General features: G+C 45.1%; 2 protein-coding genes and 1 pseudogene across 3 annotated transcripts; 1 reads left to right on the forward strand and 2 right to left on the reverse strand.

The window, feature by feature from the left end:
* Nucleotides 1-17031: 17031 nt before the first annotated feature.
* On the reverse strand, nucleotides 17032-18025 carry LOC101604687 (annotated as a pseudogene).
* Nucleotides 18026-21825: 3800 nt separating this feature from the next.
* Rbak (RB associated KRAB zinc finger) lies at nucleotides 21826-36877 on the reverse strand. 2 transcript variants are annotated; one of them, XM_045142612.1, is made up of 5 exons: nucleotides 36800-36877; nucleotides 33969-34026; nucleotides 30338-30464; nucleotides 29562-29630; nucleotides 21826-28091 (listed from the first exon to the last, which is right to left on the reverse strand). In XM_045142612.1, the coding sequence occupies exons 2-5, from the start codon at nucleotides 33981-33983 to the stop codon at nucleotides 26200-26202; spliced, it is 2103 nt and encodes a 700-aa protein (XP_044998547.1). In that variant the 5' UTR covers nucleotides 33984-34026; nucleotides 36800-36877; the 3' UTR covers nucleotides 21826-26199. The 2 variants fall into 2 exon arrangements, with proteins under 2 accessions (XP_044998547.1, XP_044998546.1); XM_045142611.1 differs by having other exon boundaries at nucleotides 29535-29630.
* Nucleotides 36878-41428: 4551 nt separating this feature from the next.
* On the forward strand, nucleotides 41429-59698 carry LOC101599796 (speedy protein E4A-like). Its single transcript, XM_045142805.1, has 7 exons — nucleotides 41429-41485; nucleotides 41739-41811; nucleotides 54905-55126; nucleotides 56701-56759; nucleotides 57251-57336; nucleotides 59269-59437; nucleotides 59615-59698. Exons 1-7 carry the CDS (start codon nucleotides 41429-41431, stop codon nucleotides 59696-59698), a joined length of 750 nt encoding a protein of 249 aa, XP_044998740.1.
* Nucleotides 59699-61017: the final 1319 nt, after the last annotated feature.

Here is a 61017-nt window from a genome sequence, read left to right on the forward strand (position 1 = left end):
TAAGGCACTTGCTGGCAAAGACTAAGGACCCAGGTTCTACTCCTCAGAACCCACATAAGCCAAGTGCATATGGTGGCACATGCATCTGGAATTTGCAGTGGCTGGAGGCCCAGGCACACCTTTTCTCTCTTTCCCCTTCTTCTGTCTGTAATAAATATATATATTTTTTTTTTGTGGGGGATTTTCGAGGTAGGGTCTTGCTGTAGCCCAGGCTGACCTGGAATTCACTATGGAGCCTCAGGGTGGCCTCGAACTCACAGCAATCCTCCTACCTCTGCCTCCCAAGTGCTGGGAATTAAAGGCGTGTGCCACCACGCCTGGAAATGAAAAATAGGATCATGCAGGACTCTCTAAGTTCTGGACTTTTCAGTCAACATAAGTGCTTCCCAGATTGTTTTTCTTTTCGTTATTGACAACTTCCATAATTATAGAAAATAAACTCCGATAACTCCCTCCCCACTCACTTTCCTCTTCACAACTCCACTCTCCATTACATCCCCTCTCCCTCTCAACTACTCTCTCTTTTGTTTTGATGTCATGATCTTTTCCTCCTATTATGATGTTCTTGTGTAGGCAGTGTCAGGCACTGTGAGGTCATGGCTATCCAGGACATTTTGTGTCTGGGGGGGAGCACGTTGTAAGGAGTCCAACCCTTCCTTTGGCTCTTACATTCTTTCCGCCACCTCTTCCACAATGGACCCTGAGCCTTGGGAGGTATGATAAATATGTTTCAGTTCTAAGCACTCATTTTCTTGACTTTTATTTCAAAATAATTATGGATTTAGAGAAAATTATGAAGAAAGTCCATAGATGTTCCAGGTGCTGTTCGCAAAAATTCCCCAATGGTGACATTGTATAAGAATGATGCAGGGGCTGGAGAGATGGCTTAGCGGTTAAGCGCTTGCCTGAGAAGCCTAAGGACCCCGGTTCAACACTTGGTTCCCCAGGTCCCACGTTAGCCAGATGCACAAGGGGGCGCACGCGTCTGGAGTTCGTTTGCAGAGGCTGGAAGCCCTGGCGCGCCCATTCTCTCTCTCTCCCTCTATCTGTCTTTCTCTCTGTGTCTGTTGCTCTCAAATAAAAAAAAAATAATAATAATAATAAAAGAATGATGCAGATAGCCGGGCGTGGTGGCGCACGCCTTTAATCCCAGCACTCGGGAGGCAGAGGTAGGAGGATCGCCATGAGTTTGAGGCCACCCTGAGACTACATAGTGAATTCCAGGTCAGCCTGAGCCAGAGTGAGACCCTGCCTCAAAAAAAAAAAAAAAAAAGAATGATGCAGAACACAGCTCCCACCTCACAGGGAATAAGAGATAATTTATTCTTAAGCCAAATATGGGTGACCATGGCCTGGGAACACAAGTTCAGGTTGCCCTAAATATATAGTGGTGACAATCGTATGGCATACGTACTAACGTCTCCACGAAGGTGCTGGTTAAGTGCCCTTGCTCACCCAGTCATGGTATAGTATTCAGAACTCATAAATGTGGCTCTAGAACCCATGTTAGACATTGCTTTGCAGTCTCTGCGTTATGATGCAATGCCTCTGCACAGTGGAGAACACCACCTTAAAAACGTTGTTTTTGGGCTGGAGAGATGGCTTAGCGGTTAAGCGCTTGCCTGTGAAGCCTAAGGACCCCGGTTCGAGGCTCGGTTCCCCAGGTCCCACGTTAGCCAGATGCACAAGGGGGCGCACGCGTCTGGAGTTCGTTTGCAGTGGCTGGAGGCCCTGGCGCGCCCGTTCTCAATCTCTCTCTCTCTATCTCTTTCTCTCTCTGTCACTCTCAAATAAATAAATAAAAAATGAACAAAAAAATTAAAACTAACAAACTGTTTTGCCGGGTGTGGTGGTGCACTGCTTTAATCACAGCACTTGGGAGGCAGAGGTAGGAAGAATGCTGACAGTTCGAGTCCACCCTGAGACTGCATAGTAAATTCCAGGTCAGCCTGGGCTAGAGTGAGACCCTACCTCAAAGGACACACACACACACACACACACACACACAAAAAAAAAAAAAAAAAAAAAACCATAAAAACCATTGTTGTATCCCATGCCTTTCTATGTAGACGTTGCAATTTCTTTAGTAAAGTTCCTAGTTGAATGGCATGGAGATCACTTCCAGTCTTTGCCTGATCTTTAAAATCAACACTGGTGACAAATACCCTTGTCCATAGGTTACCTGGCACATGTACAATTATCAGGTGTACACAGTCATGTTAATGTCAGCCAGCGACAAGACAGAGATGTCCTTAAATGCCTTAAGCCAATGTTTTCCAGTCTTTCCCAAGACTGCGTTAGGGCTCACCTTCAATACCCTCTGAACTTAACCTTCACCTTCCATTTGTTTCCAATGGGCTATCTGCTCCAGTGGACAGGGTGGGGCGCTTCAGGGATACTGTAATGCTACGTTTTGCCACCAGAGGGCAGCACGATGCCCGGTTCCCCTGGAAACAGGAGGGTTTTCCTCCAGGAGCTGAAAGAGGGTTCAGGGAATGAGGGAACTGTCTCCCTTTTTACGCCCAATTTCTAAACTCCTGCGCCAAACATAACAGTTCAAGAGGTCAGGAAGCCTCCTCTGGAAGGTCATCATCCTCTTCCCAATTACAGAAGGGGGTGCAGACCTAGACGGGAACAGGGGTGTGTGTTTTGGTGAGGGGTAACTTCTCAGCAGACCATCACAGTGAATGAGGCCCCACTTTACAAGCGCACTGGATCTTACCTTGGTTTCCTGGAACGAATTGTGTTCCCAACGCTCTTTCATTGAGACCTCTCCACCCAACACGATGGCCTTAGTAGGAGCTGGATTGAGTGATGAGGATGGGCTCTCACAGATGGGATCAGTGCCTGTGGCAGTTTGGATAGATGTCCCCCCAATACACTCAGGAGTTTTATTAAAGCTTCTTGGATTTCCAGCTACCTGCCTGGAGGAGGTGTCACTGGGGGTGGATCTGAATTCCAGTCTAAAGATGTGCCAGGCACTGGAGCATTGCTGGAGCTCTGCCTGGGTTCCCTCTAGCTTTGCTGCTGGTTTTTATGTTGCTTTTGGTGATGAGTTCTCTGTCTCTCTCTCTTGTCATTATGGAACTTCCCCTGGATCTGTAAGCAACAAGTAAATGCCATTCCTCCCATAAACTGCCTGTTTGGAGGTTCAATTCAGCAACAGAGGCTGTCTGCCAGTGCCCTTTTAAAGATTTTATTTTATTTATTTATTTGAGATAGAGAGAGGGGGAGAGAGAGAGCAAGAGAGAATGGGCACCCTAGGTCCTCTAGCCACTGCAAATGAATTCCAGATTCATGTGCCAGCATGTGCATCTGGCTTACATGGGACCTGGAGAATCGAACTTCTGTTCTTAGGCTTCACAGGCATGTGTCTTAACCTCTAAGCCATCTCTCCAGTCCTACAGTGCTCCCCCTTTTTTTAAAAAAAGCAGCCCCCTTCTACAGTGTGAGAGGTCTCAGCAGAACATGTCATAGTGTGCCCTCTCCTCATACTCCCAGCCTCCAGAGCTGTGAGAATAAATGTTTATAAGCCACCAAGCCCACAATAATTTGCTATAGAGTCCAAAAGTGACAAAACCGCCTCTAGATGTTCCATGCTTGGGGTGGGGGGGGAGTACAATTACAAATCAGTGGGGTGTTATTGCTAATCTGTGAATGTTCTCCATCCTCTTTGTGTTCACAACCAATCCCTGGAGTCTTGACTTGGGATAGAGAGGGTATTCAGCCACTCATGCAGACCCTGGACTTACCTATCCCTTGCAGGAACTCAGGACTTCTGTCTGGGGCAGCCTGACCTGGGACTAGGAAGGGAAGGACTAGAGAATGCTGGTAGGTAGTCGTTACAGTCAGCTGCATGCCGCTGGGACGAAATCCAACCTGACACAGTGTATGAGGGAGGAAGGGGCTCATTTCAGCCTATAGATCCAGGGGAACCCCCGTCAGTGGTGGAGAGGCTGCTTACTTCCATTGACACAAGCAGAGAGAAACAATCGCAGCAAGCAGACACAAAGCCAGCAGACACAAAGCCAACAGAGCTCAACCTGCTCTCTGCACACCTTTGGGCTGAAATCAAGATCCCTCTCCAAACATGCCTTAGGGCTGAACCCCAGGATCTGCCCCCAGAGACACCCCCTCCAGCAGGCTGCTGCAGACTTAAGCAGGAAGCTTAAGGTTCTTTTCTTTTTTTTTCCCCTTTTCTTTCTGAGGTAGTCTCTTGTTCTAGACCAGGCTGACCTGGATCTCATCTTGTAGTTCCAGGCTGGCCTTGAACTCACAGCGATTCTCCTACATCTGCCTCCTGAGAAAAACACACTCAAGAAATTCCTGTGGTATCTAACTCAACACAGTCTCCTTAGGTCCTGAGGCAAAGCCTAGTTCCCCACTGTGGGGTAAGGTGGGCAAGGACTAGAGATCTAGAGATGACAGAGGCAGGGAATGAATGCAAGGGCAATGTCATTGGCTGGGGTCTGATCTGAAGCTGGGAGAAAACCTTAGATGTTTTGGCTAGCCAGGCCCTGGAGGGGGGCGGCTGTTATCAAAAGCAAATGTCACTGCTGACTTGAGGAAAGAACGTTATTTGTAAGTTGTGCTGACAATGAGATTCGGTGGGCTCCTTGTCTGTCTCATGCTGGCACATAGGTGTCCACCCCCTAGCTGATGTGCCCAAGAGGGAGAGAAAAAAGTGGGTTTTGGAGGCAGGTATGGGTAATCTCAGGGCCTCTGCTTGGCAAACCCCCTGTGAGAAGAATTTTCTGGCTGGCCTGTGGCCCTGAGGGCCCTTTATGAAGTCCTTGCCCCCAGCTTCCGGGCAATGTCGCTGCAGAAACACGGACATCAAGAGCCAAGAGGTAAATGGGAGCCAGGGAGCTGGTGGTCATGCAGCCACATTCCTCTTCTCCTCCAGGCTGGGCTCCTGGAAAGAGACAAACTTGGCTTCCTGGTGCTGCCTGTGCCGTGACACGGGCACTTCCCCAGCCAAGGCCCCAGGTCCTCTGCTGTGGCCAGTGTCCGGGAGGCTCTGAAGTCCATGGGGGCAGGGAGAACACTGTCTCCATCCTCTGACAGCTATCTTGAAAGTTCAGAGGGCATCAGTGGATGGCCATGCAGGAGACCGGGGCGCCTCTTCAGTCCCACACACCACACCACACCACACCCTTTCTATCCTTTGACATCACGGGCCCAACCATCTACCACCCACCCGCCTTATTCCCTGTTCTCCCCTGGGTCCCCACTGCCCTCAGATTCACGGGGATCCTTCTGCCTTTGCTTCCCAAGTGCTGGCGTTATAGGCATACTCCACCACAACTTGACTACCTGTTTAACTTTTAAAAATCTTTAAAACATATTTTACTGGGCTGGAAATATGGCTTATCAGTTAAGGTGCTTGCATGCAAAGCCTAAGGACCCATGTTTGACTCCCAAGATCCCATGTAAGCCAGCTGCGCAAGCCGACACAAGTGCAAGGTCGCGCGTGTGCACAAGGGGGCGCACCTGGAGTTCCAGTACAGGGTTTGGAGGCCCTGGCATGCCAGTTCTCTCTCTCTCACTCCTGCTTTCTCTCATAAAAAAGGCCAGCCTATTGGGCTTACCTCAAAAATTTTTTTTTGTTTTTTACTTAGAGAGTGAGAGAGACAGAGAGAGAGAGAGAGAGAGGGAGAGAGAGAGAATGACCACACCAGGGCCTCTAGACACTGCAAATGAACTCCAGATGAATGAGCCATCTTGTGCATCTAGAGTACGTAATAACTGGGGAATTGAACCTGCGTTCTTAGGCTTCGAAGGTAAGCACTTTAACCACTAAGCCATCTCTCCAGCCCTGTATAATTAACTTTTAATCTCTTTATTTTCTGATCATCTGATCTCTGTCATTGCTGAGTCTCATCATCTTTCTCCTTATAGATCATTTTTTCTGTATCTTTCACATGCCTGGCAGAAATGCCTCCCCCCCCCTTTTTTGAGACAGGATTCCATTAAATTGCCAAGACTTCCCTCTTCAGCCCACTCTGTAGCCCAGGTAGGCCTTGAACTTGTGGTTTTCCTGCTACAGAACAGCTGAGAATATGAGTCTGTGTTACCAGACACACTCAGAAATGCTTTTTGCACTGGGTGTGGTGGCACATGCCTTTAATCCCAGCACTTGGAAGGCAGAGGTATGAGGATCACTGTGAGTTCGAGGCCACCATGAGATTCCATAGTGAATTCCAGGTCAGCCTGGGCTAGAGTGAGTCCCTACCTTGAAAAACAGAAAAACCAAAAAAAAAAAAAAAAATCCTTTTTGCATGCAGGTGTGTGTGTGTGTAGCATGTATGTGCATTTGAACCAGAAGTTGAAATCTAATATCTTCTTCAATCACTCCACTTTCTTCTCTGAGGCAGGCTCTCTCACTTGAAACCAGAGGTCACTGAGTGCACCCCACTGCACGTAAGCATGGGACACTGCACTAGCAAGTACACATGCACACACCACATTACACACAAGCAAAAAAAAAACACAACCCTGCTTTACAGATATTTATTTATGAGAGAGACAGAGGCTAACTGCCACTACAAACGAACTCCAGATGCATGCATTATTTTCCATACCTGGCTTTATGTGGGTACTGGGGAATTGAACCTAGGTTATCAGGCTTTGCAAGCAAGAGCCTTTAACTGCTGAGTCATCTCTCCAGCCCAGAAATCTGATTTTTACCTTTTAGGTGGAGTACATCTTTACACACACCTCTTGTCATTGCAAATGAACTACAGATGCATGCACCACTTTTTGTGTCTGGCCTTATATGGATACTAGGGAATCAAACCCAGACCATCAGACTTTGCAAGCAAGTGTCTTTAACCACTGAGCCATCTCCCCACCCCCTACCTTTGGGGTTCTTAGATTTTACTGTAATGTGACAAGGTATTTTTTAGAAAAAGTGGGAAATGCAAGGAGAGAGAAGACGGCTCAGCAGCAGAGACAGGCTCAATTCAGGAAACCTAAGAAAGGCTCTGGCTAGGCAGCTCATAAGCAACTTCCCTCACAGACTACAGGGTACTATGGAGTGGTGGGGGTCATTGGAATTCGCTGATTGCAGAGAGGTCCACCTTGCTTCAGGGCTTGGGCCACTTACAGTGAAGTGATAATCGGTCAGGTGGTTTGGACCACTCCAGGAAAGTGATCAGTGGGATGGGTAGTCTGGGCCATTCCTGGGAAACAGAGAGGTGCAATGAAATGTCAGCCGTAGTCCAGAACTGTAGACATTCTGGTTCTAACAGTATTAATGTTTCTGTACCCCCTTAAAATATTTAGATATTTACTTATTTATCTGAGAGAGAGAAAGAGAGAGAGGGAGAGAGAGAGAGAGAAGAGAGGAAGAGACAGGGAAGGAGGAGAGGAAGACAGGAAGAAGAGAGAGAGAGAACGGGCATGCCATGGCTTCTTGCCACTACAAACAAACTCCAGATCTATGGGCCACTTTATACATCTGGCTTTATGTGGTTACTGAGAATAAAACCCAGGTTGTCAGACTTTGCAACAAAAAAGCACTTTGAACCACTGAGCCATCTTTCCAACCTATTTATGTATCTTTATTGTTTGGAGCCCAAAGTGTGTGTGTGTGTGTGTAGATACATTTGTTTGTGTGTATGTATATCTATGTGCCCATGGAAGTCAGAGGTCAACTTCAGGCATTTTCCTCAATCACTTTCTTTATAATTCTTTTTTTAAAAAAATTTTTAGAGAAAGTGAGAGAGACAGAGAGACAATTGGCACACCAGGGCCTCACCCAGATGCTTGCGCCACCTAGTGGGCTTGTGCGACCTTGTGCATGCTTCATCTTGTGTGTCTGCCTCAGGTGGGATCAGGAGAGTAGAACACGGGTCCTTAGGCTTTGCAGGCATGCGCTTTAACCACGAAGCCATCTCTCCAGCCCCTCCTCAGTTACTTTCCACCTTATTTTCTTTTTTATATATGTGTATACAATATGGAGTATACTATGTGATGTATGCACATGCATGTGCAAATGCAAGCCATGTGTGTTTGTGTGTGTGTGCACACATGGTGGCCAGAGGAAAGCTCTGGGTGCCCTTGTCTGTTGCTCCTCCATGTACTTCCTTGAGAAGGAGTCTGCCCCTGAAACTGGAACTGCAGTATGGCCGTGCCTGGATTTTATTTATTTATTTATTTTTTAATATTTTTTTTCCTCTTTTAAATTTTTATTAGCATTTTCCATGATTATAAAAAATATCCCATGGTAATTCCCTCCCTCCCCTCCCACACTTTCCCCTTTGAAATTCCATTCTCCTTCATATTATGTCCCCATCACAATCATTGTACTTACATATATACAATATCAACCTATTAAGTACCCTCCTCCCTACCTTTCTCTTCCCTTTATGTCTCCTTTTTAACTTACTGGCCTCTGCTACTGAGTATTTTCATTCTCACGCAGAAGCCCAATCATCTGTAGCTAGGATCCACATATGACAGAGAACATGTGGTGCTTGGCTTTCTGGGCCTGGGTTACCTCACTTAGTATAATCCTTTCCAGGTCCATCCATTTTTCTGCAAATTTCATAACTTCATTTTTCTTTACTGCTGAGTAGAACTCCATTGTATAAATGTGCCACATCTTCATTATCCACCCATCAGTTGAGGGACATCTAGGCTGGTTCCAGTTCCCAGCTATTATAAATTGAGCAGCAATAAACATGGTTGAGCAAGTACTTCTAAGGAAATGAGATGAGTCCTTAGGATATATGCCTAGGAGTGCTATAGCTGGGTCATATGGTAGATCAATCTTTAGCTGTTTTAGGAACCTCCACACTGTTTTCCACAATGGCTGGACCAGATTGCATTCCCACCAGCAGTGTAGAAGGGTTCCTCTTTTTCCACATCCCTGACAACAGTTATGATCATTTGTTTTCATGATGGTGGCCAATCTGACAGGAATGAGATGGAATCTCAATGTAGTTTTAATCTGCGTTTCCCTGATGACTAGTGATGCAGAATATTTTTTAGATGCTTATATGCCATTCATATTTATTCCTTTGAGAATGCTCTATTTAGCTCCATAGCCCATTTTTTGATTGGCTTGTTTGATTCCTTATTATTTAACTTTTTGAGTTCTTTGTATATCCTAGATATTAATCCTCTATCAGATATATAGCTGGTGAAGATTTTTTCCCATTCTGTAGGTTGCCTCTTTGCTTTTTTCACTATGTCCTTTGCAGTGCAAAATCTTTGTAATTTCATGAGGTCCCAGTGATTAATCTGTGGTGTTATTTCCTGAGCAATTGGGGTTGTATTCAGAAAGTCTTTGCCAAGACCAATATGTTGAAGGGTTTCCCCTACTTTTTCCTCTAGCGGTTTCAGAGTTTCAGGTCTGATGTTAAGGTCTTTAATCCATTTGGACTTAATTCTTGTGCATGGCGAGAGAGAAGAATCTATTTTCATCCTTCTGCAGAAATATATCCAGTTTGCCCAACACCATTTGAAGAAGAGGCTGTCTTTTCTCCAATGAGTATTTTTGGCATTTTTATCGAATATCAGGTGGCTATAGCTACTTGGGCTTACATCTGGGTCCTCTGTTCTGTTCCACTGATCTGCATGTCTGTTTTTGTGCCAGTACCATGCTGTTTTTGTTACTATGGCTCTGTAGTATAGGTTAAAATCAGGTATGGTGATACCACCAGCCTTAATTTTGTTGCTCAGTATTATTTTCGATATTCGAGGTTTTTTGTGATTCCAAATGAATTTTTGGATTGTTTTTTCTATTTCCATGAAGAATGCTTTTGCATTAAATGTGTAGATTGCTTTTGGTAAGAATGCCATTTTCACAATATTGATTCTTCCAATCCAGGAACAGGGGACCTTTCTCCACTTTCTAGTGTCTTCTGCAATTTCTCGCTTGAGTGTTTTAAAGTTCTCATTGTAGAGATTCTTTACTTCCTTGGTTAGTTTTATTCCAAGGTACTTTTTTTTTTTTTTTTGATGCAATTGTGAATGGAAGTGATTCTCTGATTTCATCCTCTGTGTGTTTGTTATTAGCATATATGAAGGCTACTGATTTCTGTGTATTTATTTTGTATCCTGCTACATGGCTGTAGGTTTTGATCAGCTCTAACAAATTGCTAGTAGAGTTTTTAGGGTCTTTTTTAAAATTATTTATTTATTTATTTGAGAGCGATAGACACAGAGAGAAAGACAGATAGAGGGAGAGAGAGAGAATGGGTGCGCCAGGGCTTCCAGCCTCTGCAAACGAACTCCAGACGCGTGCGCCCTCTTGTGCATCTGGCTAAAGTGGGACCTGGGGAACCAAGCCTCGAACCGGGGTCCTTAGGCTTCACAGTCAAGCACTCAACCGCCAAGCCATCTCTCCAGCCCTAGGGTCTTTTATGTATAGAATCATGTCATCTGCAAATAATGATAACTTGATCTCTTCCTTTCCAATTTGTATCCCTTTTATGTGTGTCTCTTGCCTTATTGCTATGGCTAAGACTTCCAGAACTATACTAAATAAAAGTGGGGACAGTGGACACCCTTGTCTTGTTCCTGATTTTAGTGGAAAAGCTTCCAGTTTTTCCCCAATTAGTAATATGTTGGTTGTAGGCTTGTCATAAATAGCTTTTATTATATTGAGGTATGTTCCTTCTATTCCCAGGCTCTGTAGGACTTTTATCATGAAGGGATGTTGGATTTTGTCAAATGCTTTCTCTGTGTCTAATGAGATGATTTTTGTCCTTCAACCCATTCATGTAATGTATTACATTTATAGATTTGCATATATTGTACCATCCCTGCATCTCTGGGATAAAGCCTACTTGGTCAGGGTGAATGATCTTTTTGATATATTCTTGTATTCTGTTTGCCAATATTTTGTTGAGAATTTTTGCATCTATGTTCATGAGGAAGATTGGTCTGTAATTTTCTTTTTTGTTCTATCTTTGCCTGGTTTTGGTATCAGGGTGATGCTGGCCTCATAGAAGGAGTTTGGTAGAATTCCTTTTTTTCTATTTCCTGGAAAAGCTTAAGAAGCAATGGCGTTAGCTCTTCCTTAAAGGTCTGGTAAAATTCAGCAGTGAATCCATCCGGGCCTGGGCTTTTTTTAGTTGGGAGATTATTGATAACTGTTCAGATTTCCATGTTTGTTATATTTAAGTGATTAATCTCATTTTGATTTAATCTAGGTAGGTCATATAAATCAAGGAAATCATCCTTTTCTTTCATATTTTCATACTTTGTGGAGTATATGCTTTTATAGTATGTCCCTATGATTTTTGAATTTCTCTGGAATCTGTTGTGATGTTACCTTGTTCATCTCTGATTTTATTAATTTGTGTCTCTTCTCTCCTTCTTTTGGTCAGATTTGCTAAGGGTTTATCAATCTTGTTTATCCTTTCAAAGAACTAATTCTTTGTTTCATTAATTCTTTGGATTGGTTGTTTTTTGTTTTTATTTCATTAATTTCTGCCTTAATCTTTATTATTTCTTCCCACCTACTGGTTTTTGGTTTGCCTTGTTCTTCTTTTTCCAAGGCTTTAAGGTGAAGCATTAGGTCGTTTACTTGTGACCTTTCTAATTTCTTAATATAGGCACTTAAGGCTATAAATTTACCTCTTCATTGTGTCCCAGAGATTTTGATATGTTGTGTTCTCATTATCGTTTGACTCTATGAATTTTTTGATTTCCTTTTTGATTTCTTCATTGACCCATTCATCATTTAGTAGTGTATTGTTTAGTTTCCATGGTTTTGTGTATGCTCTATAGCCTTTCTTGCTACTGATTTGTAGTTTAATTCCATTGTGGTCAAATAGAATGCAAGGAATTATTTCAATTTTCCTGAATTTGTTAAGATTTGCTTTGTGTCCTAATATATGGTCTATTTTAGAGAATGTTCCATGTGCTGCTGAAAAGAATGTATATTCTGCAGCCTTTGGATGAAATGTCCTATATATATCTGTTAGGTCCATTCCTTCTATGACCTCCTTTAGTCCAGATGCCTCTCTGTTTATTTTTTCCCGGGATGACCTGTCAATTGATGAGAGTGGGGTGTTAAAGTCACCCACTACCACTGTGTTTGGTGTTATCTGTGACCTTAGTTCTAATAGTGTTTGTTTGATGAATTTGGGAGCCCCCATGTTAGGTGCATATATGTTTAGGATTGTAATGTCCTCCTGTTGGAGTGTGCCCTTAATCAATATAAAGTGACCTTCCTTATCTTTCTTGACTAACATTGGACTGAAGTCTATCTTGTCAGATATTAGGATAGCAACCCCTGCTTGTTTTCTAGGGCCATTTGCTTGAAACACCATCTTCCAACCTTTCACCCTAAGATAATGTCTATCCTTTGTAGAAAGGTGAGTTTCTTAGAGACAACAAATTGTAGGGTCCTGCTTTTTAACCCAGTCTGCAAACCTGTCTTTTTGTTGGGGCATTGAGGCTGTTGATATTAAGAGATATTATTGAAAGGTGTGTATTTATGTTTGCCTTTTTTGTTGTTGTTGTTGTTGTTCTGGTTCTACCTGTGCTCTCTTCTGTTAACTAGTATTTGAGTATTGCTTGTTTTTTCTAGGTTCCTTATATGTGTGCTTTTCCTTTTCTTCAGCATGGAGGATCCTATCAAATATTTTCTGTAGAGCTGGTTTTGTCTTCAAATACTCCTTTAATCTGCTTTTGTCATGGATTGTCCTTATTTCTCCGTCTATTTGAATGGATAACTTTGCAGGATAAAGTAACCTTGGTTGACAGTTGTTATCCTTCAGAACTTGGAATATATCACCCCAAGCCCTTCTGACTTTAAACGTTTGTGTTGAATAATCTGCTGTAATCCTGATGGGCTTACTTTTGTAGGTAACTTGATTTTTCTCTCTAACTGCTTTCAATATTTTTTCTTTGGTGTGTGTGTTTGGAAGTTTGATTATAATATGGCGAGGGGAGGTTCTTTCCAGGTTTTGTCTGGCTGGGGTTCTAAGGCTTCCTGTATCTGCATTGGCACCTCTTTCCCAATTTGGGAGAAATTTTCTTCTGTTATTTTGTTGAAGATGCCTACTATACCTTTGGAGTGGAATTCTTCTCCTTCTACTATGCCCTGAATTCTTATATTTGATCTTTTCATAGTGTCCCAAATATCTTGGAATTCCCACTCTTACTTTTCTATAAGTTTATCTTTCTCTTTGTTGGACTATATTAGATCTGCCACCTGGTCTTCTAGCTTAGATATTCTGTCCTCTCCTTCATCCATTCTACTGGTGAGATTTTCTACAGAGTTTTTTATTTCATTAACTGTGTTCTTCCTTGCTAGTAATTCTGACTGGTTTTTCTTTATTATTTCTATTTCCTTATTTATGTCTTCTTCTTTGAACATATTTACAATCATTCTTTTGAAATCTTTCTCAGGCATTTCCTCTAACTCATTCTCACTGGAGGTCATTTCTGATGCATAAATACTTTTAGGTGGATTTATATCATCTTGCTTTTTAGTGTTTCTTGTGTTATAATGCATATATTTTTGCATCTTGGGTTAAGGTATTGCTTGGATTTTCTAGCTAGCTGGGTATTCTTAGCTGTATCAATTGATTTGATGTTATTTTTTTTCAGGGTAGGAACTTAAGGTGTTTGGTGTGGCTCTTAAGACTCTGAGAGTATCTACAAAGGTGCTCCTAGGTTGAGTTTCCCTGCTTTGGGAGTATTCAAGTAGGCTGAGTGGAATAAAATACAGGTAGATTCTAAAAGTTAACAAAACATTGTACACATTCAATCAACAACAGCCCCAAGTATGTATGCCAGAGTAGTTATTATAACAACCAGATCCTCTATCAACATAGAGGTTAAGATTTCTGGTCTGTTGAAGGATCCAAGTTAGCTTGTGACCAAGTGAGGCCCTTCCCTGGTGCAGTCCCAGTTACCTTGGATGATTTTGGTCTCAGTCAAGTTTCTGCATGATCGTCGGGCTGCTCTTCTGATTTCTGGAGCTGGGCACTGGCTTTTCCTGAGGGGCAAACTGAGCCTGGCAACTGTGGCACTGCAGATCAGCACCCTCGCTACAGGAACTGCTGCTGCTAAAGCTGCCTCTGCTGGGTCTGTCAGCAGCTGAAGCTTCTGCTCTGGGCCCACTGCTGCTGCTGCCTCTGCTGCTGCTGCTGTATCTGCCACTTCTGGAGCCACTTCTGTTGCTAAAGCTGCTGCTGCTGGGTCTGCCGCTGCTGCTGCTGCTGCTCCTGGGTCTGCTGCTGCTGGGGCCGCTGTTACCGGTGCTGGAGCCACTGATGTTGCTGCCAAACTCTGCTCCTGCTTGGGTCCCATTGTTGGCTCAAGTCGGCGTGGCTGGGTCCCGGGCTGCTGCTCTGTTCGCTGGAGCTGGGCTCAGGTGGTGGGGGAGGGGAGGGAGCCACAGCTGCTCTGGTTCTCTCGCTGTTCCACGTGTTCCTCTACCTGGCGGTCTGCTCCTCCGCTGCTCACTGCCGCTCTCCCCTCACGGTTCCTGAGTTGCGGAGAGCGCGGGGTGAGGGGAAGCTCCCGCACCTGGCTTTTCCTGTGGCTGGAGCCGAGCCTGGCGGCTTTCTGGTGCGCCGCCACTGCCACAGTTGGTGGAGCTGCTGGGGCCACTTTTGCCAGCCTGTGCGTGCTCTGGAAGCTCTGGATCTCTCCTACTTCTCCACTGCTGCTTCAATTTCCTATACCCCTCACTTTTTAGTAAAAGTGTGTATTTTGCTGAGTTTTTTTGGTCTTTTTCCCCCCAGGCTGCTTTGACGTGTTTCCTACGCCGCCATCTTAACCGGAATTCCGTGCCTGGTTTTTTACAAAGGTGCTGGGGATTGAATCCAAGTGCTCATGCTTGTGCAGCAGACTCTTTCCCACTGAGCCATCTTCCCAGCCCCTCCCCAGATTCATGCAAATAAACTCCAGACACATGCACCACCTTGTGCATCTGGCTTACATGGGCTCTGGAGAGTCAAACCTGGGTCCTTAAGGATTTGCAGGCAAGTGCCTTAACTGCTAAGCCATTTTTCCAATCCTTTTTCATTTCTTTTTAATTAAGCAAACTTTTATTGAAGCTTACATTGTGGTACAGAAATACATTTCAACTGATTAAAGCCCAACACCAATTAAGAGAGAAATTATGGCACCAAAAATTTCCTCCTGTGTCACATTTATATTACTATTTTTGATCTACATTTCTCATTTTTTTAGGCTTTGTTCCACATAAATTTGTGTGAGTTTTCAACACCAGAATTCTTAATTCTATTGGGGGGAGGGGAGATAAAGAAATCAAACCTCAGGCCAACAAATGTCATCAAGTCTACTGGGACACTGTTCAAGAACAAAATCCATCTTAAGCATTGTTCCTTGCAACAGGGCAAGTGAAAAGGTTAAGTGCTGGGCTCACCACGGAGGCAAACTGATAAAGCTGACAGAGAGCTCCTCGGTGAAACAGTCCATCAACAGCATGCGTAACACTAAAGTCAGAACTCTTCCAACCACTTGATTTCAAACCAAGTAGGTTCTATGTGTAGAAACACTAAAAAAAGATGTTTCATTTATAAATGTGGAAGGAACAAAACATCATTGCATCAATCCAGAAATTGTCAGGAAAAAATTGTGAGGACAACAGATACAAAATTTAGTCAACTTTGCTCTTATCTCAGTTGCTTAAATCCCACAGTATTTGCAAATTAGCTAAAAGATGGCAACTCTAGAAAGCTGGCATTTCTAGACTGCTCCCATTGAGTATTTTCAGAAGACTGTTATTCATTCATGCACTCTGCTGTATGGCTCTCAGGGCAACAGTTCTCATTTTGGACAGTCATTCATTTGATCACGTGAACGAAGACCAAAAGGGCCAGGTAAAGCCAGACAGTCCAGATGCATCACAAATCACACAACTTCAAGTCACGGTGGAAAAACCATAGATTCAGCTTTGAACCCAAGTTTATAGGACACCGCTAGTGGAAACTGGTGACAATGGCTGCTGGAAGTAAGTGAAGGTGAATGATCTAAGTCCAGGACACCACTTCGCTAAATCTCCCCGCTTAAGACTTCTTGGTAAAAATTCCCTCAGATCACTTAACAAGTTAGTAAAGGTAGCACACTGCCACATTAGAAGCTAACTACTAAAGAGCATCCCTTAACAGATGGTTTCCACAGGGCTCGGCTATATCTTGATCTACCAACTGTCTACAGGTCCTCCCACTAATCATCCAGGAGACCTTTAATTTCATTTTTGAGACATTATTGTCATATTCCAGAAGAGCTCAAAAGGCCACATTCCCATGGCCTTAAAGGAAAATTAAGCCCAGGGACCATTTCCCCCACTCCCTCAGCTGGGGTGTAAGATTAGTATACAAACCCACAGTGGCACCAGTGTATTGCTTTAATTGGGGGGTGGAGTGGGAGGCAAGACACCACGGTGAGGGGAGAAAGCAAAGGACTTCAAATGTAGGAACAATTGTTTCAATACTTTTACACAAATGAACTGGAATCATTTTCTTAAGGACACAACTTGTGGAAGAAAAACTTTAATTGCCGTTGCAAAAAACACCTGTATGAAGTAGAAACTGGTTTTTTAAATAACATTAGTAGAGAATATATTCTAGAAAGTGGAGGTAACTGGATGTAAAATTCTGGCAGCAATTTAACAGAACAGTCCCAGATGGTCAGCCGAGGCCAACATCTAATGAGGACGAAAGCCTTGTCTGTGGGGAATTTGGACGATACTTCCAGAAATATTATACTGTGCATAAACCAAATTGAGTTGGTTCCACATGAGTTGTAAAGTTGCATACAGTAGAAGTTTTTTTGTACATGCACTTCAATTTCGCAGCAAGAGGGGCATAGAATACCTAAACACAGAAGACAGCATTCATGCAAGATATCTAAGTCCTTGATACAATAATGCATGCACTTCAACATGATTACACTATCATTACACCTAGAGCTTTCTGCAACTACGAGGTGGTGGTCATGGACAGCACGGCCCCCAGTGTCAACATCTAGGAAGCAGCCACCACCTTCTATGTGTCTTCTCTTTTTGTGCTTTTTCTTCATCTTTCTTAATCAACTCTGCTGTTGCTGCTTCTTCGCAAAACTGGTAAAAACAAAATTGTAATAATTGAACATGGCACTCTAGAAATCAAGACGTTTAAAACCTCCAATCTTTTGGGGTGAAGAAAGCACTATGCGACATTTAGAACTCTGATTAACAAACAAGGTGGTCACAAACTTTCCTGGCTTGAAGACATCCACAACTTTCCTGATCAGGTCATCATAGGTCTGACTTAAGTTTGTTTCAAAGCTGACATAAGAAAATTCTGGTTCTGGAGTGATGTGAATTGTCCAATAAGTTCCATCTGATTTCATTCCACTCATCGAGTACCCACAAGGATTGAACAGTGTGGCATCAATGACAGAACCTGGTATCAGGTCACGAATTCCACTCTCATGAGTGACATCCTTTGTAGTAACACCTTCTTTCATGTAGAACTAGTCCATAACTCCTGGGTCAAGCTCATTCATCAGAATTTCCAGGGTTTGATCTGGCTGACTGATTACCCGACTCTCTGGGAAATCCAAAGTATATTCATACGTCCCATACCATATGCTGCTCCATTGGGAAAATTGCATTCAGAAACTCTATTTCTTCTTGAAAATTCCGGTGTGGGTACCCTTGGTGAGAATGTTTCATGAAATTCTTATGAGAATAAAAAAAGCTTTGAATTGAGTCAAACCCACTGTAATCCCTAGCAAGCTTCAACAGGGGAACCAGTGATTTCAGCAAGAGGGTGGTACCACATGTCTTCAAAATGAAACGTCTCTTGGAGACAAACATGCTACTCTCACTGAGTACATAAGTTTCCTGCTTGTCAGTTTTTGTCACACTTATGATTGAGCATTGCACATCCTTCAAAAGGATGTCCCATTCAGACCTTGGGATGGTGCGAAGATCCCCAGTTGCCTGGTTAGCGTCAGATTGCTGCCTGGAGAACCAAACCTCCAGCAGCTTCTTGGTCCCTTCGAAAAAATGCGCAGCTTCCATCACCATGAGACTAGCAAGCAACCAACAACCACAGAAAATCAACTAAAATTAAATCTCTTCTCCTACTGCTGCGGATGGTTCCAGCTGCATTACTAAAGTTCAGGTTCCTTTTGTTTTTGTTTTCTTTTGCTATAATTTTATGTTAACTATTTTTTTAGAAGAAAAAGGATTAATAAAAATTTTCCCGGCTATTTTTATGAGCGAAAGTTGAACGTGAGTCTGTTGGAAATAAAGAGGCAGATAGAATTCAGTCTCTGTTAGTCTGCTGCTTTCCCCGTTAGAGAGTTGAGTGAGCGCTAACTAATGTCGCCGGCCATACTGTGTAAGCCTCCTTTTTCATTTTTTTGAGGTAGAGTCTCACTCTAGCTCAGGATGACCTAGAATTTAACAGTCTTAGGCTAGCCTCAAACTCACAGTAATTCTCCTACCTCTGTCTCATGAGTGCTGGGATTAAAGGCATGCATCACCATGCCTGGACAAATATTTTATTTATTTATGTGAGAGAGAAAGAGGGAGAGAGGAAGTGGCAGATAGAGAGAATGGGCATGCCCGGGCCTCCAGCCACTGCAAACAAACTCCAAAAGCATGCATCACCTTGTGTATCTGGCTTATGTGAGTACTAAGAAATCAAACTTGTGTCCTTAGGCTTTGCAGGCAAGTGCTTTAACTGTTAAGCTATCTCTCTCCAGACCCCCCACGTTTTACATATTTATTTATTTTAAAATATTTTACTTGAGAGAGAGAGAAACAGAGAGAGAGAAAATGGGCATGCCAGGGCCCCTAGCCATTGCAAATGAACTCCAGATGTATGTGCCACCTGTGCATCTGGCTTACATGGGTAGGAGGTCTAACACAAACTTTATAGTGTCAGGTTCAGGTATGCAAAGGGAAGTCCCAGATTGGTTTGTAGATTTGGAGAGTGGACCCTAGGGCCAGCTCATCTGGTCCATCTATCTAGGTAGTGTGCTAGACTGTGGGCAGCAGAGGACACTGTAGATCAGACTTGATCAAACACTAGGTTTTTGTTTTGTTTTGTTTTGTTTTTGTTTTTGTTTTCCAAGGTTGGGTCTCACTCTAGCTCAGGCTGACCTGGAATTTACCATGTAGTTTCAGGGTGGCCTCGAACTCTCAGCAATCCTCCTACCTCTGCCTCCTGAGTGCTGGGATCAAAGGCGTGTGCCACCATGCCCAGCTACAAGTTCCATTATTACCAAAAATTCCATTCTTGGGCTGGAGAGATGGCTTAGAAGTTAAGGTGCCTGTCTGCAAAGCCAAAGAACCCAGGTTCAACTCCCCAATACCCATTCAAGCCAGATGCACATAGTGGTGCAAGAATCTGGAGTTCATTTGCAGTGACTCAAGGGCCTGGAGCACCCACTCTTTTGCTATTTTCCTCTTTCTCTCTCAATCAATCAATCAATCAATCAACTGTATTTAAAAATTTAAGGGCTGAAGATATGGCTTAGCAGTTTAGGTGCTGGCCTGCAAAGTCAAAGGATCCAGGTTCAATTCCCTAAGGCCCATGTAACCCAGATGAATCTGGTGGCGTATGCATCTGCAGTTTGTTTGCAGTGGCCAAAGGCCCCAGTGTGCCCATTCTCTCCCTCTCTCTCCCTGCCTTTCTCTCAAATAAACAAAAAAATTTAAAAATTTAAAAAGGAATTTCATTCTTGTGCCAGGGCAAGTTGGCATGTAGGGTGGCACCTCCTGGCTCTCTTTGGATCTCAAAATGAAGCTGCCTAGAAGGAGCTAACTTTCTTCTGCCCTCCTTCACCAGTAGCCAGCTCCCTCTGTTAGTGGCAGCATTGCCCAGACTTCCGAGTACCTTTCAAGAGCCCAGAGATCCTGCGACCCTGAAGGCTGCTCACACTTTTACTGCCAGGCGCCCAGACGCTTGCTTGTGCCTCTGACAGTAGCTGCAGCACCCTCTGGACTGGTTACCTGCTTGCTCCAAAGACGCCAGTATTACAAGAGGCGTCCCCACTCCCTCTCCTTGGTTATCTGAGAGCGCATTTGCTTGGAGAGCAGAGGGGCCACAGGGCCACGGCCTACCTGAACTGGTCCGTCTCCTCTTCACTCCAGCCAGGCGTGATTGTGCCGGCAATACCGAGCTACTGAGGGCCCGTGTTCCTGTCTTACTGTCCTTGGGTAGACCTGGAGGTGACGGGGACGCTGGCTTAGCCATGATAGTCATGCCAATTCTGCTCTGTCCAGAGTTGCTCGTTGAGACCATCACGGCCCCACCTTCCCTTAGAGATCTTCTGGTATTTTCATTTGGTGTCTCTTGCTCACAAAGCGGCAGTTCAAATTGCTCACCAATTTGGTGTTCTGTTTTTCGAGGTTAGGGTGTCTCTCCAGCCCAGGCTGACCTGGAATTCACTATGTCGTCTCAGGGTGGCCTCGAATTCCAGGTGACCCTCCTACCTCTGCCTCTCGAGTGCAGGCATGTGCCAACACGCCTGGCTGTTCACCAATTTGACAGAAACCCCAAAACGTCATTTCCACAGCATGAAAGGGAAGTTCCCCCTTTTTTTGGTCACAATTTTCCCCCTTGTGTGCAACATGGTATGTACGGTGTATGCACATGTATGTGACTTGGGGTGCCCCACGCGCTCACGTGCAGCAAGGAATGCTCTCTGTAGAATCTGCAGCAGGCCCAGAATGTATACCAAGGGTCCTCCTCCATCACTCTTCTGCCTTTTTTTTTTCTTTTTGAGAGAAAGTGTGTGGTGGAGGTTGGGAGGGGGGAGAATATGGGTGCGCCAGGGCCTTCAGCCACTATGAACAAACTCCAGAAGTGTGGGCCCTCTTGCCGTGCATGTGCAACATTGTGTGCTCGCGTCACTGGTTTCAGAACCTGCAGCTTCGAACATGAGTTCTTAGGCTTTGCAGGCAAGTGCTTTTTTGTTGTTTTGTTTCTTCGAGGTAGGGTCTCACTCTGGTCCAGGCTGACCTGGAATTCACTATGGAGCCTCAGGGTGGCCTCGAACTCTCGGCGATCCTCCTACCTCTGCCTCCCGAGTGCTGGGATTAAAGGTGTGCGCCACCACACCTGGCTCGCAAGTGCTTTTTAATAAGCCGTATCTCCAGCCCTCTTCTGCCTGTTTTTGCTTGAGATTGAGCTTGGCGCTTTTCATGAGCCCAGGTGATTCTATCCCACCTTTTTTTTGGTTTATCAAGTAGGGTCTCACTCTAGCCCAGGCTGACCTGAAATTCACTATGTAGTCTCAGGGTGGCCTCAAACTCACAGTAACCCTTCTAACTCTGCTTCCCAAGTGCTGGGATTAAAGGCTTGTGGCACCTGGCCCGGCTCCTCTACCTTATTTGATAGTTTCTTATTAAAGCTGAGCTCACGGATTTGGCTAGCTAGTGCCCCAGGGAGCCACCTGTTTCTGCCTCACCAGTGCTGGGATTATAGGCACACTCCAGCTCTCCCTGATTTATGTGGGTGCTCGTTATTCAACCTCAGGTCCCCATGCTGTGCAGTAAGCACTTTACTAGCTGACTCATCTCTCCAGCCTCAGACTTTATTTGACAAAGAGGGAAAGGGAGAGGGGGAAAGAGACACAGAAAGATAGAATGGGCATGCCAGGACCTGCAGCCACTGCAAATAAGCTCGAAAACGTACACCCCCTTGTGCATCTGGCTAATGTGGGTCTTGGGGAATTGAACCTGGGCTCTTTGGCATTGCAGGCAAACACCTTAACCACTAAGCCATCCCTCCAGGCCCCTGGACACTTTTTGAATACCTTTTTTAATCAAACACAAAAGAAGGTAAATATCACATCCAGAAATATTAAAACAATTCAACAAAATATGAAGCAATGCACACAAGCTTCTTTATTGTAGGCAGCTTAGACTGTTGATATGCACCAAACCCACTTATATATACTCAAAACGGTGGGGCAACAAAATATGTGATGGTCCTTTGACCTTCTGAAATAATTTACTTAAATATACATTACGGCCAGCTTTAAGGGACAACACTAAGAATAACAGAGTGCTTCCTGGGCGGTTATGAAAACTCACCATTCCTATTACACAATCTATGGATATACATCTAGAAAAATAAGCTGTGTTAACTAAGCATTAGTCATTTGTGATCTTAAAAATCCTCTTTTAACAAAGTGTAATATACATGCAGAAAAATACACGTATTTTTAAGTACACAGCTCAGAACACACTCAAGATAATCAGCACCCAAATTAAAGAATTTATGACCAGAATCAGATACATAACTGTCTAAGCGCTGGCTACAACTAAATGCTGTACTGTCTAGCTGCATTAGAGTTCTGTCTGTCACGCTTCTCGCAGAATCACTGCCGTGGGGACTGTAGCTCACGGGGTCCCCTCGTCTGGTGGGACCTGCAGTGGGATGTGAGCTTACTCGTCCCACTACACATTCAACCCACAGTTCTCGTCCCACTGCAGGTCTGGGCACTTTCATACACACAGCGCCTTGGCCTGGTTTGAGTTAAAGGTTACACACGTCAAGTGCCAGCTTCCCCACGAGTCATCATCCAGCAATTACACGCATGCTAGAGTTCCTCCGGTTGGGTTCGTCTTGTCAAAGTGTTTTTCATAAACTTCGGTATTTCAGAGGGTGGGTTTTAAACCAGCATGTCCCCGATTACTAAACCCTTTGCATCCTCGTTGCCTATATATGGACCACTGCTGTGAAGTGGGCGACCTAATCTGTTACTCATCTCCCCACTTGCTGGCTTGGAGGTGTTCTTTATATATTTCACGTCAAGCACCAGAAGACGATGAATTGCAGGCCAGACGGACCACTCTGTGCTTGTGACTGAAGGTCGAATGGGAAATATCCGTGGACATCTGTGTGTGACTGCTTTACTGCAGTGCTGGGCAGCTGGGACAGGACAAAGGCCCAAATAGTTACCGACATAGCTTGGCAATGCCTTTTCTGCACTCAAATACATCAACTGCAAATAGCCTCAGCTCCTCCTGGTTAACTACTGACTTTTAAATAGACCTATAAATGTGCATGCATGGCTATGCCAAGGCCCCCTGCCATTGGTAAACGAATGCCTGATGTTTGCACCGCTTTTTGTGTCTAGCTTATGTGGGAGGCTTGGGAATTGAACCCAGGCTTGAGGGATTTGGGAGCAAGCACCTTGAACTGCTTAGCCATCATTTTATTTTTGTTTTTTGAGGTAGGGTCTCACTCTAGCCCAGGCTGACCTGGAATTCACTATGGAGTCTTTGGGTGGTCTTGAACTCTTGGTGATCCTCCTACCTCTGCCTCCCAAGTGCTGGGATTAAAGGCGTGCACCACCACGCTTGGCCCGTGCCTAGCCATCTTCTCATTGTGTGCCCTCCCCCACTTCTTAAATGGTGCCTGATAAACAGCAGTGCATCAAGTTAGTACAGCCAAGAAGTTTCCTGTCACACAGAAATTGAGAAAACTTGGTTTGCACTGAGGTTTTAAATCTGTGCTTCACATAACACCTCATATTTAGATATGCAATCCATCTAGTTAACTTACACAATTGGCTCAGCAGTGATTATTTCTGGGATCTCTGTAGGTGTTTCACTGGCCAATTATATCATTGTGCCGTAATTTGCAGTTTTACCACAGGCCCTGCTATCTTGAGCTATAAATCGTTATCATTTTTCTTAACAGTCTCACTCTTTCATCCGGTGGATTCATGCCAATCCTCCTGCCTCTGCCTCCCAAGTGCTAGGGTCAGACGTGAGTTGCCATAATGCAATTCCGTTTTACAAACTGGTACAATCACCAAGCTTTTGAGTGTGTACAGAAACTTTAGAATTAGTTGCTAATTTCCATTACAGAATTTGCTAGAAATTTAAGACTGCGTTGCATAGGAGTTAAGAGAAAGTGACTTCCTTTTGGATCCCAGCATGTCCTCTACCAGGTATCTTGAACTTCACAGACAAGATATATCCACCTCAATGTGTTATGCTTATTTTTAAAGTTCTCGAAAACACATCATGTTCTTCCTTAGACCCTTGAAGATGTTTTGCAATGACAGCTTTTAAAGTGTCCATTTTTCTAGGCTTTTTGCTGAACACGCTTTTCCCAATTCTTATGCATTTCCTCTTTTCCTTATTTTCATTGGAAGTATATGATGATGTTGCATGAAGTTAGTGATAGTGGCTATTATCTTTTGATTGTAAGAATCCTTCCAAAATTGCTCCATTCTGTATGCTGCTGGTTGTAGTTTGTTACCCTTTATCCAACCAAGGAAGTTCATCTCCATAGTTTGCCAAGCTTACCTACAGAAACCAATTTAACCCCATTTTCTGTATAAATACCTATCTTTATGTGATCAAATGTGACTTTTGAGTATTTATCTCCCTGCATTCTTGGAGTAGGACTCATTCGGCTGCCATTTTACAGAACAAATCCAGCTGTTTGGTCTGGCCAGGACTGTTGATGCCCAGCCAGTCCTTATGTCACAGTGCTCCTCAACTGCACCCTCACTTTCTGCAGTTTATCTGGGTGTCAGTCATGGCCCAGACACACCTGACAGAAAATTTCAGAAGAAAACAAGTCATAGATTGTCCACTGTGCAGTGCTGGGAATCAAGCCCAGCACCACAGACTTGCTAGGCCAGTGCTTTACCACTAAGGCCTCAGTTAATGTCGTCAGTCGCACATCAGATTGCACAGTGCAGCTGCAATCCCACCTTGGATGTGCAGCATCTTTGTTGAGTGCGCCCAGGGCACGCACAGCCTGCCTGCCCTCAGCAGCTACCTCAGTTATCATATGGAGTGTTAACCTACAGGCCAGAACTATACAATTGCAGGAATCCACTGGGGTCTTATAACCTATCCCCTGTGGAGAACAAGGAGCTGCTGTTTTGACAAACAGAATGAAATTATCATTGGTGTTTAAACTACCTAGGATTCACTGTACATGAAGAAATGGTAGGTAGCCAAATTCTGCCAGCAAGGCATGATGGGAGGAAGGATATTATGTCAATCAAGCAGCTAGTGACAAGACACCTACTTCGTGACTAAGGGGCAATAAATGAAAGTGATGTGACAAGTTCAGGTAAATTTCTGAATGATATTAACCAGTGCTCTGCACACACAATCTGTGGGATGGGAAACTGGGATGTAAGAGAGCTGTGGAGCTCCACAAAGAACATGAGTGGGGCAGTCCACCTTCTTTCACTGAAGGGACTTACGCCTTAATTTCAAATCATGTCTGCACAGTTTATCAAAATAGTACTTTATCATATGCACTTGAAAATTTTACCAAAAAAAAAAAAAAAACCCACTCTTCACTGATGAGGCAGTTACACACACAGAAAACAATCCATTTGTAAAATCCTCTAAATAGAAAACCATGTACTTTCCCATTTTACAACACATTTAACTAACAATGTACCTTGTGTGTACATTTTGCTATTCTTATACTCAAGAGAGAATCGTGTTTTTTTCACAAATTATTCAAATCCAAAATTGGAAAAAATTGCATAGAATTACTATTAGATGGCATTTCTAAAACATGAAAAAATGCCACATATTTATGCAATGCTTCTGTTCTTGATTCTAAAACTTCATGTAATGAAGATCCAGAACCGATAGCTTCTTGCATTTTTCCCCCCCAAGGTAGGGTCTTACTCTAGCTCAGGCTGACCTGGAATTCACTATGCAGTCTCAGGGAGGCCTCGAACTCTTGGTGATCCTCCTACCTCTGCCTCCCGAGTGCTGGGATTAAAGGCCACCATGCCCAGCTAGCTTCTTGAGATTTTATAAATGCTTTACTTCAGAAATATGGCTTTTAGCTTAACATTTTTTAAAGATGTGTTACACATTCATCTTGAGATTTCTTAGCATGATTCCCTGATATGTAAATACAATTTGAATCCAAAATAAATATTAAACACTTATGTATGGGTATCTAGCCATGCATTGCATGGACCTGAAGGGTTTGCTTCTGGATGCACTCTTAGAGATTCAACATTGAAAACTGCCATAAACAGAGCTCATGTCTTAGTGCTTCTGCCGACTGAGGAATTCACATGCTTAGATGAAGAATCACTGGGATGTAGTCCAATGGTAAGTGTTGGGCCTCGCAAATGCAAAGCCCTACCTTCAACCCCAAGCACCACAAAAAATTAAAACTAAAAATAAAAAAAATTAAAAATGAATATTGGACTTGCCAAATTGTCACCAGTTTTCTATAAACTGAGACCTCAGAGATTTTCCACACTGCGTACATTTGCATTGCCTCTCTTATGAATTCTCTGATGGCTATTGAAGGCTGATCTGTGGTGGAATTTTTTCCCACACTCATTACATTCGTAAGGTTTCTCTCCTGAATGAGTTCTGTAATGCACAGTGAGGTATGACTTCTGAGAAAAGACTTTCCCACACTCATTACATTCGTAGGGTTTCTCTCCTGAATGGCTTCTGTAGTGTACAGTGAGGTTGGACATCCGGGAGAAGACTTTCCCACACTTGCTACATTCATAGGGCTTCTCTCCTGAATGAATCCGATGATGAATAGTGAGATATGACTTCTGAGAGAAGAACTTTCCACATTCAAAGCATTCATAGGGCTTCTCGCCTGTGTGCACCCTTTGATGTCTAAAGAGGGATGAATTATGGGCAAAGGTTTTCCCACATTCATTACACCCAAAGGGTTTATCTTCTGAGTGACTTCTGTAATGTACAGTATAGAATGACAAGTCAGAGAATGACTTTCCACATATATTACATTCGTAAGTTTTTTCCCCTTCTGGAAGGGGCTGGTGTTCACTGAAGGCTGAATTCTCAAGGAAGGTTTTCCCACACTCATTACATTCATAGGGTTTCTCTTCGGCATCGCTTGTATGGTCAGGGAGATAGGGAAGCTGGGAGAACTTTCCACATTCACTACACTCTTGAAGCGTCTCCTCTGCATGTACCTTCCGATGCCTAATGAAGGCTGAGTTTAAATTGAAGGTTTTGCCACATTCAGTGCATTCGTAGGGCTTCTCTTCTAAATGACTTCTATAATGTATCGTGAGGTATGACACCCGAGAAAAGAATTTCCCACACTCACTACACTGATAGGGCTTCTCTCCTGTGTGTGTTCTCTGGTGTGTAATAAGGGTGGATTTTCGGTAGTAGGACTTCCCACACTCAGTACATTGGTGAAGTTTCTCTCCTGTGTGAGTTCTTTGATGGTCACTGAGGGCTGACCTGCGGGAAAAAGACTTCCCACATTCATTGCATGGATAGGGTCTCTCCCCTGAATGATTTCTCTGGTGTAGGGTGAGATGTGTCTTTTGGCAGAAGGTTTTCCCACACTCACTACATTCATAGGGCTTCTCTCCTGAGTGAGTTCTCAGATGCTGAGTGAGGTGTAACTTTTGACAGAAGGTTTTCTCACACTCATTACACTTATAGGGTTTCTCCTCTAAGTGAGACCTCCGATGTACAGTGAGAGTTCCCTTTTGACTGAAAGACTTCCCACACACATTACATTCATAAGGCTTCTCTCCTGTGTGAGCTCGCTGATGAATGATGAATTTGGACTTTTTATAGAAGGATTTCCCACATTCTGTGCATTCAAAGGGCTTCATTTCCATTTGTGAGCTCTGAAATGCATCAAAATCTGATATCTGGATGAAGTCTGGTCCAGAGTCATTCCACTCGTAGGGTTCCTCACTCATGTAAGCCCTCTCATGAGTAATGAAGACGGCTTCATCATCTAAGGCATCCATGCACTCACACTCAAAAGGTTTCTCCAAAATGTTCATTTTCTGCAGAATAGTTTCATCACTTTGAGAACAGACATCTTCATTTTCGTTATACTCACAGGGTTTCTCTCCATATGTTTTGCCACACTCTATACACTCACTGAGTTTCCTTCTTGTATAGCTTCCATCGCTACTAATCAATTCTGAAATGGATTGCAAACTCTTGCCACAGGGGACACAGCTGTGTGCTTTCATGCTTGAAGAAACAAGGTGTGGACCCACACTGAACACTCCATCACACCCTCTCTCTGCTGGTTGGCTGCTGACATCATCAAGTTCCCTTGAAGGTTTGTCTTTATTTTCCTGGATTCTCTCTTTCAGGTCATCAACTGGCCAGATTTCTGAAAACGAGTAACAAATCCTGTCAATGTGAACACTTGACATACAGAAGGTAGCAGTGCCTAAGTGTCTGGTTTATGTGCTGGGTCGAGTGTTAGAGCCAATCTCTAAGAATAAAAATCATTAGGAAGGGCTGAGGGGAATACTCAGCTGGTAAGAGTGCTTGCCTAGCATTCAGGAAGCCCTGGGCTCCATCCCCAATACCATATAATCCAGGTGTGGTAGTGTGTGTGTGTGTGTGTGTGTGTGTGTGTGTGTGTGTATGTATATGTTATATATACATATTTTATTTATAAGCGGGGGGGGGAGAAAGGAGAGATTGGGTGTGACAGGGTCTCCTGCCATTGCAAACAAACTCCAGATGCATGCTCTACTTTGTGCACCTGCTTTACATGTATACTGAGGACTCAAACCTGGTTTGCAAGCAAGTGCCATTAACCACTGAACATCTCTCCAGCCCTAGGTCTTTTTTGACTTGTAATACAGAATATACACATACACATGGGGTGGTGGAATAGGACTCATTGCATGTAAAACTGAATAAATTTACACTGACTATAAGTGTACTAGTTACAAATATTATCTTTGAAACTTCGACAGAAAAGTGAAACAAACCCAAGAAATGATGATGTACCAAATGAATAGTCACTTGAGGTGTGAGACCCAGCCATATGTTGGAGGATTTGGAGCAAAGAGCACCCGAGGGAGGACAATTATTGGGGTGTATGCAAAGGGAGTGTTCCTGTGAGGGTTACACTCAGGAGAAACACACTACTACACATATCAAAGGGTGCTATACCACCACAGAACAGAATGACTACTGCCACAGACACCTGATATCTGTCTGTCTGAAATGAAGTCTTTACTAAATAGCCCAGGCTGGCCTTGAACTCTCAGGAGTGCTTGGACCTCATGTGGGAGTCACCATGCTCCTCTGCCTTTCTTCCCTGCACTTAAGTCAATTTTTAAAAATATTTTATTTATTTGTTTGACAGAGATAGAGATAGAGAGAGAAAGAAAGAAAATGGGCTGCCAGGGCCTTCAGCCACTGCAAATGAACTCCAGATGCGTGTCCCCCTCCCCCTCTGTGTATCTGGTTTATGTGGATACCGGGGAATTGAACCTGGGTCCTTAGGCCTCATAGACAAATGCCTTAACTGCTAGGCCACCTCTCCAGCCCCTAAGTCAAATATTTTAAAAGCTCCAACTTCCTCCCATTTAGAGAGAAAGCCCCACACCAGAGCTGAACAGCTCATGACACAGCAAAAGCTAACTATATTTAGCCATTAATTTTCTTTCAGTTTGCTGACCTCTTATCTCCCCATACCAGTTATGTCCTCACCATAGCATTTTCTCTTAATCCTGAATACAAACACATTGCATCCCAAGTTCCCAAACCACCCCTAGGATGACTGCTTTTTACAATTTCACATTTACCCATGTACCTGTACAGTTCTGAGAGGGGACATCACCTTCCGCTGTCCATGGCTCTTCTCCCTGCTCCAATTTAATGATGACAGTTGGTTTTGTAACATCAAACCCTGTTAACAAGAAATGGATAAGGGGGATGAACTAATTGGCTGGCTTTGGAATGTGCTGCAACAGGATGTGGCCACACAGAGCTGTGGGTTGTTTTTTTTTTAAGTCTCTGTGTGTGCATGTGGGCATGCATGCATGTATGTGCCATGGTCAGAGGACCACCTCTGTGTTGGTGCCACCTTCCACCTTTCTTGAGGCAGAGTCTCTTGCTGTTCACCACTGTAAAAGGTGGCTGGTCCACAAGCTCCTGGGGTTCTCCTGTCCCTACCTCCCATTTGTTGCAGGAGTGCTAGCACGACGGATGGGAGCTACTCCACCTGGCTTTACGTGGGTTCTGGGAACCGGAACTCTGTTCCTTGTGCTTGTGTGGCCAGAGCTTAGCCCAGGGAACCGTCTCCCACTCCAAGGGGATGGCTTTTTAATCGAACTGAAAGTAAAACCTTTTAGGACTAAAAACACAGCTGAGAGATGAGAGGAGAGAGACAGTGTGTGAGAGAGAAAGCAGTAAGTTTACTTAACATTCAGGAGGTTCTGAGCTTGATACTCAGGACCATAAAAAAAAGTACTAAATTTCAGTGGAGAAGTAAAGACACATCAAATATTTGCCCAAAGACACTACACTAACAAGGGTCTTTTTCACTTGTTCCTTCAAACTCAAGGACAAATCATCACATGTATAGTGTTCAGGCAGCCAGCAGTCAGTCCTCACCCACGGAGACGAGGTTGCTGTAGGTCTCCAGCATCACGTCCCTGTACGTTGTCTTCTCCTCAGAGTCCAGCTGCTGCCACTCCTCCTGGGTGAAGGCCACAGCCACATCCTTGAATGACACTGGGCCCTGCAATGGCATTGTGTTCAGGGTTAGGTAAAAAAGAAAAGGTCCATGGCCAAGAAACTTCCCAAGCTTACTGGCAGTTAACTATGAACTCTGCATACTTAGTTACGTAACAGACTTCAGAAGGAAAACAAACATATGAGAAACAATAATAAACTCAAACCCCAACACAGGTCTCACTTTATCACTGGACTATGTGATGAGGGGTGGAGGCTGTAAGATGGGTAAAATATCAGATTTTTTCAGCCTGATGAAAGACACAAAAACAACACATGCACTGTGTTCTGTGTCACCGTCGTCTCAACTCTTCCTGAAGCACACACAGCTCAGGACCTGCCAGTTTCCTTCACATGCCTACCTGCCGCTCTTGCCCAGCTTGGGCTCTTTGATTTTTGCCTCTTTTATCCACATAGCCAGCTACCTCTGGCATCTACATGGCTTAGCCCTTTTTTATCTTCATTTAAGTTTCACCACCAACATTGTAAGCACTTCATTCCTACAGCAGGAATTTTTTTGTTTGTTTGTTTGAAATAGGGTCTCACTCAAGCCCAGGCTGACTTGCAATTCACTATGTACTCTCAGGGTGGCCTAAACTCACAATGATCCTCCTACCTCTGCCTCCCAAGTGCTGGACTCCCAAGTGCATGTGCCACCACACCCAATTGCAGTATGTATTTTTACTGCAACAATACCCAAATGTGTTACTGGAATATGCACACAATACAAGGAGAGGTTACTGGCGTATATGCACAGGGTAAGGAGAGGCTAAAACAACTATAACTTTATTTTTGGAGCATCACACAAATGAGGAGAGGTTAAGAAATGACTATAGAGCTGGAGAGATGGATTAGCAATTAAGGTGTTGGCATGAGAAGCCTAAGAACCCATGTTTGAGTCCACAGATCCCATATAAGCCAGATGCAATAAGGTGAAGCAAGCACAAGGCTGTATATGCCCACAAGAAGTTCTATTACAATATCTTAGGCCCTGACACAGCAATTTTCTCGCACCCCCCCCCCCAAAAAGGAACAAAAACAATGACTATAGGCCGGGCATGGTGGCACACACCTTTAATCCTAGCACTTGGCAGACAGAGGTAGGAGGACTGCTGTGAGTTCAAGGCCACCCTGAGATTATAGAGTGAATTCCAGGTCAGTGTGGGCTAGAGAGACCCTACCTCAAAAAAAAAAAAAAAAAAAAAGGAACGATGGATGGACAGATGGACGAACTAACTTCACACTTAGATTCACAGATCCAGCAGTCTAAAGCCATTAAAGATGAGCTCTGGACTGGGGTGAAGTGCTCAGCATTTAAAGGCTCTAAACTGCTGTAGCAATGACTACCTTGTTGCTGGGACAAAGTACCTAACCAAAAGCAGCTTATGTGAGGAAAACATTTATTCTGGCTTACAATTTTATGTGGAAGTTACAATAAGGAACAGGAAAAACCTGGCAGACAGTCTATCAGGACATCACATCTCCCTCCCTAATAAACCTTAAGGTCTATCCCGCAGTGACACACCTTTTCCAGCAAGGCTTCACCTCCCAAAGATCAGCTTGGGACCAAGTATGCAAAACACATGAGGTTATGTGGGGGCATTTTACATTTAAGCCACCACAGGTGCAAAGCCAAACAACTCAGGTTGTATTCCCCAGTACCCATGTCAAGCCAGATGCACAAGGTGGCACATGTGTCTGGAGCTTGTTTGCAGTGGATGGAGGCCCTGGCGTGGCCATTCTCTCTGTCTCCCTCCTTTCTCTGCTTACAAATAAAAACATTAAAAAGACTGAGTGGATTTAAAAAAAAAAAAATCTAAATTGAACTTCTATAGGTAAAAAGAAGCCTGTTGTGGGAGCATAGGCCTATAATCCCAGACACTAAGGAGCCTGAGGATGAGGATCCCATGTTCAAGGACACCTGGCAACTTAAGTAAGATCCTGTCTCAAGCTAAAACGTAAAAATAACAAGGGCTATAAGTGTAGCTTGGTGGAGGGGCTTGCCTAGCATGGATAATGCACTGGGTCCATCAATCCTCTGCAACAGCAAAGAAAACTAGTAATGAAGATGAAGACACAGCAAGTTCAGCTTCACAAAATGAAACTGGCAGAAAAATAATCAAAACAAAATGAGCCTCTGTAATCTGCAAGATGACTCCAGGCAGCTTGGTATACAAGTAAAACACAAACAATCAAAAAAATTAAAGAACATCTGGGGGTGAAGGTGTTTCAAGAAATAATGGTCAAAATTTCTCCAAGTTCATAAAAACCATATACTCAAGATCCAAGAAATTCAATGATTGTCAAACACAGACATATGAAAAAAATGATACCATGGCATAGCACAATAAAACAGCCCCAGAGAGGTAATATGATGGAGAATGGAATTTCAAATGGGAAAGTGTGGGGGTGGGGAGGGAGGGAATTACCATGGGATATATTTTGTAATCATGGAAAATGTTAATAAAAATTTAAAAAAAAAAAAAAAAAACAGCCCCAGAAAAAAAAAAAAAAAGTTAGGAAGGGGCAGCTGGAGAGAGAACTCAGCCAGTAAAGTGCTTGTCTTGCAAACATGGGACTTGAGCTTGGTTCCCAGAATCCACCAACAATGCTGGGTGTGGAGGGACATGCCTGCAATCCCAGTGCTGGGGAGGAAGAGACAAGAGGATCATTGGAGGTCACTAACCAGTCAGTCCAACCTAATTGGTGAGCTACACAGGCCACTAAGAGACCATGTCTTAAAAAGAGGTGGATGGGACTGGAGAGATGGCTTAGTGGTTAAGGCACTTGCCTGCAAAACCTAATGACCCAGCCAGATGCACAAGCTGGCACATGCGTCTTATTGAGTTTGTTTGCAGTGGCTGGAGGCCCTGGTGTGCCCATTCTCTCCTTATCTCTCTCTCAAATATTTTTTTTTTTTCTTAAAAGAGATGGATGGCATTACTAATGAACAATGCCTGAAGTTATTTTCTGGCCTCCACAAGACAAATGCACATATGCTCACAAGCATATGCACATGCATGGACAACACAAAACACAAAAGAAAAATTCATCTACTTGGCTCACAATGTCCTGGTCCATAGGAAAACCATATGCACTGAGTTCACATTGGAGAAGACACTGACCTCAACAATTCAGCGGTTGTTTTAGGAAAGAGATCCAGTTATACCAACTTGAGCGAAGAAGAATTCCAAGTCTAGTAAAACCTTTAAAATCCACAGGTAACATAAATGGCTTCTTTTAATAATATATGTAGCAGATGATGTAGTGAATAGTCTCCCTTTTCCTATTAACTGTCACAAACAGCCTCAGGGTAGGCTTAACTTAACTAGTTCTAAATTGTCACACAAAAATCCACATCGACAATCCGATGCTCTAGCCATATTTAACACAATAATCTGACTCATCTATATGTATATTACCATCCTGAAAACAGATCACTGCCAGCCTCCTCAAATGCATCAAATACACAGGTGAGTGGGAGAAAATATATAGAAAAAGGAACACTCACCTGTGACTGGCTCATTTTCTGATGCCTTAGGAAAGTGTAGATACGGCTGATGGAGGACCTACGGGAGAAGACAGGGATCACTGAAGTCAAGCTAAAATTATCTGGCCTGCACAGTGTCCATCTCCTGCAGAGAAGCACCCATGCAAGCAATCAGGAGAACACGGGTGACAGACAGGAAGCACACACCCCTCTCCTGCAGAGAAGCGCCCATGCAAGCACCCCTGTGTACAATCAGGAGAACACGGGAGACAGACAGGAAGCACACACCCCTCTCCTGCAGAGAAGAGCCCATGCGAGCACCCCTGTGTACAATCAGGAGAACACGGGAGACAGACAGGAAGCACACACCCCTCTCCTGCAGAGAAGCGCCCATGCGAACACCCCTGTGTACAATCAGGAGAACACGGGTGACAGACAGGAAGCACACACCCCTCTCCTGCAGAGAGGCGCCCATGCGAGCACCCCTGTGTACAATCAGGAGAACACGGGTGACAGACAGGAAGCACACACCCCTCTCCTGCAGAGAAGCGCCCATGCGAGCACCCTGTGTACAATCAGGAGAACACGGGAGACAGACAGGAAGCACACACCCCTCTTCTGCAGAGAAGCGCCCATGCGAGCACCCTGTGTACAATCAGGAGAACACGGGTGACAGACAGGAAGCACACACCCCTCTCCTGCAGAGAAGCGACATGCGAGCACCCTGTGTACAATCAGGAGTACACGGAGACAGACAGGAAGCACACACCCCTCTCCTGCAGAGAAGCGCCCATGCGAGCACCCCTGTGTACAATCAGGAGAACACGGAGACAGACAGGAAGCACACACCCCTCTCCTGCAGAGAAGCGCCCATGCGAGCACCCCTGTGTACAATCAGGAGAACACGGGTGACAGACAGGAAGCACACACCCCTCTCCTGCAGAGAAGCGACATGCGAGCACCCTGTGTACAATCAGGAGTACACGGAGACAGACAGGAAGCACACACCCCTCTCCTGCAGAGAAGCACCCATGTGAGCACCCCTGTGTACAATCAGGAGAACATGGGTGACAGACAGGAAGCACACGCCCCTCTCCTGCAGAGAAGCGCCCATGCGAGCACCCTGTGTACAATCAGGAGAACACGGGAGACAGACAGGAAGCACATGCCCATCTCCTGCAGAGTAGCAACATGCAAGTGCCCCTCTGTGCAATCAGAAGTACACAGGTGCCAAGACAGGAAGCACACACCTAACTCCTACACCGTCAAGTGGTAACGAGACAGGTGAGACTTTCAGTGAGGATCATAAACATGTTTCTAGTTCCAAATATGCTTGTTAGCATTAAATGTAATGCACAAAAATACCTGAAAAAAGCTACTTGAGATTTCTATCAATTTTTTTCTTCAAAAACTTTTCCAGGCTGAAGAGATGGCTTAGTGGTTAAGGTGCTTGCCTGCAAAGCCTAAGGACCCATCCATGTTCAACTCTCCAGTGGCGTGGTGACACATGCCTTTAATCCCAGCACTCAGGAGGCAGAGGTAGGAGCAAAACCCTACCTCGGAAAAACCAAAAATAAACAAACTAACAACAACAACAACAACAAAACCCCACCTATTTCCTTACAATGTTTTTTTTTTTGTTGTTTTTCAAGGTAAAGTCTCCCTATAGCCCAGGCTGACCTGAGAGATTCAGTATGTCGTCTCAGGGTGGCCTCGAACTCACAAGAGATCATCCTACCTCTGCCTCCTGAGTGCTAGTATTAAAGATATACACCACCATCACAGGATTTTTTTTGGGGGGGGGGTTTGTTTTTGAGGTAGGGTCTCGCTCTAGCCCAGGCTGACCTGTACTTCACTATGCAGTCTCAGGGCCATAACAGGTTTTTACAATGTTTTCATATTATCTATTAAAATTGTTTAAAATCATAGGCCACAGGACTTAAGAATCTGAGCTCTCAAAAGTTGGATTAAGGCTGGGTTTGACACACCTGTAACCCCAGCAATCCAGAGATTTAGGCAGGAGAATGGCTTAGTTCCAGAACACCACAGGCAACAAGTGATCTGTATTTCAAGATAAATAGGCAATAAAAGGGAGCGGAAATTATCCAACTAAACTTAGTTACTGCAGTCCCCAAAGAACACACACACACAAATCCTGGAACACAACGCTCTGGGAGATTATTTATTTAAATATTTTATTTATTTGAAAGAGAGGCAGAGAGAGGGAAGAGGGAGGGAGAGAATGGGTGCACCAGAGTCTTTAGCCACTGCAAAGGAACTCCAGATGCATGCACCACTTTGCGCATCGGGCTTTACGTGGGTCCTGGGGAACTGAACCCACACCGTTAGACTTTGCAGGGCAAACGCCTTAACCGCTGAGCCATCTCTCCAGCCCCGATCTGGGACATTTATTCTTCTTAGCACTTCTACCAACAAACCCGCGACCTCGGTAAGAACCCCACCAGCACCGGCCCCAAATCTCCCTCCATCAGCCCCACCGGTAAGAGACTTTCCTGCCCTGCACCACACGAAGCGATGCTCCAGGAGGGCGCAGGCTGACAGGGGGAGGAGGAGGAAGAGGGCGTGTCAGGGAGGAGGGAGAGGAGGAGGGGAGGGGAGCAGGGCATGTCGAGGAGGAGGGGAAGGAGGACGACAGAGTGTTGGGGAGAAAGCGAGCCCGACGCTCCCGCCTCGCTCCCTCCTCGCCGGGGACACCCCCGCGCACACCGCGCCCGCGAGCCCACGGCCTGCCCCGCCGCTCCCGCTCCGGACGGTCTGCGGCCGGCCCCAGGGACCAGCGAGGCCCCGCACCCCTCCCGGGACCCCCGCCAGCCCGCCCGCTTCGGACTCACCGGCCCCGGGGCCTCCGCCGCCGTCCGAGCTCGAGCCTCCCCCGGCCCGCGCGGACCACGGTCGGCTTGGCCGGACGCTCGGGCCTCGACCCGCAGACCCCGACGCTCGCCCGCCGCAGGCCAAAGCCGGGAGCGAGGGCTGCGGCGACGCGAGAACCACCGGAAGCCTGGGCAGTGCGGCGGACGGGCGCATGCGCGAACACGCACACACGGCGAGGTGCGCAGGCGCGGCCAGTCCGCGTCCCACGGGTGGGCTCCCAGTCTAAGCGTGGCTAGGCCTAGGCACCGTCGCAAAAGTGTCTACCTCGCCTCAGGCGTTGCACTGAAAGCAAAGGCCTCCCCGAGCCCCGCCCTCACGTTCGCATTTGTCACCATTCCCTTGTAGCCTCAAGAAACGGACCAAAGGGATGTGTAGGCTCTAGTCCACTCCTTCCCTGAGAGTCTTAGAACGGTGATTCTGACAAACTGAAGGAAAGTGTGTGCGGTGCTCATTTAACCAGAATTCTAGAAATCTCCCTCAAATACAAGGTAAAAGAAATACCCAGCCATGCTTCCCAACAAAAAACGATAGCTTTTCGTTCGACACCAACCAACCAATGCATACAAACTCTAAAAACAGGGCCAGACAATACACACAGAAAGAAGGAAACAGATGAGATTTGATTTTTCAAAGGTTACATTTAGGATTAGGTAAATAATGTCATTTTTCAAAAATAAGTAAAGTCAATGATCTATCAATGTCATGTTGAAATAAGGCAACAGTGTTCTTGTCCTCTTGCTTCTTAAATGCCAGTGGAGACAAAATTAAAAACGAAATGCGCCCATTCAAAAATTTCTCTGCACAAATTCAGAAAAATGAAACACTTTCAACAGTTTCATCATAGAAGAAGCACCCAGCCACCCTGTGGTGCCCATGAGAGGCAAACCGCTGCACCCACTAACAACCCTGCAGTTACTGGATCCATGATGCCCATTACTCTCAGGATAAAGGGCGACTCCTCGGTGTAAGGACTGGACTGCAAGGCTGGCTGTCTGCACTTTCGCACATGCACATCCTGATTCGCCTAACAACTGAGGTGGCCCTCTGAGAACTGACACATCCTCCGTCAGAAAGACAAGCAAAAGGTCCCACGTTTTGATGACATTCAGGTAGTTATAGCTCAGCTCAACTGCCTGGACTGAATTTCCAAGGCGACAGGGAGACAAGGATATTCTTTTCTTTGAGGCTTATATTGCAAAGAGGCGATGCTCAACCCTTCCAGAAAAGCATTTCTAGCTTAAAATGCAAACAAAAAGCTTATATAATTTTCAAAAGGACTGATATACATACCAAAGGGAAACAGCAAGTGTCACTATTGTTGATTTTCTCAAGGAAATACTATTTAGTAAGGGGCGTGGCAGAGGAGAAAGGGTCTCTTCACCTTTTGGTAACAAGCAAAATTTAATGTTTTAATCTAATATCTCTTCACTGGGGATGAAATCCAGGGCTTCATGCATGCTAGGCAAGTGCTCTACTACTGAATTACATTTCCAGCCCAATGGTTTTTCAAACCATACAATGGAGGTCACAATGTCCAAGGAGATTGGTAAATATGGTACTTCAATGATAATGCTGAAGGGATAATAACCATCATATACAAAAATATTGAGAAGGGGGAGAGAATGGGTACACAAGGGCCTTCAGCTGCTGTGAACAAAATCCAGATGCACACGACCCCTTGTGCACATGTGTGACATTGTATGCTTGTGTCACTGTGCATCTGGCTTACATGGGATCTGAAGAATTGAGCATGAATCCTTAGGCTTTGCAGGCAAGCACTTTAACCGTTAACCCATCTCTCCAGTCCCCATTATATGTTTAAATGTAAACGTTCACTCTTGCAAGAATATATCACTTATAAATCCATTTACATGAAGATCACATACTAACCCAAAATCATTTATTTTATTTTTTATGTTTTTATTTATTTGCAGAGGGGAAAGGAGAGAGAGAAAGAGAGGAGGGAGAAAGAGAAAGAGAGAAAATGAGCATGCCAGGGTCTCTTGCCATTTTCACACAAAGTCCACATGCATGCACCACCTTGTGCATTTGGCTTTATATGGGTGCTGGGAAATCAAACCCAGGCCAGCAGTCTTTGCAAGCAAGTGCCTTTAACTGCTGAGCCATCTCCCCAGTCCCCAGAAGCATTTTAAAAGAAAACTACAAGGTAAAATTAAACACATATGCACTTCAAGATTAAAGAAAATTCAAATTCCACACAGTCCAACAGTACATCGTCTATGGGGATGAATGTGAAATTGAGTAGATACATTCTGAGGAAAAATGTGTGATGTTAGACAAATTAAATAATCTTTCTGTGCATCAATTTCCTTATCTGACCTTAGAGACTCCAGATTCTTGATCACAGCCAGGTATCATTCTCTCCAGACACAGTATCTGTTACTTCCACCTTTTTAGGTGGGTCACATTTCTGATTTTACTCCAGTACGTCTCTGAGGCAAACAGGCCTCCCATGACTACCCTTTCCAGAAGCCCAGAACACCAGGAACCCATGTTGGTTGCTACAGGAACATAGGACCTTGTCCAGGAACTGGAAAAGGGGCCCAAATGGCATCAGCTGTGAACCCAAGTCAGAATGAAGAAAGGAAAAGAAACCAGACACTGCTATAAGGGATTCCAGGGTGAGCTCTCACTGGGAGTGGAGAGAAGCCATCTTGGGAAGGTGACAGAGTGGGAAACCATGGGACTCCACAGGGAAGTCCAGGTTTCAGCTTGCAGCTGTCAACTATGACTGTGTGACTGGGGTGACTTTATGGGCCCAAGTTTACTTAACAAAAAGAGGAACTCAGTGTGAGGTCATTGTCATAATTCACAAAGCATCTTCTTCCTACAAGGATTGACATTGGTATAAAATGGAAAAGGGGGTTTTCAGGGACTGACTCCATGATCACAAAGCCAGCCAAGAAGTTGCACTTGAACTGAGAGGTGACAAGTGGAGATTATATACATACATACATACATACATACATACATACATACATACATACATACACACACATACATATATACATACATACATACACACACACAGAGATATGTAATATATAGGTCAACACATCATTCCTTCTTGAGGGTCTGGAATGTTCCATTATATGGATAAATGACATATTGTTTCTGCATTGAGCCTCTGATAGACACAGGGTTGGTTCCATCTTTTGGTTATGCCTCCATGAACATTTGTCTTCAAGTTTTCACAGATACAAATCCACTCCTCTTGAGTTCTTTTAGGTATACATCCAAGAGTGGAGTTGCTCAGTTGTGTGGTAATTTTATGAGGACCCAACAACATGTTTTTCCATGGTGGGCATTCCACTTTACATGCTCACGTTCCTAAGGTAAGGTTGTGTTTGTGAGGTCAGAGCTGAATTCCATCTTTTTCTTTATAGCACATGGTTTTATTTTGTTACCTGACATATATGTCACTATATATCTCTGCTCATTTTCTCTTTTCAGGTACAGAAATCCCTTCATTGTTAGCATATAGACTTTGGATAAACTTCAGTATACATCACCAAGTTATCCATATAGGATCCTGTTGATAAAATCATGAGGCTGTAGCTTGTTTCTGTTAAATGTTAACAACCTCAGCTGTAGGGATTTCACACAGATCTGTGATCTCTTATATAACCTTATGATCTGAATTACAATTTTTTTGGCTCATTTTATTTATTTATTTTAATTTATTTATTCTTTCCCCGAGATAGGGTCTTGCTCTAATTCAGGCTGACTTGGAATTCACTATCTAGTCTCAGGCTGGCCTCGAACTTCTAGTGATTCAGCTACCTCTGCCTCCCAAGAGGTGGGGATTAAAGGTGTGTGCCACCACACCCAGCTTTCATTTTTCTTTTTCTTTGCCTTAGTTTTTTTTTTTTTTTTTTCGAGGTAGGGTCTCATTCTAGCTCAGGCTGACCTGGAACTCACTATACAGTCTCAGAGTGGAGATCCTCCTACCTCTGCCTCCCTAGTGCTGGGATTAAAGGCGTGCACCACCATGCCTGGCTTTCTTGTTTTTGCTTTTGTTTTGTTTTTTGAGTTAGGGTTTTGCTGTAGTCCAGTCTGACCTGGAATTCACTATGTATTCTCAGGGAGGCCTTAAATCCTTAAACTCATGGAGATCCTCCTACTTTTGCCTCCTGAGTGCTGGGATTAAAGGCATGTGCCACCACACCTGCTTCATTTTCTTTTTAAAATTATTTTTATTTATTTGTGTGGAGAAGGGACAGAGGGAGAAAAAGAGAGAATGAGAGAGAATGAGAATGGGTGTGTTAGAGCTTCCTGCCACTGTAAACAAACTCCAGATACATGTGCCACTTTGTGCATCTGGCTTAACATGAGTACTGGGGAATCAAACCCAGGCCATCAGGCTTTTCAAGCAAGTGCCTTTATCCATTTTTCCAGCCCTGGCTTATTTTATTTCTTTTTTTAAATTTTTTTAAATTTTTTTGTTTTTTTATTTTTAAATTTTTATTAACATTTTCCATGATTATTAAAAAACATCCCATGGTAATTCCCTCCTTCCCCCCCCACCACTTTCCCCTTTGAAATTCCATTCTTATTTTATTTCTGAGATGGTGTCTCCCTATGCAGCCCTTGCTGGCCTGGGACTCCATGTAGAAGAGGCTGATGTAAAACTCACAAAACCCTCCTGCCTCAGCTTCACAAGTATTGGTATGATCATGTGCACCAGCCTGCCCAGCTAGATTCTGAGTCTTGTTTTGGGTGGCTTAGGCTTGGAAAGTGGGGACTTCCTTCTTCCTGCTGCTTCAGGCCCTTAAGAGATGCTATCACATCAGTCCATAACCACCCAGCCCACCCTCAGCTTCCCTAATGCTCTGGACCAGTAGCAGAGCCATGGGTTAAATCACCATCCCATTGCAGGTAACCACATGGATCATCTGGCCGTGCAGTTTGCCACTGTGTGCCATGCTGTCTAAATATGATTCCCCCAATAGTAAGTACTGGTCTGTCCAACCTGTGGGTGTATAAACCATCCTGACCCCCCCCCCACCATCGCCACCCAGCCGATCTGCTATGGGCACTCATCTAGCACGAAACATGAGCATTTCCATGTGGCTACTAGGAGGTGGATGCTCCTTATGTACTCATGGAACAGAAATGGCAATGAGATGAATGTGATCACACCTCCAGTGGACATTTCCCTATGTGCCCTTCTACATAGGTGGAAGATACATGTGAATGTCTTGGAAACCACCTGGTGAAGAAAGGAGAGGGCCTCCACCTGGGTTCCTAGCCCCTGGTTGTTGTTACATTGAACAGTGCATCGAATGCTTTCAGCCCTACTGAGTGATGACTACACATCACTTCTCTCTAATCTGCTCCTTGACCACCAGCTACTGTGTCTCCTTAGAGACCCAACTCTGTCCCTTCCACCTGGAGACATTGCTGGCTTCCCCAGGGTGTTCTTCTGCTCAGTGGAGTGGACACTCTGTATCGGGGCAGTGAGTTGGAAGGGCTCTCTCAGGGTCTCTGTATTCAGTTACTTTCTTGCTTCTGGGACAAAATATCCAATCAGTAGCAGCTTAGGGAAGGAAGGGGTTCATCTTGGCTTACAGTTTCAAGGGAAGCTTCATCATGATAGGGAAAGCATGGCAGGAGCAGACAGCTGGCATCACATCTTCACATAAGCAGGGCATAAATAAGCAAGAGCCAGTGGGGCTGGCTGTAACATCTTCAGGCCCACCCCCAGTGACCCACTTCCTCCAGCAAGGCTGTACTTCCTAAAGGTTTCATAACCTTCCAAACACTACCAACAATTGGGAATTAAGCATCTAAACACACGAGTTTATGGAGAACATTTTATATTCAAATGAACCCAGCCTCTCTCTTTCTTGCTCTGTCTCTGTCTCTCTCTCATTGAAGCTCTGAATTCCTAAATGTTATTTCTCATATTTACATCTCTTTATAAATTTGATCAGCTGGACCAGAAAATTTGGGACTTGAGATTCTGTTGAGGGCATAAGTGGCAAAAGTTAGCAGTCATCCTCTGTCCCATGGGTCTCATTAGGTATTGGGTGTCACAGAAGGGGCGGTTCTCCTTCTGGATCAGAGTCTGATGTTATGGGGTCTGGTGTCGCACAAGTAAGACCATCGACTCACAGAATGTAAGGTAAAGTTTTATTGGGTAACAAAGAAAAAAAAGAAAAGAAAAAGAAGAAAGTCTGGCTATACCCCAGAGGTTGGTATTTCAGGATGCAGCCCCGAACTGTTCAGAGCATCAGCTTTTATTGGAAATAACCACATGATGTTTATAGAAAAAACAGGATGGGTGGGCTATTACAAGACATCATAAGGAATTCATTACATAAGTCACATAGGCAGAACTGAGGCAAGAAACATTCTATGCTATGTAATCACAAAGATATTTAGAAACAAAGAGGTACAGGAAGGTCATGGTACATTGTACAAAGGGGGTCATCCCATTCCTTAGATAACAGAAAACACCTGCATTTTGCAATAAGGCCTGTGCTAATGATTCCTAGAACTTCTCCTTTATCTGTGAAGAAGATCAACTTGGGTGGTGGCCTCCATTATGTGTGCCTAAAGGCACGGGCTGCAAAGGACGATGTTTAATCACGTCTACTGTGCCCCTTTACGTTCCATTTTCCATCTGCCTATCCTCATTTGAAAAAGAGTGCAGACCAGCATGCTGTGGAGAGGCTGGGGATGGCATCCCAGGCTGAGTTTCACCCCAAGGTCTCCATGTTCACTTGGCACTAAGACTACAGGAGGAGCTGCCTCAGCCTGCTTTGCCATGTCAGACCCCTGCCCACATACTATGCCTCACTTAAAAATTTTTGGCTGTTTGTTTCCTTCTATAGCTTCTTTGCTTTCTTGAGGATCCTTGTTGCATTCTTCACCCAGAGGTTTCCAAACCTGCATGTGGCTCAGTGAATGGTTAAGTATGGTTTCATCCTGATTAGACTTGATGAAGTTTTACCTGCATTTGTACATCCTGCTATTCAGTCCTCATGCTGACAGGCTGGTTCTGGAAACACAATTCTGGGTCACCTCAGCATCCCCATGGTCTAAATACAGCAGTTGTTGAATTAAAATGCATCATCAGTAGGTGGCAAAGAGAAATGGAGAGATGGTTGTACATCTCTGACCAGAACAGTGCTAGTATATCAACTTAAGGACATGACACTGACTTATTTTGCTGTGGACAGTGCCTACCTGTACCATATCTAGAACAGTGTGACCAGGACAGAAGAATGGAGAAGCCAATACTTGAATTGTGGCCAAATCCATTCGAGATTTTCATGGTACTGAAGAGAAACATAGTGATGAAATGCTTTTAAAATAGTCAAGCATCATGTAATGGTGAGGATGCTTTCTGACAAGTGTGCTGAAAGAAGATTTTGCCAGTGTGAGAAGATCATGTATCTTATGAGACCACCATGGTATGTGTGGTCCATTATGGATGGAAACGTTGTTATATGGCACATGGATTGTATGTGAAATACTGTTAGCTGGGCAGGAAGGTATGTACACTTATGTCTTGCTCTGGGGGATGAAGTTATCATGAGTGGAAAACTGTAATTTAGGGTAAGTAGGGCTCTCTGCCCATTGGACTTTTGCAACTTTAGGACCAGCTTCCCAACCCAGCATTTATTTCCCATCAGCAAGAGACTCCAGTGGCTATGAGCCCACTACAGAGGGACTTCCAGGGAGTGTGAAGGATCTCTAACTACATTCAACCCTGAATATCCATGATCAAACACACAGTGGGCACCCATTTCATGCACCATGGATCCATCAATTTGACTTTACACATGTTGGTTATGGTTTGTTAGAAACACTCATTTTGATTGTAGATTAAAAATAATGGGCTGGGGCTGGAGCTTAGTGGTTAAGCACTTGCCTGTGAAGCCTAAGGACCCCAGTTCAAGGCTCGATCCCCCAGGACCCACGTTAACCAGATGCACAAGGGGGCACATGCGTCTGTAGTTCGTTTGCAGTGTCTAGAAGCCTTGGTGCACCCATTCTCCTCTCTCTCTCTCTCTCTCTCTCTCTCTCTCTCTCTCTCTATCTCTATCTGTCGCTCTCAAATAAATAAATAAAAATTTTAAAAAAACACAAAAAATAATGGGCTGGAGAGATGGCTTAGAAGTTAAGGTGCTAGCCAGCAAAGCCTCCAGGTCCCACATAAGCCAGACACACAGTGATGCAAGCATGCAATGTCACACATGCGCACAAGGGGGCACACGCATCTGGAATTTGTTCACAGCCACTGAAGGCCCTGGTGAACCCATTCTCTCTCCCTCTCTCCCTCTGTCTCCTTCTTCCTCTCTCTCTCAAAAATAAATGAAACCAGCTGGGCATGGTGGTGCATCCCTTTAATCCCAGCACTTGAGAGGCAGAGGTAGGAGGATCACTGTGAGTTTGAGGCCACCCTGAGACTAGTGAATTCCAGGTCAGCCTGGGCTACAGTGAGACCCTACCTTAAAAAGAAAACAAACAATAAATAAATAAATAAAACTTTTGACACAGCCCAAATAATGCTTCTTTGACAATAAGTTAAACAATAGATCAAAACTTTCAGAAAGGGCTGTGGAGGTGACTCAATGGATAAAATGCTTGCCACCAAAGTATGAGAACCCTGGTTTGGACCCCCATCACCCACATAAAAGCTGGGTGTGGCAGCACTTGCTTGTTATCCCAGTGGTGGGGAAGTGGAGATAGGAGGATCTTGGGTTTGCTAACCAGCTAGTGTAGCTCAAATCTCACTGATTCTGGTGAGATCCAGGTTTAGTGAGATGCCCTGTGCCAAAACATAATGTTGAAAGGAAGGAATTGAGGAAGACATCAGACATCAATCTCTGGTCTCAACATGTATGCCCACCCAGACACATGCACACCTGTGCCCCCTCCACTACAGATGATGCAACTCAAATGCCCACGGGTAGAATGAATGTTGAAACAAAATGTGTAGTCTATCCATATATTGCACTGGGTTTCTTTAAAAAGGATGAGTTAGGCTGGTATGTGCCCATAATATCAGCAACTGGGAGGCAGGAGGACCAGGAGTTCAAGGCTGGTCTTGACTGTAGAGCTACAGAGAGAGTTTGAAATCAGCCTGGGTTGCATGAGACTGTGTCTCAAGAACAAAAGAAGAAGAAGAGGAGGAAGAAGAAGAAGAAGAGGAAGTAGAATAGGAAGAAGAGGAGGAGGAGGAGGGAGAGGAGGAGGAGAAGAAGAAGAAGGGGAAGAGGAAGAAAATTCTGACATCCTGAAACATCCTATATGAACGCAGGACCTTGAATATGGCATAATGTGAAATGGACCAAAGCCAGAAGGAAATACCCTGTGGAGTTCATGGTAATAAGGTCTACGAGGTCACCAGAGTTGTCAGATTCGTCAGGACAGACCTGGCAAGGCAGTTAGCAGGGCTGAGAGAGGACAATGGGAAGTTAGTCTTTAACAGGTGAAGGGGTTCTATTCCATTTTTTCTTTATTATTATTTTTTGAGTCAGGGTCTCATGCTGGCCCTAAACTTGTTATGTAGCCAAGGATGAGGAATAGATCAGACATCAACCTCTGGTCTCAACATGTATGCCCACTCAGAACAACTGGTCCTCCTGCCTCTACCTCTAGAATGCTGGGATCACAGATGTGCATTGCCACACCTAGCTGAGAGTCTATAGACAGGAAGATGAAAAACTTCTGGAGATGATTTCCAAGGCAATAAGGCAATAAGGCAAGCATCCAATCATGCACAACATGACACTTGTGGTGGTTTGGTTCAGGTGTCCCCCATAAACTTAGGTGTTCTGAATGCTAGGTTCCCAGCTGATGGATATTTGGGAATTAATGCCTCCTGGAGGGAGTGTATTGTTGGGGACGGGCTTATGGGCTTTATAGCCAGTTTCCCCTTGCCAGTGTTTGGCACACCCGCCTGTTGCTGTGGTCCATCTTATCTTGGCCAGAGGGTGATGTCCACCTTCTGCTCATGCCATTGCTTTCCCTGCTATTGTGGAGCTTCCCCTCGAGCCTGTAAGCCAAAATAAACCTCTTTTCCCCAGAAGCTACTCTTGGTTGGGTGATTTCTACCAGCAATGCGAACCGGACCACAACAGTAAAGTGGTACCGAGGAGTGGGATTGCTGCTAGACACCTGAGTATGTGGCTTTGGCCTTTTGGAGCTGATTTTCAAGAGGAATGTGGAAGGAGTTGAAACCTTGGCCTAAGAGATGCCTTGCAGTGCTGTAAGTACAGCTTGATGGACTATTCTGGTCAGAGCTACAAGACCTGAATGCAATAAGAACTATGGACTGTGAGGTTTGGCTTATGAGGGTGAGAAAGAGCTGTGCCTGGACTGGGCTAGCAGTTTGTGTGAGAAGCTTGCTCTTATGCCCATGTCCTGAGAAGTTGTGCAGGGTTGCTTTGCGTAGAAATGAACTTGTGTGAGCAGAGGGATATGGCACAGAAAGAAAAATCTTTGGGTGAACTGCTGCCCGTTCAGCTGCAACTGAGAGATTACAACCTTTGAGACTGGGCTAGCTGACCTGCGCTGGGGCAACAAGAAGAATGTCGACTCTTTTGAAAGGGCCTGAGTGCTCAAGGTGTCCTGTTCTTCAAAGTCTGCTTTATTCCCCCCTGGATTAACAAATTGGCACCCTACCTGGTATCCTGGAGTATAAGAAATGCTGGAAAGAGGGTCATTGAGTTTGCAACACGGTCTTGTGTTTTGGAAATGGCCATGGGCAGTGTGAAGCGGGTTTGCTGGTTGCCTGCATAGAGACCCCATGGGGCCATGAGGATGAACCGTGGCTTGCAGTGGAGACCCAGTGGAGATGCCGGGACCATGAGATGGCTGCCGAGGAGCTGCCGGCCCCGATGAAGTTTCCCAGGACTGTGAGTAGCCTAGCTGGAGGGGCGGAATTGGAATGTCAGAGACTTGTTGCTGGTTAGAATTATCGATCTTGAAGATTTGTCACTGGTTAGAGTTGCTGGACTTGAAGCTACAGAATTTGATATTTGCCCTGGTTGTTTTAAATCTTGCATTGGTTGAATGTTTCTTTGCTATGCCCAATGCCATCTTTTGCAGTGTGAATATTTATTCTGTGTCATTATGGGTTTTTTGAGGTTATTTTTTGGTATTATGGCTCAGTTAAAAGATCTTGGACTATGGGGATGTATGAACATCTTTGGGATTGATTAAAAACTATGGGGACTTTTAAAATGAGATGAATGTATTGCATTTTACATCATGTATGATTATCAGTTTATGGGGGCCAGGGGCAGAATGTGGTGGTTTGATTCAGGTGTCCCCCATAAACTTAGGTGTTCTGAATGCTAGGTTCCCAGCTGATGGATATTTGGGAATTAATTCCTCCTGGAGGGAGTGTATTGTTGGGGACGGGCTTATGGGCTTTATAGCCAGTTTCCCCTTGCCAGTGTTTGGCACACCCTCCTGTTGCTGTGGTCCATTTTATCTTGGCCAGAGGGTGATGTCCACCTTCTGCTCATGCCATTGCTTTCCCTGCCATTGTGGAGCTTCCCCTCGAGCCTGTAAGCCAAAATAAACCTCTTTTCCCCAGAAGCTACTCTTGGTTGGGTGATTTCTACCAGCAATGTGAACCGGACTGCAACAACACTCCAGACAAAGATGGACCGGATCCACATGGGGCTCATACAATGACGTTGCCCATTGACACTTTAGTTGGCAAATGTGAAATCTATGATGTTTGCATTGGAATGAATTTGAATACTGGCACATTTCTCAGAACATACCCCTGATGTTAAGTGGCACCTAGCTAGATGAAAGTGTCAGTACCCGTGCCGTCGTTTTCCCCTGTCGTCGTGGAGCTTCCCCTCAAGTCTGTAAGCCAAAGCCAACCCTTTTTCCCACAAGCTGCTCTTGGTTAGGCATTTTGTGCCAGCAATGTGAACCTGGCTGCAACAGTAAAGTTGGTACCAAGAAGTGAGATTATTGCTGCCAGACATCTGAGTGTATGGCTTTTGGCCTTTTGGAGCTGATTTTTGAGGAAGGAATGCAGAAGAATTTGAAACCTTGGCCTAAGAGACGCCTTGCAGTGCTGTAAGTACAGCTTGATGGACTATTCTGGTCAGAGTGGAAAGACCTAAATTCAGTAAGAACTATGGACTGTGAGGTTTGGCTTATAAGGATGAGAAAGAGCTTTTAAACCTGCATTGGGCTAGATGCAGTTTGAGTGAAAGGCTCATGTAACCCAGGCTGATTTCAAACTCTCTCTGTAGCTCTACAGTCAAGACCAGCCTTCTGCATGAGTTGTGCATCTGGCTATCATGGGTCCTGGGGAATTGAGCCTTGAATCAGGGTCCTTAGGCTTCACAGGCAAACATTTAACCACTAAGCCATCTCTCCAGCCCAAAAATAAAATATTTTTTTTAAATGCAGGAAAAAGAGGGTCATTGAATTTGCAACACGGTTTTGTATTCTGGAAATGGCCATGGGCAGTGTGAAGCAGGATTGTTGAATTACCTCTGTGGAGCCTAGTGACCCATGAGGATGAACCTTGGGTTGTGGTGGAGACCCATTGGCAATACCACTATGGACTGGCTGCCAAGAAGAGCTGCCGGCACCAGATGAAGTTTTCTGGGACTGTGAGTAGCCTAGCTGCAGGGGAGGAATTGGAACTCCAGAGACTTGTTGCTGGTTAGAAATATCAGACTTGGAGACTTGTCACTGACTACAGTTGCTGGACTTGGAGCTACAGAGTTTGACGTTTGCTCTGTTTAAATCTGATATTGGTTGAATATTTCTTTGCTATACCCAATGCCATCATTTACAGTATGAATGTTTATTCTGTGCCATTATGTTGTTGCTTTTTAAATTTTTTTCTTTATTTTTATTTATTTGAGAGAAAGAGGCAGAGAGAGGGAGGGAGAGAATGGGCACGCCAGAGCCTCCAGCTACTGCAAACGAACTCCAGGTGCATGTGCCCCCTTGTGCATCTGGCTTACATGGGCACTGGGGAATCGAACTGAGGTCCTTTGATTCTGCAGGCACACGCCTTAACTGTAAGCTGCCATCTCTCCAGCCCTTCCTTCCTTCCTTCCTTCCTTCCTTCCTTCCTTCCTTCCTTTCTTTCTTTCTTTCTTTCTTTCTTTCTTTCTTTCTTTCTTTCTTTGGTATTATTGTTTAGTTAAAAGATCTTGGACTGTGGGGATGTTTGAATATAATTTGGATTGATAAAAACTATGGGAACTTTCAAAGTTTGGCTGAATGCATTGTATTTTATATCATGTGTGATTATCAGTTTATGGGGGTCAGGGGTGGAATATGGTGGTTTGATTCAGGTGTCTCCCATAAACTCAGGTGTTCTGAATGCTAGGACCCCAGCTCATTGCAATTTGGATATTAAAGCCTCTTGGAGGCAGTATATTGTTGGGGGTAGACTTATGGATATTATAGCCAGTTTCCCCTTGCCAGTGCTGGGCACACTCTCCCGTAGCTATTGTCCACCTGATGTTGGGGAATAGGTGATGCCTACCCTCTGCTCATGCCATCACTTTCCCCTGCTATCATGGAGCTGCCCCTTAAGTCTTTAAGGCAAAATAAACCCTTTCTTCCATAAGCTGTTCTTGGTTGGGTATTTTCTGCCAGCAATGTGAACCTGACTACGACAGCAGTTTTATGATTTTAGGTTCTTAAAGTAGGTGTCTGTTGAGTTCAGAGATGCCTGAGGGTGGAGGTTGTGTGTTCCCTGTACAGATTCCTGAATGCACTGAAAGTCAATACTATACCACTGTAAGAAGTGTGGTAAGGAACAAGTCATGAGTCACACAACCTATCGAAACACTTCTGCCCATCTTGTGATGCTTATCGTTGCTGCTCTTCCTCAATTTCCTTGCCATCCCGCTCCCCTTCTCACAGACTGAGGTTTCAAATGGCAGTGTGCACAGGAAAGAACAGCGACATATTTCAGCTGACTATAAGGAAACTATTGCTTCTAATACACACCGGGGACAGGTAGAACCAGGCATGCAGAATGGTTTTGGGTAATGGAATGGGTTTAGGTTAGTAGAAGCAACAATCATTCATTCTGACCCTCAGTAACAAATGAATGTTACATCTATTTACTTTTGTTTTGTTTTGTTTTCCAGATACAGTCTCACTCTAGTCCAGGCTGAATTGGAATTCACTATGTAGTCTCAGGGTGGCCTTGAACTCACAATGATCCTCCTACCTCTGTCTCCTAAGTGCTGGGATTAAAGGTATGCTCCATGCTCCACCACACCCAGCATGTTTACTTAAAAAAAAACTTGGGCTGGAGAGATGGCTTAGCAGTTAAGGTGTTTATGTGCAAAGCCAAAGGATCCCGGTTTGATTCTCCAGGACCCATGTAAACCAGATGCACAAGGAGGCACATGCATCTGGAGTTCATTTGCAGTGGCTGCTGGCCCTTGTGTGCCCATTCTCTCTCTTTGCCTCTTTCTCTCTTTCAAATAAATAATTAATTAAAAAATAAAAATGTTATTTATTTATTTGAGAGAGAGAGAGAGAGAGAGGGAGAGAATGGACACACTAGAGTCTCTAGCCATTGCAAACAAACTCTGGACGCATGTGCCTCCTTGTGCATCTGGCTTATGTGGATCCTGGGGAATCAAACCCGGGTCCTTAGGTTTCACAGGCAAGCACCTTAACCACTAAGCCATCTCTCCAGCCCACATGTTTATGTTTTAAAAATATTTTTCATTATTTGTGAGGCAAGAGAGAAGACAGAGAGAGCGAGTATGGGTGCACCAGGGCCTCTTGCCGCTGCAAACAAACTCTGGATCATGTGCCGCTTTCTGTATTTTGATTTATGTGGGCACTGGGGAATTGAACCTGGACCATCAGGATTTGCAGACAAGTGCCTTTGACCTTGGAGTCATCTCCGCAGCAGAACACAGGTTCACTTTTTAACTGGTTGCCAAGTTGGAAGGCTGGTGGCCACAGCCTTTCTCCCCTCCTGACTGAGTGGACGCACTGCACGGTGGTAGTCTGCACAGCAGGCAGCAGCATCTTGTCAAACTGCCCCTAGTCTTGACCTCTCCCCAGGTTGGGAGGAGCCTCGGTCCCGAAGGACAGTTAGATATTCCAGAGTCTAGGCTCTATGCAAGGTTGAAGAGAGCTTGAGGGGATCATGGCTGCTGGCTGACTGTCATCATGGTCTGAGGACCAGAGTTGTCAGCCCGGCACCTCCATGCCGGTCACCTGAGGTGGGTGAGGAGATCCCAGTGCCATCAGCTGAGAGAACCAGGGTGAATATGAGGGGCTGACACAAGGAGGGCCTCCAATGTAAGGAGGGAGGACTCAGGATGCCAGGGTTAGAGGACGAAGGGACAGTGGGAGCATCGACGTCACATGGATGGGAGACATATGGAGCACTGAAGGGGTTAGGAGTTGAGATCCAAAGACAGAAAATGGAGAGGGCACCCGTGAAGAAATTCCCACTTTCTCTCAATAAACACAAGGTGTCTATAATGAGGAAGCATTCTGAGGGGCAGAGACAAGAGACAAGAGACAGTGACAAGGGGGAAAGGGGCAGATGGATATCAGTATGGATGGAAAAATGACCCAATGACTGTGAAAAGGCAACAGCTGAACAGATCTGGGGTAGTTCTGGGGTGAACTGAGTATGTACTGAGATGATTAAGGGCTTAATTGTGCTAACTTCACACCGGGATCAGGTTTCTTTCTGGGGGTCCTTTTTATTCTGAACTTTTTAAAAACAAAGGATTTTCCTTGTCGGTACACAGAAATCACATAATGAAAGTGGAAAACAGAGACTCTGAAACACAGGAAGGATTGATTGTGTCATTAGCTTGAAAGATGAAGGGGCTGCAAGTCAAATAAAGAGGGAGCTTAACTTTAGAACTGCAATGGTTTACGACACGTCTACCTTATTGTGAAAGTACAAGGTGTTCCTGGTACCAAAAAGGGGGGGGTCGTGTTTGTTCCCCCCCACACCCATACCCAGATTAAGATATGCAAACCCATCACAGTCGGCTGGGAACTGACACCTGCGCAGGCGGTGGAAAACATCTTCCTCCTCATCTCCTTTCGCAAAGCCAGGCACCCGGAGCACTAACAGGGTGCCTGGAAATGCAAAGCTTTAAAACGTGATCACACCTCTCTCGGTAATGTAAAGGGGGGGGGGTCCCTTCCAGTTCAGCAAGGCCTGGGTGTCTGGTGGCTGGAGTCCGAGAAACTTTTAAGAAAGCTCCTGGCAGGAGAAAGCACGGAAAACAGGACTAGATTTTTTTTAAATTTTTATTAGCATTTTCAATGATTATAAAAAAATATCCCATGGTAATTCCCTCCCTCCCCCCCACACTAGTTTTTTTTAAGTTAAAAAATATTTTAAAGAAAGAAAGAGAGAGAATTGGTAGGCCAGGGCCTCAGCTACTGCAATTGAACCCCAGATGCTTGCCTAGTGGGCATGTGAGGCCTTGCATTTGCCTCACCTTTGTGAATCTGGCTTACATGGGATCTGGAGAGTCAAACATGGGTCCTTAGGCTTTGCAGGCAAGTGCCTTAACCATCAAGCCATCTCTCCAGATCTAGAAAAGCTTTTATATTGAAATTTTTCATATATGTATTATTTTATTTTATTTATTTAGTTACTTGAGAGAGAGAGAGAGAGAGAGAGAAAATGGATGTACCAAGGGCTTAGCCACTGCAAATGAACTCCAGACATGTGCGCCACCATGTGCATCTGGCTTATGTGGGTACTGGGGAATCAAACCTGGGTCTGTAAGCTTTGCAGGCAAGCACCTTAACCACTAAGCCATCTCTCCAGCCCCTACATAATGTATTTTGGTTATAATTCCCTCCTATTACCTTCTTTTCTCTCCCCTTATGCTATCCTGAACCCTTTCTTTTTTCCAACTAGACCCTCTTTCGATGTCTTTTTTTGCCCTTCTCTGTCATCCATAATGACATATTGAGGGGCCCAGTATTGTGCAGGTGACACCAGCTGCTATGCAGTTGTGACTGCAATGGTCACTTTGTGTCTGGAAGACAAGACAGCATTCCTAAGCCCTCCTTCCTATCCTTTGACTCTTACATTCTTCCCACCACTTCCTCTACACGCTCCCGGAGTTGGAAGGCATGATAGGGGTGTTTCATTCGGTGCTGAGCACTCAGTAGTCACCTATGCTCTGCACTGGATGGGTTCCGAGTTTCTTCAGAGTCACTGTCATCAGTAAAAAGAAGCTTCTTTGGCCAAAAATGAGCACAGCAGTAATCTATGAGCACAGACATAAATATTTAGAGGCCACTTCGATGTGTGCAAGCTCAACATATCCATTTATCCAAACAACAATGGCTACTCCCCCACAGGGACCTATGACCTTCCCAACCATAGGCTTTTTTTTTTTTTTTTAAGGTAGAGTCTCATTCTAGCCCAGGCTGACTTGGAATTCACTATGTAGTCTTAGGGTGGCCTTGAACTCATGGTGATCCTCCTACCTCTGCCTCCTGAGTGCTGGAATTAAAGGTGTGTGCTACCTCGCCCGTCACCAACCATAGGCTTTTTAAAAAAATTATGCTTTATTTCTTTGAGAGAGAGAGAGAATGGGCATGCCAGGGTCTCTAGCCATTGCAAACAAATTCCAGATGCATGTGCCACCTTGCACATATGGCTTATGTGGATACTGGGGAATAGAACCTGGGTCCTTAGGCTTTGCAGGTGAGTGCCTTAACCACTAAGCCTTCTCTCCAGCCCCCAACCATAGGCTTTGACTAGGTTTTCAGTGCCAGGCATGAATTCTCTCCCATGAAAAAAAAGCCTCAAAGGCCAGGTGTGGTGGTGCATGTCTTTAATCCCAGCACTCAGGAGGCAGAGGTAGGAGGATCACTGTAAGTTTGAGGCCACCCTGCGACTACATAGTGAATTCCAGGTCAGCCTGGACTAGAGTGAGACCCTACTTCAAACAAGCAAACAAAAAGCCTCAAATCCAGCAAATCCAATCAGATTGCAGTTGTTTTCCTCTATAACAGTCATGCCACTATTGCATCAATAGGCACATTAGAGGTGTGGTTTCTTTCCTCAGGTCTGGGGGTGGAGCCCTCCCATTCACCTCTGTCAATCAACCTGAAGAGGAAGAGGGACTGGTTATTAGATTCCAAGGATGATGACCTGGCAGAGTTGCTTATCCCTGATCCTGAGCCTGTCTGGGTAGTGGAGTATCTGTGTGGGCTCAAGATGAAGTTGAAGAGGCAATGTGTGTCACTGGTTCTCCCTGAGCACCATGAGGTCTTCACCAAGCTACTAGGTAGGAGACATCCACACAGTACCTTTGTGTCCCATTGCTTAGAAAAGAGAGGCAACTTCTAGTTTATTTCCCAAAAGAAAAGCTGTGCTAGAAGCCCTGAGCTTCAATGCATGGAGGACTCATGCTTGATCGCTCCTACAAGTCACAAAGACACAGGGGTTTACCCTGGACTTGACAAAGATTATCACTGGGGATAAGGAGCCTTGGTTTCCACCATCCTTTCTGTAATTTAGCTCTTCATATATTTTTTTTCCTGAATCTCAGTCTTTTAAAAAATATTCTATTTACTTATTTAAGAGACAGGGGAAAGAGAGAAAGAAAAAGAGGGAGGGAGAATATGGGGGTACCAGGGCCTTTTACCATTGAAAATGAACTCCAGACACATGTACCATTTTGTCATCTGGTTTTATGTGGGTACTGGGGAATCAAACCCTCGCTATCAGGTTTTGTGCTTTTAGCTGCTATTGCAGTCCGGTTTGCATTGCTGGTAGAAATCACCCAACCAAGAGCAGCTTCTGGGAAAAAGAGATTTATTTTGGCTTACAGGCTCGAGGGGAAGATCCACGATGGCAGGGGAAAATGATGGCATGAGCAGAGGGTGGACATCACCCCCTGGCCAACATGAGGTGGACTACAGCAACAGAAGGGTGTGCCAAACAGTGACATGGGGAAACTGGCTTTAATACCCATAAGCCCACCCCCAACAATACACTCCCTTCAGGAGGCATTAATTCCCAAATATCCATCAGCTGTGAACCTAGCATTCAGAACACCTAAGTTTATGGGAGACATCTGAATCAAACCACCACAGCTGCTGAGCCATCTCTCTAGTTAAAGGACGTCATCTTTTGTGTGTGTGTGTGTGTGTTCATTTTTATTTATTTATTTGAGAGTGACAGAGAGTGAGAAAGAGGCAGAGAGAGAGAGAGAGAGAGAGAGAGAGAGAGAGAGAGAGAGAGGATGGGCACGCCAGGGCTTCCAGCCGCTGCAAACGAACTCCAGATGCGTGTGCCCCCTTGTGCATCTGGCTAACGTGGGTCCTGGGGAACCGAGCCTCGAACCGGGGCCCTCAGGCTTCACAGGCAAGCGCTTAACCACTAAGCCATCTCTCCAGCCCAAAGGACATCATCTTTTAATCTTTGTAAGGGTAATCAATCCAGGTTAACACTCTGATAGGACATCACATGAAGCAGTCACTATAACTGCTTTCTGACATGTGAAGTGTCACATTTGGTTCCAATGAGGGAACATCACAGTTTGTTGTAACTTCTTAATCCTGGGATGGAAACGTACCTCGGTGTTAGAGCACTTACCAGGCATATACAAGGTCTTGGATCGATCCTCAGAACCCCAGGAAAAGGATGTTAAGCATGTATATATTCCACTCATAACCCAATCCACCCAGTCCCTGCTCCCTGGAGTCTCGGGGAAGCCTATTGTCCCTTGACTGGCACATCTTGTCTTTTCACCTGAGCCTAACTTTGGCCACAGTCCTGAAACTTCTCCCCAGGAGTCCCCTTGCCCTCTGACCCTATGCCCTTCAGTTCCAATCTCACAACCTGTTCTGTTCACAGAGGATTCCGTGGTGAAAAGATTCCTGGCCTGGGACAAGGACCTGAAGGTGTCTGATAAGGTGAGGGGTTCTTTGCTGAGCTGGGTCGGGGCACCTGCCTTGCCTGGGGAGGGGCCTCACTAACCCGTGGGCTTTGGTCGTACTATGGTGTCACTTAAATTATAAAGGCCTGGCCACCATCAGGCCCGGAAAATCACCTCTTTGGCAATTACACTTGAACTGCCATACCCCTCTTGTCTCCTCTCAGATCTCTGGGTCCCTTTGCTCCAGATGTCCAAAGCACCCCCCCCCCCACTCCTCCATCAATGATGTCCAAATCCACCTTAGAAGCACCTATAACCATCAATTCTGGGACAACAAAGGTTGCCACTCTGACTTTTCTCCTTGTCAGTTGTCCTTTCTGCTGTCCCTTTTCTCATACCAGTAGGTCATCCCAACACTGGTGGGCTCCTCTCTGAGCTGTATACCTGCCTCAACTTCCCCTTCCTCTGCTCTCTCATCTTTCCTCTTCAAGGTGTGATCTCTCTTTTCCTATCTCCTCTCTCCATCAGTACCTCCTGGCTATGGTCATAGCTTACTTCAGCCGTGCCGGACTCTTTGCCTGGCAATACAGGCGGATCCATTTCTTCCTGGCTCTGTGAGTATTTTACCTTTTTCTATTGGTCACTGTTCCCTGTCCCAGGTGGGGAGTAGAAGTCACGAGAAGTGGGCTTTTGATTTGCCATTCATTTGTTAGTATTTCTCATGATATATTTATTTAAGAGAGAGAGAGAGAATGGGCACACCTGGACCTCTAGCCACTGCAAATAAACTCCAGATGCATGAGCCACCTTATGCATCTGGCTTTACGTGGGTACTAGGGAATCAAACCTGGGTCCTTAGGCTTTGCAGGCAAGTGCCTTTGCCACTAAGCCATCTCTTCAGCCCTATTTATTTTTGCTTGTGTGTATAATGTGGTGTGTGTGTGTGTGTGAGATGTCTGCACATATATGTGCCTTATAGCATCCATGTGCACTTACCTGTAGTGGCCAGATCAGAATGTCTGGTGTCCCACTTCATGGCTCTTCTGTCCACTCTTACTTAGGCCACAGTCTCTTACTGATCCCACAGCTTGTTTTTTATTGTGAGCTGTGGGTGATTCTTGGGTACTGGAGTTACAGTCAGGCATGGCCACCCTGAGCTGTTTATGTGGGTCCTGGTTATCAGGCCTCCTCAGAGCCACATGCTTGCACAAGAATTGTTCTTAAGCAATGAGCAATCTATCTAGCCCCATTCATTTAAAAAAAAAAAACTTAATTAGCCGGGTGTGGTGGCGCATGCCTTTAATGCCAGCACTAGGGAGGCAGAGGTAGGAGGATTGCCATGAGTTCGAGGCCCCACTGAGACTACATAGTGAATTCCAAGTCAGCCTGGACCAGAGTGAGACACTACCTTGAAAAACTAACAAAACAAACAAACAATAAGAAACACCTTAGTTAATTTATTTGTGTGCTTGTGTTTGTGGAGAAAATCACACCAGGGTCTGTTGCTGCTGCAAATACCAACACATGCGCTGCTGCATTGTGTCTGTGGTTCTACATGGATGTTAGGGAATCAAGCCTGGGCCAGCACGAATGCAAGCGAGTGCCTTTAACCACTGAGCGATATCACTAGGCCCTGCCATTCATTGTTAACAGCTCTCTTGGTTGTTAGCTGTGTGTATAAAGCTAACAGCTATTTTAGTAGTGTTCTTATGTATTTCCTTATGAAAAACATACTGCTGTCAGTTCAAAAACAGAACCAAGTAAGAGTAAAGAAATGCGGAGCCCTCCAAACATTGGAGAGTACGAGTGACAAACCCCATCCGCAGGCGCTGAGACCTGCGGCATCTCCCTCGCCTTGATACTCTCCCTCCCACGCTCAATACGTGACGCTGGTTCCTCCTCTGGACCCCGCGACAGATGTCCATCTCTGGCCTCCTGACCAGACACGAATCCGCCGTAAAATGCTCCTGGCTGGTGCTGGTGACCTGTTCCCAAGCCACTGGGCACTATGTGTTACCTGGTCAGTGGCACTGGGAATCACTTTCCATATCCAGGCTGGCATTCCCGGTGTGAACCCAAGCCCTTCCTCCAAGGTCTCTTCCGCCACACTAGCCATCAGCTGACTTCCCATTCCCTCCATCCCCAGCGCCTTCCCCACAGCCTCTCTGGTGTCTTGTATTTCCCATCCAGTTTTCTCACACTTGTGTCATCTGTTCTGAAAGTTCGTTCACTTCTGTAGCCCAGCTACTAAGTGTGCTGAGGCGGGAGGCTCCGCCTCGTTTCAAGTAGAAGGAAGGGAAGACATTATGGAGACATGAGGTCAGCCTATGGTGAGAGGGACAAGCTCCTTAGATGAGCTTGTCACACCAGCATTGAGTGACAGGCACCTTCATCTGTGGTCTGTCCACAGTGCGCTGTCTGTCAGGAAGGGCTGCGTCTCACCGGTGGGGGCTATAACACCATCCAAGGCTAAGACGGCCTGCCCAGTCTCTTTTCTGGGTGTTCCCTGGTCGAGCTAATCCTGGCAGCACTGATTTCTTCCTCAGATACCTGGCCAATGACATGGAGGAGGACAACCAGGCCCCTAAGCAGGACATTTTTTACTTCCTCTATGGGAAGAGTTACGCTCAGCGCCCTATGTTCCACAAACTTCGCTTTCAGTTTGTTAGGTCCATGGGCTGGAGGACGTGGGTGTCCCGAGAGGAGTGTGAAGAGGTGGGTGTGCTGTGGACAGGCACGATTTGGAGGGATGGCTTGGATGGGAGAGAGGAAGGACAGGGTTGGGTCTGGGGTGGGATTTAGGGATGGATATAGCAGAAGGTTAGAGAAGGAGGGTCCCAGGATCTTCCTGAGGAGCCAACATTTGCTCAGGGAGGTGTTTTTCCTTTCCAGATCCAGGCTCACAACCCAGAGCTCTGGGTGTGGAAACGGGATCGCGCCACCTTGCCCCAGAACTCCCGCACCATCGAGGCCTAAGGTCATCAGCATGAGATACAGGTATGCCTGCGTCCTCTGGAGTATGGACATCATCTGTGATCAAGTAAGGAAGGCCATGAGCCCCTCGCTTGACCTTCTGTCATCTCACACTAACCTCCTCACCATGAAACGAGCCAGCTGTGCTCGTAGCTAGTCCCTCCCCATCACTGCAGACACAGACATGACAACCAGGAATACGTGATCTTGGGAAGACAGGCTGGGTGCCTGGAGGCCACCGAGGAACCTCAGAAGCATGTGCGTGTCACCGAGGCTGAAACTGGGTACTGATGCATTTGACGTAGGCACGTGAGTCCAAATGACAACTTTGAAGAAGTGGTGATTCATCTCTAGCTGTAATTTTTTGTTTCCCCACAAAATGCTATTTTCCCTTTATCGTCACAATTCATTCTTTGAGTTTACCCCTTGATTTACTAAATTGGTTCTGGGAAGATGGTGCGGTGGTCGAGAGTGCTTGCTGTGCAAGCATGAGGACCTGGGTTCTATCCCCAACACCCGTGTGAAAAGCTGTCCATGCCCATGAATGCAGTCCTGAGGGAGGCTCTGACAGGATACCTGAAACTCTCCAGTCACCCATCTGAGAAACAGCAAGCTCCAGCTTCGATGAGAGTGTCTCTGGGTAGTAAGACAGAGGTTGATAGAGGACACATCTGAGGCCTTCCTCTAGCCTCTGCCTGTATGTGCACAGGGCATGCCCATCTGCACATACACTTGCACATACCACACACACTACATCCTGTGCACACATACAAAAGGATCTGAACTTGAGGGACTTGCTTATTTCAAAGACAGCATTTAGCCATCAGCCTTTAAGTGTCATCGTCTCTTTATTTGATAATGATCATAACTATCACTAACTCTATTCCCATCATTTTTTCTTTCAGTCAAATTGTTTTTGGTGAGAATTCACATGTGCACTCTTTCTCTCCCTTAACTGGCCACTGCTGGTTACAGACATTGTTATGGTTTTTTTTTTTTTTTTTTTTTTTTCGAGGTAGGGTCTCGTTCTAGCTCAGGCTGACCTGGTATTCACTATGTAGTTTCAGGGTGGCCTCAAACACATAGTGATCCTCCTACCTCTGCCTCCCCAGTGCTGGGATTAAAGGTGTGCGCTGCCACGTCTGGAGAGTTGATGTCTTTTGGCTCAAATGTACAATGCAGAAAGCTCGCAGAACTACCTATAGTCTCATCATTGTAATGCTCTGACCCAGACGCCTGAGAGAAATGACATTAGAGGAAAGATTTATTTAACTCAAGGTTTCAGTTCACCCTGGTAGACATGGAAGACATGGCTGGTTGGA

The sequence above is a fragment of the Jaculus jaculus genome, chromosome 2 (assembly GCF_020740685.1).
Source record: "Jaculus jaculus isolate mJacJac1 chromosome 2, mJacJac1.mat.Y.cur, whole genome shotgun sequence".
Classification (NCBI taxonomy): domain Eukaryota; kingdom Metazoa; phylum Chordata; class Mammalia; order Rodentia; family Dipodidae; genus Jaculus; species Jaculus jaculus.

Bases quoted from the DNA above. Each gene is read 5' to 3' on its own strand.
- Rbak (XM_045142611.1), bottom strand. The intron at 29,631-30,337 runs GTGAGGACTGAC...TCTTGTTAACAG, and splicing joins CAGCAACCTCGTCTCCGTGG to GGTTTGATGTTACAAAACCA. The intron at 28,092-29,534 runs GTACATGGGTAA...ACTCGTTTTCAG, and splicing joins CCCCTCTCAGAACTGTACAG to AAATCTGGCCAGTTGATGAC.
- LOC101599796 (XM_045142805.1), top strand. From the start codon at position 41,429: ATGGTGTCTCCCTATGCAGCCCTTGCTGGCCTGGGACTCCATGTAGAA. The intron at 55,127-56,700 runs GTAGGAGACATC...TTCTGTTCACAG, and splicing joins GGTCTTCACCAAGCTACTAG to AGGATTCCGTGGTGAAAAGA. The intron at 59,438-59,614 runs GTGGGTGTGCTG...TTTCCTTTCCAG, and splicing joins CCCGAGAGGAGTGTGAAGAG to ATCCAGGCTCACAACCCAGA.